The 71,277-nt window shown below is 33.9% G+C and overlaps 6 protein-coding genes across 10 annotated transcripts in view; 4 read left to right on the top strand and 2 right to left on the bottom strand.

The window, feature by feature from the left end:
- Positions 1-9,393: 9,393 nt before the first annotated feature.
- On the top strand, positions 9,394-12,380 carry LOC117911503 (cysteine proteinase RD21A-like). Its single transcript, XM_034825906.1, has 5 exons — positions 9,394-9,900; positions 10,655-10,890; positions 11,031-11,171; positions 11,443-11,895; positions 11,982-12,380. Exons 1-5 carry the CDS (start codon positions 9,411-9,413, stop codon positions 12,069-12,071), a joined length of 1,410 nt encoding a protein of 469 aa, XP_034681797.1. The 5' UTR covers positions 9,394-9,410; the 3' UTR covers positions 12,072-12,380.
- Positions 12,381-23,154: 10,774 nt separating this feature from the next.
- LOC117911069 (phosphatidylinositol 3,4,5-trisphosphate 3-phosphatase and protein-tyrosine-phosphatase PTEN2A) lies at positions 23,155-41,620 on the top strand. Its single transcript, XM_034825237.1, has 13 exons — positions 23,155-23,323; positions 24,587-25,090; positions 31,161-31,262; positions 31,343-31,399; positions 35,656-35,721; positions 38,474-38,650; positions 38,775-38,861; positions 38,973-39,037; positions 39,112-39,188; positions 40,231-40,277; positions 40,429-40,559; positions 40,659-40,728; positions 40,818-41,620. Exons 2-13 carry the CDS (start codon positions 24,677-24,679, stop codon positions 41,346-41,348), a joined length of 1,824 nt encoding a protein of 607 aa, XP_034681128.1. The 5' UTR covers positions 23,155-23,323; positions 24,587-24,676; the 3' UTR covers positions 41,349-41,620.
- Positions 41,621-43,193: 1,573 nt separating this feature from the next.
- Positions 43,194-47,248, top strand: LOC117911798 (elicitor-responsive protein 1). Its single transcript, XM_034826214.1, has 7 exons — positions 43,194-43,319; positions 43,421-43,525; positions 43,869-43,995; positions 44,094-44,165; positions 46,360-46,405; positions 46,513-46,831; positions 46,912-47,248. The coding sequence occupies exons 1-7, from the start codon at positions 43,277-43,279 to the stop codon at positions 46,944-46,946; spliced, it is 747 nt and encodes a 248-aa protein (XP_034682105.1). The 5' UTR covers positions 43,194-43,276; the 3' UTR covers positions 46,947-47,248.
- A 7,061-nt stretch (positions 47,249-54,309) lies between these two features.
- On the top strand, positions 54,310-56,368 carry LOC117908550 (cyclin-D3-3). Its single transcript, XM_034822195.1, has 4 exons — positions 54,310-55,046; positions 55,142-55,343; positions 55,489-55,619; positions 55,745-56,368. Exons 1-4 carry the CDS (start codon positions 54,510-54,512, stop codon positions 56,033-56,035), a joined length of 1,161 nt encoding a protein of 386 aa, XP_034678086.1. The 5' UTR covers positions 54,310-54,509; the 3' UTR covers positions 56,036-56,368.
- Positions 56,369-61,640: 5,272 nt separating this feature from the next.
- LOC117911656 (DNA-directed RNA polymerases II, IV and V subunit 3-like) lies at positions 61,641-67,914 on the bottom strand. Of its 5 annotated transcripts, XR_004650888.1 has the most exons (7): positions 67,351-67,914; positions 67,008-67,245; positions 64,316-64,596; positions 63,494-63,607; positions 63,214-63,353; positions 62,232-62,339; positions 61,641-62,008 (listed from the first exon to the last, which is right to left on the bottom strand). XR_004650888.1 is itself a non-coding variant. In XM_034826061.1 (4 exons), the coding sequence occupies exons 1-3, from the start codon at positions 67,794-67,796 to the stop codon at positions 64,324-64,326; spliced, it is 957 nt and encodes a 318-aa protein (XP_034681952.1). In that variant the 5' UTR covers positions 67,797-67,914; the 3' UTR covers positions 61,641-62,008; positions 64,316-64,323. The 5 variants fall into 5 exon arrangements, 2 of the variants coding, with proteins under 2 accessions (XP_034681952.1, XP_034681951.1); XR_004650887.1 differs by lacking the exon at positions 62,232-62,339; XR_004650889.1 differs by lacking the exons at positions 62,232-62,339; positions 63,494-63,607.
- A 3,137-nt stretch (positions 67,915-71,051) lies between these two features.
- Positions 71,052-71,277, bottom strand: part of LOC117911567 — a 1,543-nt gene continuing 1,317 nt past the window's right edge. Inside the window, exon 1 of the mRNA XM_034825976.1 lies at positions 71,052-71,277. This exon is cut by the window's right edge and continues 1,317 nt beyond it. Coding sequence (XP_034681867.1) covers positions 71,208-71,277 — 70 coding nt within the window. The 3' untranslated portion in view covers positions 71,052-71,207.

Raw genomic sequence — 71,277 nt, forward strand, 5'->3', positions numbered from 1 at the left:
GCCCCAACCTCCTCCACATTGGACTTATTTCGAACCTGGGCCCAAACCTTCCCCACAACTGGCCCGTTCCTCAATTGAGAGAAAATAGCACTGGTCCAATAAAGATAAGGGGTTAAAGCTCATGATCCATTCTCCACAACTGACTAGGAACTTGAGACTTGAGAGACTTATTACTCGCTGTTAGTCCAAGTTTTTGGAAATACTCTCAAAAATCAGTTTTTAGAAATCAAATAATTTTTAAAAATAATTTTTTATTATTTTTATAAGCAAAATTGCCTGAGAATTTAATTCAAAAAAAAAAAATCTTGTTCTTTGTCTTTGAAATTTGTTTTATCTTTGAAATTTGTGTTATTTTTGAAAAGTGTTTTTGAAAATAAATTTAAAAGATAGTTTTTAAGAATAATTTTTTAAAACTATTTGAACATTTTCTAAAATAGAAGTTAGTTTGAAAACCTAGAATGTTGGGAAAAGTGGGTTTTGATTCCCTGATATGAAAATATATGAAAAAATGAACCTTAAAATTTTAAATAATTTAAAATATATGCATTTTTTATCGAGTCATCTAATTATTCCCTAAAATATCCATTTTAGTTACCATGCCATCAACATCAATTAAAAACTAAATTCTCCCACTTAAATGTTTCCATTCCTTTTAGATTTATTAATATTATTATTATAAGTTATTTGGGTTTTTTTTTTCACTACTTATAATGTTCACACTCTTCAAATTACCTCATATTTGCTATGAAATGTTTGTTCATGGAGAAAATAAATAAATCTCCACTTTTCCTAAGATGTGTTTGTTTTTAGAGAGAAAAAAATCCTAAATAATAATAGTAATAATAAATCTAAAAAAAATGAAAATATTTACATGGAGAAGTTTAATATTCAATTGATATTAATGACATGACAAGTAAATGAGCATTTTAGGGAATAATTAAATGACTTATTAAAAAATGCATGAATTTCAAATTATTTTCAAATAAATAAAGATAATATTTATTTAAAAATTTTGGAGTTCTTTTTTTCATATATTTTTATATTAGTGAGTCAAAACTCACTTTTCCCTGTAATGTTCTCAATTGAAAATGTATTTAATCTATTTTATTTTCTATGCTTTAAAAATACCTTTTTTTCAGGTAATATCTTATTTTTAATTATTTTTTAAAACAATAATAAAAAAACAAATTGAAACAACTAAAAATAACTAAAAATATGTTCTCTAAAAGCACATTATTTTTTTTTTAATAACAAAAAATTATTTTCTATTTTTTATTATTAAACGTGTTTTCCCATTTTTTTTCTGAAAAATAGAAAATTGTTTTAAAAAAGAATTATCAAATAGGGTGCTACCCATAAGCTAGCACACAAAAAATATGAAAAACACTTGAAATTTACATTAAAAAGTTATCTTATTTTGAGGACAAATTCTTGAAAATTGATTTTTGTTAATATATATATATATATATATATATATATATATATATCAAATTTATTTTTAGAATTGAATAAATATTTTTTATTGTTAGAGTTTGATGACCTAAATTTTATTTGGTTCAACCCAAAAAGTTTGCAGTACGATATATATGGTGAAAAAAATTATAAGATTTTTTTAGGTGTTTATGCTGATAGTGGAGGGATCATACAAATACGACTGATTCTGTTTTATTTATTACTCCCCCGACACATATACATACATATATATATATATATATATATATATATAGGATTTAGAGTTATGATGTTTACCCTTATGCAATAGCCGCTCGAATCCCTTCTCTTTTGTATTAATTTTTAATATAGTGAGATTTATTTCTCTCTACCAATGATTTTTCTCGTTTAGAGTTTTTCACGTAAATATGTGTGTTGTTATTTTGTTTTTTTTTTTATTTATTCTCATTTTTTCCGTAACACATTCTAACAAAAAAAATTATCATTAAAATTAACTTTTAACCAAATCTTTAGACCCTCAACCCAATGGGCTTGGACCTACAAGGCTATCATTTACTAAGAATCTTTGTCATGCAAAGAGGATTATGATGGAGTTAGGGTTACAATTAACAAGTTGGATCGAGGTTGCAATCATTTCAAGCCATCCCTAAGATAAGAAATCCCTCAATTCAAACCTTTTAAATCGAAGTGCTTAAGTTTGATGATCAGGGTGTACAATCTTACAATAGGTTCAGGTTTAGATCAAGTGGTCCTAACCTTATGCCGGATCCCAACATGAATTAAAATTTGATTTAAAAGAATTTAATTGAATCTTAATCCAAATATTGAAAGTGATGGCTGAAATGGTATACAAGTTGAGTTGGATTGTAGTTGGATGGGGTCAAGCTGTCCATATTTTGCAATCCTTGATGGGGGATCTCTTCAAATGTAAGCTTCTAAAAAATAATAACAACAACATGCAACGTAGTCCTTTTAATGGAAAGTTATTGTCCAAGGCACTTTTTTGAAAAAGCAAATCAACATGGTTGTCATGGATATATAGCCTCATTTAGAAGCAACCGCCTACTTTCGGACCAAGGGATCGGTATTTTAATGAGTTCTTTATCTTAATTATTGAATATTTATAATGAAATTAAAATTATTGTATGATAATACAAACAAATGAAATCAAAATATACAAGTATAAATAAATAACAATACAAAATCATAAGAGTTAAACATATATATATATAATACCATCTTATCTGTAATACTTTCTCGATACAAATTGGAAAACACCTTTCGATAATGTAATAAGGCTATATAAAAAGAAAATAACTCACATAATGCTACTCATAAATGAACAGAAATATAACCATAGAAGTGGTCTTAAACCTTATCCGTCGAGGTTTCTTTACTATTTAAAACCCAAAAAAACATCATTGGACTACGACGAACCTATTTTTCATTTTATGAAACAAACAACAAAAAAAGGTTTTTAAGATTCAAAATTTTGTTTCATTTCTTCCTCTACCCAATTCTTATCAACCAATTGGGTGGAGATGGGAAAATTCACGGCCATGTCAAAAATATATTATACAAATACATCCTTCACTAAACAAATATTAATTTAAATCTCGAATCATATTAACTTCATTAAGAGCTAAAATTTTTATTACCTTTTCAAATATAAAAAATGATGTGGAGAAATTTAAAAGGGGAAAGATTTTATAGAAATGCATGACATAAAAGGGTAGTACTTAGTTGGGGAAGAAAGATAAATAAAAAAATAAAAATGAAAAAATTAACTAGGTTTTGTGCAGAAAATGTACTTGTTATAAAGCTAGTTCATAACTTGGGGTCTGCATGGGTGGACTGTGGATATCAGGTGATGATTTTCCAATTTTTAATTTTATTGTTGGGAATAATTAATGGAAAAGATTTCTTCCAGATTAAGTTTTATTGGTGTGAGTGTGACAAACCAGTGGATCCTGCCTGTAATACGTACCATGAAGTGAGTGATTCAAAATTCGTCAAGGAAGAAGAGTTCTTCCCCCTTATTTTTCACATTCTTCTACTTCTACATTGTTCTACTACTTTTTATGCTTCTCTCTTCCTCTACTTCCTTCATAGCTGGTTATTTATAGAGGGTGGGACGATGTTGAGGAACTGTTAACTGGGAGGCAAATGGAGTGTCTCTTCCTTGAACAACTTGCAATATAAGGTGACTTCATATGATTATCGGGTGACATGCATGCTATGGCAGCTAGCTGAGACTTTGATGATGATAGCTTTGAATCATCTCCCAAGGCATTGTCAATGCTCTTAGCGAAGCTTGCTTGAAGGGGGGTGAAAAGATAAGAAATGAGAAAGAGAAGTGAGAGGAGCTTTAGGTTTTGAGGGTCAAATATCTGCTAAAAGGATAGTGAAAAGTGGAAGAAGGCACTATAAGTTTTAAGCCGCATATTGTTTTTGAATATAAAATGATTAAAATACATTTATTTAATATAAAAAATTAGTCATTAAAAATTATATTTATGAATTTTTATTAAATAATAATTTTTTTATTTTATAAAATCAAAATACCACATAAGCAAAAAATATTAAGGGTTCTTTTGGACACATGGAAATAACTCTCAAATTGTAAAAATGATCTCCCCTTTTATTTTGTTGAAAAATGATCCTTTTTTTAGCACTTTTAACCCTCTTTATTTTATTTTATTTAATAAGACTAAACATCTATTGCAAAGTCAATACTCTTCATAAAAATATGATCTGACAAAATTTAAATAAATTTAAAAAATTGAATAGATATAATAATATAAAATACAAATGGTAAATCATTAACATTAATAAAAAAATTAAAAAAGAAAATTTTCACCTTTGGGTTTTTTTTTTTTTTTTTTTTACTATAATAACTAAATAGCAGTGGGATTAAAAGTGGAAGAGAAAATATGTTTTAGTGATAGAGGATATACTTATATAATTCTCACTTATTTTTTAATTGTATAAAAGTATGAAAATAAAGATATTTTAGACATTATCTAAAATTTGTGAAATCGGGTTTTGAACTATTGGTTTATTCTAAGTGTATTTAAGCAAAATGATTTCTAAAGTGACAATCACTAAAATAAATTAAGTCAAAACAAAATCACAAAAAAAAAAAAAAAGACCTCAAAGATAAAATCAATCAAGACCTATTTTCTACAATATTTTTGTAAGGGTGTTGATACACTAGGTTCATATTACATTACATTTTTATTTAAGTACCTAAAATTATCTAAGTGCCTAAATCGGTATTGTTTTTTTATAAATTAGACGATTTCATGTTTTTTTTTTAATTAAAACTTTGAATTTAATCCTTCCTAAACTTGTTTTAGAAGGTTTAAGAAGTTGGATATAAGTTATCAAATGTTTTATGCCTCAAACCAAGGTCTTTTATGTGCTTTACTATACAACTAGTAAAGGCATGGAAGAATCAATTAAGCCGATTGGGCTTGACTAATTAAGGTTCATTTGTATTCCCTCTTTTTTAATAGCACGTGAACTACACAGTTGAGGCTAAATTTCAACTGATTAAGCCAATTGGGCAACAGTAACCTCAATGGCTTGTAGTTAGTCTATTGGTTAGTCAATCAATCAAACCTAAATTATATCTAATGGCTAGTTTGATCTTCCAACTCCTATTTAAAAGCCTTAAAATTCTTGTATTCATAAGGAAAGAGTTCTAAATTATTCTTAAATATTATTTGAGTCCTAGCTAGGAAAGTGTTTTAGAGTGCACTTGTTTTTAAATTTACATTTCATCTTAGTGCACCATACAACCATAGTTTCTCTGCATTCTATTTGAGTAAATATTGTAAACTATGAATTTTTTCTTCATTTCTATATCCTACAAGGGTGCTTTAGAATTGTAATCCCAAGGGAAGCGTTTAGAAGTTTTGTTGGTAGAACCGTTACTTGATTAGAAACTTGAGGAGAATGAACGTATGTTAGATTGTACTAAACCACTATAAAAACTAATGCTTACAAATTCTCTTTTTTACTCTTTTTACTTTACATGTAAATTATTCTTTCATTATATTTGTTATATAAGTGCATATAATAGTTATTTGCATTCTCTAAATCCGAATTTGCAAAATGCAGTCATCATCCTATTCACCCTTCCCCTTGAGTTATTACCTTAAATTGACATAGCTAAAATCTTGATAAAATTATCCATTACTCTTCTTATATGAAATAAAATACATTGTAATCTTTTGGATTACATAAGTGAAAAATTATACACATTTTTCCAAATATTTTCATTCTATTTTTTTCTTCATCAAAGAAATTTTGTAAAAAGTTATGATTCATTTGTTATTGAATTATAATTCTATCATTCCTAAATCCCTAGATATCAAATATTAATAAATTAAAATGTTTGTATAGTTAGAATTTAAAATGCAAAACATATATATATATATATATATATATATATATATATATATATATATATATATATATATATTGTAATTGCTAGCTAGCATAAAAAAATTACAAAAATAAACTACTACCTATAGAAAAATTTTAATATAAAAACTCTAAATTTCTATTTATTGAAGTACTTTTATTAGTATTTAATTTTCTAATTAAATTTTAGTCTTCTATATTTTTATACATATGTTTTTCTTAATGAATATAAAGTCATTTTTCCAAACTTGCTATCAAAATAAGAGTTTTTTTATTATTTTTATTTTACTTTAATGTATATTGAGTCAAAATCATCAATATCTAAGGTTAAGGTTTCAAATCTTATGGTCACCATGTCTAATTATTAAAAGGAAAAATTAATTAAAATCATATTTTAAATCATAAATAACATAAAATTATAAAATTATTACATTGTCAAACCCTAAAAGTTTTATATTTAAACAATTCAAATAGTCAACAATAAATATTAATTATGTAAAACATCAAAATATAAAAAAAATACTAATAAAAATAGAAATACCATAGAATGATCAAATTGTAAAACCGTCACATCCAAACCCAAGAAATTTTATTAAAAAATTTAGAAATTAATTCTACATTTGAAATGTTTTTTTAAAATGAGAATACAACTCATACAAGTAATATTCATTATGAGATTTAATCAAATTAAAATATCATGAATTGGGTCATAATTAGAGATGATAATGAATTCCAAACAGGTTTGTCTCATCCCAACCTCGTCCTATTTATTCAAAAATTTTCTCATATCTGTTCCATTAAAAAAATTAAATGATATAAAGGGGGCATGAGATGAAATTTTTAAATTTTTTTTAAATATTTTAGAATTTTCTTAATTATATTAAAATAAATATATTTTATAAATAATTAAAATATTATATATTTTTTATAATATATATATTAAAAATAGGAAAATAAAAATTAAATTAAATTAATTTTTCAAATTAAAATTTATATATAATTAAGATAAGACAAGAGAAAATAAGATAATATCGAAACTCGTCCTAATTCTATTTTAGATTTTTTATAAAATCTCTAACTTGTTTCAAATTTGTTTATTTAAATTTTAAACTTATCCCGATGATAAAAAAAAAAAAAAAAAAAAAAAAAAAAAAAAAAAAAAAAAAAAAAAAAAAAACCCACCCCATTCCTGTCTCATAATTTACAATGTGACAAGGTAGTAATGGGGCACGTCCCAAGCCCATTACAATTTACCCCGCCAAAGGAAATAATTGTCCACGAGATTCATAACACTGAACCGCCAAAATTCAGAAGGCATAATATTGCAGAATGCAAGATCACATGTGGGTATCCATAAGGTGGAGCCCACGCACATGGTACAGCTCATCACTGGTTTTAATATTTATAAAAAAAGAAAAAAAAAACATAAAAGGAGAAAAAAAATCTAAAAATATCTCAAATCCATCATTTTTAACGTCTAAATCAACTAATTGTATTTATTATTATTTTCAAAGTAAACTTATTATCATTATTAATTTCAACGCTGTTTCATTATGTTTAATAATTTTTTTTCTTATTATTTTCTCCGGGTCACGTTTCTAGTAATCTTAAAATTTAAAATCGGTGTATGATTGACATTTTTCCTATGATATTAAGAGTGACTAACGTTGAAAGGTTTGTGCATGTGCATAGATTATAAAATTATCCCATTAAATAAATGAAAATAAAATTATTTTTTTAACAAATATTAAAAATCATGATAAAAGTGTGAAAGAGTTATGAAATAAATAAAATTGAACATTATTATTTTTAGATGCGTAAATTAGAAATAAAAATAAATTAGAGTGTATTGGATTTTACTTTTATTTTGTAATTTTTGAAAATTTAAAAGTAAATATCAATAAAAGTATATAAAAGGTTTGTTAAAATTTATTATTTAATTTTTATTTTAAGTACTAAAGTTATTTGATCAAATTAATTGAAAATTTATTATAAATCATTAAAATGACATATTTATCCTCATAAGTTATAAGTAAGATAAAAGAGATTGAGTAATAATAGAGTTCCTAAAGTAGTAAAAGAGATCATTAAGATAATCAAGGAAAATGATGATAAAAATATAAAATATAAAATAAAAATATGGATTTAAGAATAAATTAATTGTTTTTATTTATTATTTAAAGTTAAAAATAACTTTAAGTTATACCATTAATTTATTTAATTATTTAAATTAAGTTATTAAATCACTCTAAGTTAAGTTATTAAGTCGATTTATCAAATATTCACTAAAAGTACATTCAATAGCGATTCTATGAAGTGCTTTTAATTTTTTTAACATTTAAAAAAATTGATTTTTTAAGTGTTCAAAGAGTTAAAAACATTTTTAAAAATTACTATCAAATAAGTTTTGTATTTTATAATGATTTTAGGAAAAGTTTTTAATCTAAAAAGTGGTTTTGAAATGAATTTAGGTATTTGATAAAATATATGAAATACTTTTAAAAATCTAAAAAATCACTTAGAATGTTGAAAAATGACTAGTAATATTTTGTATAAAAATATTTATTAGGTAATTCTCCTAAAAATACTTTTTTGAGAAAACATCTCCACTAAAAACACGCACTCTTAATTATTTTAAATAAAAAAATTAAGATATGTTTCAACTGTTATCAAAAAAAGTTTTTTTTTATAACAATAAAAGAGAATATGTTTTTGAAAATTGGATAACTCGAACATAAAAAATAAGATATTTTTTTAATATATATTTTAATTATTTTTACGACTTTAAAAAAAATAGGAAACAAATATAAAAAATAGTAATTATCAATAAAACATTAAATATAAAATTTATTTTTAAAAACTATTTAAATTAAAAAAAAAAAGTTGGTCACAATAATAATAACAAATCTTTATAGGTTATGTTTAGTTCCCGGAAAATACTAAGAAAAGAAAAAAAATATAAAGAAAAATGATTTTTTCATATTTGGTTGTCCTATGAAAAATATAAAAGAAAATTAAATATAATTAAAATTAATTAAAAACTTATATATTTTAAAATTATTTAATCTTTATATTAATGAGTAAAAATAAATAAAATGAGTTTGAAGTAAACAATAAAAATAACTTATCAACTTTTAATTTATTTTTTATTTTTTTTCACTTTTTATTTCCTTCTATTTTTCCTTTATATTTTCTTTCTCTTGTATTTTCCCTCAAATTTTTTGAGAACCAAATATTTAATATCCGTGAATCAGAAAAATATAAAAAAAAATTTTTTTTTAAAAATCCAAAAATTTGGACACGCGCTATTGGTAAAGAGTTGGGTCCGCCAACCGAGGACCCGCATGACCCGGGACCTCCTATATCCACGCCCCGATGGACCAATCCCCCAATCACCCTTCTCGCCTCCTTCCCAACCAATCACATTTCAGTTCTCTTATTTACGGTTTTTGCCCCTCCCTTCCTCCCTATAAATTCCCACCCAGCCCCACCACATCTCTCTTAATAATCACCAATCCTCCTCTTCCATGGCTGTTTCTCAATCCCCCATCATGGCTTCCTTTTTATTCTCTTTCTTCTTCCTTTTAGCCGCCCTATTCTCCGCCTCCGCCTCCGCTGCCGACATGTCCATCATCAGCTACGGGGATCGTCTCGAGAAGAGGACGGACGCGGAGGTCATGGCGGTGTACGAGGCGTGGCTGGTGAAGCATGGGAAGTCGTACAACGCGTTGGGGGAGAGAGAGAGGCGTTTTGAGATTTTCAAGAATAATCTCAGGTTCATTGAGGAGCATAACGCTGTGAACCGGACTTACAAGGTTGGGTTGAATAGGTTCGCCGATCTGACCAACGAGGAGTACCGGTCGAGGTATTTGGGCAGGCGCGATGAGACCCGGCGGGGTTTGAGAGCGAGCAGGGTTAGCGATCGGTATTCCTTTCGGGCCGGCGAAGACTTGCCGGAGTCGGTGGACTGGAGGGAGAAAGGCGCCGTTGTTCCTGTGAAGGATCAAGGCAACTGCGGTGAGTAATTTTCCTTTCCTTCTCTTTTCTTTTCTTTTTGTTGCATTTTGCTTTATGCTTTTTGCTTATATTTTTTTAATCGGAGTCGGCGGTGGGGTTGACTCGTGTGTGAGCGTCCCGTTCGCACAAATGGTCTTCTCAAAGTAGTTCTGGATGTAGATGATTCCGTTTGTTTTGTCAGAAAATTGTTTCTCCTTAATTGAACCCCCTTTTGGGTTTTGAAATTTCTTTACAATCCATTAATATGGTCCTATCAACAATGGATTTCAAAAATTCATCTGCTTTATAGAGAATTGATCAGAAAGGTATATCAAGTACAGGGTACTCTAAAGTCCTAAGAAAAAAAGGTAAATTTGTGGTGTTTCCCAGAAATCTATTTTGGGGTTCTCAAGGTTTGCCTTTGTTGATCTTTAATTTGATATTGTTGCCATGAATTTTTAGGAAATATTCATTCTGTTTAGGCTTTAGATAAATCAGGGTTATAAACCGGAAATTTGCTATCTTCATCTAACAAACATTTGGTAAAAATTGGTACGCTGATATGAGGCAAGAATTAATCTCATGATCCTAAAGAAAAAGATCAAAACTTGGCTCATAAACATATTTTTTTTTATAGACATAGAAGTGGAGTTGAGGATGGAGCTATGTGTTGTTACTTTTGAAATTTTTAGCTATTAATTCCACTCTGTTTCTTTACCCTTGCTATGTGTACTGATTAATAACTGATTTTGCTTCCTAAATTCAATTCATGAAGGGAGTTGCTGGGCATTCTCGACCATTGCTGCTGTGGAAGGGATAAACCAAATAGCAACGGGGGATCTGATCTCTCTATCAGAGCAGGAGCTGGTGGATTGTGATAAGTCATACAACCAAGGATGCAATGGAGGTCTCATGGACTATGCTTTTGAATTCATCATCAACAATGGTGGCATTGATAGCGAAGAAGATTACCCTTATCGGGCGGCTGATACAACCTGTGATCCTAACCGGGTTTGTGCCTTCACCGAATCTTTTCTTAAAGAGTGAAAAATTTTCAAGTTGCCTGAAAGGGTGTTGTGTTCATGGACATGACCATGACCATGAGGTTGTAGTATAATCCTAATTCACTGTAATATATTTCCTTCTTTCAGAAAAATGCTCGGGTTGTGTCCATTGATGGATATGAAGATGTTCCACAAAATGATGAGGGATCCTTGAAGAAAGCTGTGGCAAATCAACCAGTTAGTGTTGCCATCGAAGCCCGTGGCAGGGCTTTCCAACTCTACCAGTCAGTAAGTGACCATATCCTCTCACTACCCTTCAGAAAAGCTTGCCATTATATGCTTCGAGAATGATAAGTGCATACACACATACATAATACATATATGCATATCTAGTTGATTGTGTTCGTGAGCTAAATCTGCTCACAGACCCAGTCATGTTGATTGGAAATATTATAGGAGTGGTTAAAGAGACTCTTCAACGAAGCACAGGAAATATCGCATTTTTTCATGTTGCAGTACATGAAGTATCTAAAGTTCAAATGTCCTTTTATCTATGTAGGGTGTATTTACTGGTCAGTGCGGGACACAATTGGATCATGGTGTAGTTGCTGTGGGATATGGTACAGAAAATGGTGTGGACTACTGGATTGTTAGGAACTCATGGGGCCCTAACTGGGGGGAGAGTGGATATATCAAGTTGGAGCGTAATTTGGCCGGCACTGAAACTGGCAAGTGCGGGATTGCAATAGAACCCTCTTACCCAATCAAGAATGGGCAGAACCCTCCTAACCCCGGTCCATCCCCTCCTTCTCCTTCCAAGCCAAGTGTAGTCTGCGATGAATACTACACATGCCCTGAGGAAAGCACATGCTGTTGTATCTATGAGTACGCTGGTTTCTGCTTTGAATGGGGATGCTGCCCTCTTGAGGGTGCCACCTGTTGTGACGACCATTACAGCTGCTGCCCTCACGAATATCCCGTCTGTGATGTTGATGCTGGAACCTGCCAAATGGTAATTACTACTCTACTTAACAGACAATGTTTTTGGTTTTTTTCTTCCACGCTATTTTTGTTTACTTATATTTTCCAATGGAACAGAGCAAGGGCAACCCATTGTCGGTAAAAGCATGGAGGCGAACCCCTGCTAGACCCGTTTTTGCTCCCCGGCCTGTTATTGAGGTCATCTAGTGTGTGCGTGGAGGAAAAGTCAAAGGGGCTGCAACTATGAACAGATTGTTCATCAAGCTCTGTCAGAGCTCATTGGATAATTACAGCATACTTCCCATGGATTGATTTAATGTGTTATGGGGTTCATATTGATTGCTACTGTAAATAGCCGTTTATGTCTCCAACCCACAGGGTGGACTAGTTTAAGTTATTTAGTTTCAATTTGCTTAGGTAACAATCAAGAAGGATCATTTTATGACCCCTTATTATTGATCCTAAATTTATCTTATAACATCCCTTTAATGTTACAACCTCCAACTCTTTTCGTTATATTCGATATTTATAAATCATTGATTTATGGAGTATTAGAACCTGTTTGGCCATGTGATTTAAAAATAGTTTTTTGTTTATAACCTTCTTTACTCCTGTTGTGAAAATGGTTTTCAAAAATAAAGTGAAATAGTTAACACTTTTAAAAAAATAAGTAGAAGCTCTGTTTACATCTTTTCAAAAATAAAAACAAACCACATAAAATTTAAATAAACAAATAAAATTGAATATGATATTATTATCTTTGAATTCTTAAAAAATTTTATTAACCAAATAAATTTCAAATCAAATCGATACATAAAATTTATTTATTTTCAAAAATTAATTTAAAATTTAAAGAGTGAACTGATTAATATAAAAATTTATTGATAGAAATTGATTTATAACAATTTTATTGCTTTTCTTTTACATATTTTTACCTAGTAAAGGAACTTCAAATTAAATAAGACTTAATGTGTTGGATTTTTTGAAAACTCAAATAGTGAACAAATTAATACCGATAATTTATGTAAAAAAAAAAAATAGTGTTAAACGACTTTATTATTTCTTTTTTATATAGAATCATTTTCCAATTTTTTTTACTAAGAAAATGAACTATAAATTAAACAATGCTAAAAAGGTTGGGTTCATTAATGCATCTAGTAATCTTAAAAATTACTTAAAACGTAAATAATGATTCAATCAATACTATAAATTTATTAACAAAATTTGGTTTAAAATGACTTTATGGTTTCTCTTTTACATAAAATCACTGTTTTTTAATTTTTTTAATCAGACAAATAAATTCCAAATTAAACAAAACTTAATGTGTTATATTTATCAACAAGTTTAATAACTTTAAAAATAATTTGAATCTCAACTAATAAACTCATTAATATTAGGAATTTATGTATAAAAATTGGTTTATTTAAAAACAATTTATCCAAACTGTTGTAAAACAAGGACAAATATAATGCAAATCAAAGTAGTAGAGATAAAATATATCTTACTTTGATATATAATATGGAAGAATGAATCAAAGAAGAGAATTGAGAAAGTGAAAGAAAGAGAGAGAGAGAGAGAGAATGAGAGGAAGAGTTTTCTTTCTTTTTCTCGGGATACTCTTACATGGGAGGTAAGAAGCCTTTTATAGGCTTCATAATATGAACTCCCATTACTCATCTTAAAGATGAGTAAATGGAGTTCATAATGACCATCAATGTGGTCATTCATTACTCTTCATTTAAAACACTCTCCCTTGGATGACCACCATATTAAAAGAATATGCCTCATTAAAACCTTGGTAGTAAAAAATCCTATAGGAAAAACTTAGCGAAGGAAAAAGAGTACAATATTCTTTTCTTGGTATATTAGGACTACCTCGTTAAAAACCTTGCCAGTAAAACTCAGTAGGACAAAACCTGGACGAAGGAAAAAAGAGTACAATACACTAACACCCTTTTACAAGCATACTCTCTCTCATGTCGATATTTTTGAGTTGACGCATTCCAATCCTGTGTATTAACTTCTTAAATGTTGAGGTTGGTAATGATTTTGTGAATAAATCTGCTAGATTATCACTTGAGCATATTTGTTGCACATCAATTTCACTACTCTTCTGAAGTTCATGTGTATAAAAGAATTTTGGTGAAATGTGTTTAGTTCTATCTCCTTTAATATAACCCCCTGTTATTTGTGCAATGCATACAACATTATCTTCAAATAATGTTGTCGGGTCACCTTTGATAGAGGAGAGTCCACATGATTCTCGAATATACTGGATCATAGATCTTAGCCATATATATTCACGACTTGCTTCATGAATTGCCAGTATTTCTGAATGATTTGATGATGTGGCTACCATTGTTTGTTTGACAGATCTCCATGAAATAGCAGTACCATTGCAATTAAACACATACCCTGTTTGTGACTTGCCTTTATGTGGATCTGAAAGATATCCTGCATCTGCATATCCAAGCAATTGTTGCTTTGATTCCCTTGAGTAAAATAAACCCATATCAGTAGTTCCGCGAAAATAACGCAATATATGTTTGATACCATTCCAATGTCTTTGAGTTAGAGCGGTACTGTATCTTGCTAATAAATTGACAGAAAAAGCAATGTTTGGACGTGTACAATTGGCAAGATACATAAGTGCACCAATAGCACTAAGATATGGTACTTCAGGACCAAGTAACTCTTCATCCTTTTCGCAAGGACGAAATGGATCTTTTTTCACATCAAGTGATCGAACAACCATTGGAGAACTTAAAGGATGCGCTTTATCCATATAAAAACGCTTCAAAACTTTCTTAATGTATGTTGATCGATGTACTAAAACTCCATTTGGAAAATGCTCGATCTGCAGGCCGAGACAAAATTTTGTTTTTCCAAGATCTTTCATCTCAAATTCCTTTTTCAAGTAATTTGTTGTTCTTGTGAGCTCTTCAGGAGTTCCAACAAGATTTAAGTCATCAACATACACTGCAATAATTGCAAATCCGGTTTCTGATTTCTTAATAAAGATGTATGGACATATAGGGTTATTCATATGCCTTTCTTTTAGTAAGTATTCGCTAAGGCGATTGTACCACATGCGTCCAGATTACTTTAATCCATACAAAGATCGTTGTAACTTGATTGAGTACATGCTTCGAGGCTTTGTATTATTTGCATCAGGCAATTTAAATCCTTCAGGGATTTTCATGTATATATCATTATCCATGGATCCGTATAAATATGCTATAATAACATCCATGAGACACATATCTAGTCCTTCTGAGACTACCAAACTAATTAAGAAACGAAATGTGATTGCATCCATGACAGGAGAATATGTTTCCTCGTAGTCAATACCAGGTCTCTGCGGGAAACCTTGTGCTACTAATCGCACTTTATATCTTATGATCTCATTATTCTCATTGCGCTTTCGTACAAATACTCATTTGTACCCAACAGGCTTTACATCTTCAGGTGTTTGGACTACAGGTCCAAAAACTTCTCGTTTTGTTAATGAGTTTAATTCTGCTTGTATAGCTTCTTTCCATTTTGGCCAATCATTTCTATGTCGACATTCTTCCACATTTCGTGGTTCGGGATCTTCATCATTTCTTATGATATCAGAGGCCGCTTGGAAAGCAAAAATATTGTTAATAACAATATTATTTCGATCCCATTTTTCTCCCGTTTGTACATAACTTACTGAGATCTCACAATTTTCAGGTACCTGTGCCTCTTCAGGGGCTTCTTGTTCAATATGTGCCTCTTCAGGGGTTTTCTGCATTATTTATGCCTCTTCTATGGCTATAGATTTATCAATTTTAAACTGATAAGTCATTTTGATGGTCTCTTCTAGAGTGCCAAGTTTTTCTTGGATTTTCCTCTTCTTGGGAGTTATATCCTTTGAGCCAACAGGTCTACCACGCTTCAGGCGTATCTTAGATTCATTTGTTAACTGTCCTACAGGGACATCAATCCGTGCTGGAGTATTTGCAGCCGGGATATGTGACTTTGTCACTTTCTTTGTATCAATGAATGCATCTGGTAATTGATTTGCAAGATTTTGCAAATGAATGATCCTTTGAACTTCTAGTTCACATTGATTTGTACGAGGATCAAGATGGGTCATAGTAGATGCCTTCCAACTAATTTCTCGTCGTTCTTCAGGAATCGACTTTTCTCTCCCTAATGATGGGAAAACACTCTCATTAAAATGACAATCCGCAAAGCGGGCTGTAAAAACATCGTCTGTCAAAGGTTTAAGATATCTTATGATAGATGGAGAATCAAAACCTACATAAACCCCAAGTCTTCGTTGGGGACCCATTTTAGTGCGTTGTGTAGGTGCAATTGGTACATATACTGCACAACCAAAGATTCGTAAGTGAGAGATATTTGGTTGTTTTCCAAGCACAAGTTGTGAAGGGGAGTATTCATGGTAAGTTGTAGGTCGAATACGGACTAAAGCTGCAGCATGCATAATAACATGTCCCCAGGCGGAAGTAGGTAATTTGGTTTTCATTAGTAATGGTCGAGCTATTAATTGGAGACGTTTGATGAAGGATTCTACTAAACCATTCTGGGTATGAGTATGAGCAACATGATGCTCAATATTTATCCCTACTGACATGCAATAGTTAATGAATGTTTGAGAAGTAAATTCGCCAGCATTATCAAGACGTATTGTCTTAATTGGATAATTTGGAAATTGTGCTCGTAATCTGATTATTTGTGCAAGGAGTCTAGCAAAGGCTACGTTACGTGTAGAAAGGAGACAAACATGTGACCACCTAGTAGAAGCATCTATTAAGATCATAAAATAACGGAATGGTCCACATGGTGGATGGATAGACCCACATATGTCCCCATGTATTCTTTCTAAAAAGATTGGTGACTTAGATATGACTTTAGTAAAAGATGGTCTGATTATCAATTTACCTTGTGAGCAGGTAGCACATGAGTATTCATTGGGCGAAAGAATCTTCTGGTTCTTTAGTGGATGCCCATGTGAGTGTTCGACTATTCGACGCATCATTGAAGACCCTGAGTGACCTAGCCTGTCATGCCAAAGGACAAAAACTTTTGGGTCGTTGAACTTCTAGTTCACGACAACATATGATTCAATAGGCTTTATAGTTGTATGATACAACCCAGAGGAAAAAGCCGGGAGTTTTTCCATTATAAGCTTCTGGCCAGATATAATGGAAGTAATATAAAGATATTCTACATTATCTTCATTCATAGTTTCAATATGATATCCATTTCTGCGGAGATCTTTAAAACTGAGCAAATTTCTTCTGGATTTGCTAGAATATAACGCGTCATTTATATGGAATCTAGTTCCATTTGGCAATGTTATGTTTGCTCTTCCAGAGCCTTCAACTAAGTTTGTAGTACCAGATATGGTACTTACATTAGCTTTTATTAATGTCAATTCGAGGAAATACCTTTTATCTCAAAGAATTGTGTGCGTGGTCGCACAGTCTGCGAGACATACATCATCCTCATTCATCTTGAGACCAAATAACACATGGATTTCAGATATAACAAAAAAAACAGGGCATAATGTAAATAACAAAGTAAATCAGATGTAAATATAAGACATAATAATATATTATTTTATATATAAAGTAACATTAATCAATGTTAATTTTTTCATCATTTATCAAATGGTCTGTTTTTTCATTGGGACCTCCAAAGAAATCAATGTCATAGTAAGTTAGGTCCAATCCATCGCCATCAGTAAAGTTCATCCTATCTCTTTTCCTTTAGCTTTTATTGATGCTTGGTAAAGGTCGACCAAATGTTTGGGCGTACGACAGGTACGCGACCAATGCCCCTTCATACCACATCTATAACAATTATTCTCATGGTTCTTAGGAGGTTTATCTTGTAAACGCTTCCCATTTTCTTGTATTGTCTCAGTATTGTTCCATTTCTGGTGGTGCAATGAGGCTTTCATTTTCTGAGAATTATTACTATAAGAACCATGGTATCGGGGATTTCTTCCACGACCACGACCACGTCCTCGTCCTCGTCCACGTTCACGAGTTTGGGACAATATTGCATTCACTTCAGGGAATGGTTCAGATCCAGTTGGACGAGACTGGTGATTTCTCATCAAAAGCTCATTATTTTGTTCAGCAACAAGAAGTCATGATATTAATTCAGAATATTTTGTAAATCTACGCTCTCGATATTGCTACTGCAGGAGCACATTCGAGGCATGAAACGTAGTAAAAATTTTCTCTAACATGTCTTCCTCTGTGATTTTTTCTCCACACAGCTTTAATTCAGAGCTGATTTTGAAAAGTGCAGAGTTGTATTCACTAACAATTTTAAAATCTTGCAACCTTAGGTGCATCCAATCATATCGAGCTTTTGGGAAAATCACAGTTTTCTGGTGGTCATATCTTTCCTTCAAATTACTCCATAGAGTAAAAGGGTCCTTTACCGTAAGATACTCATTTTTTAAACCTTCATGGAGGTGATGGCGAAGGAAAATCAATGTTTTTGCGCGATCCTGCAGGGATGCTTGATTTCCTTATTTGATCGTAGCTCCAAGGTTCATTGCATTAAGATGTAATTCAGCATCAAGGATCCAAGATAGATAGTTCTTTCCCGAAATGTCAAGTGCCACAAATTCGAGTTTTGTGATATTCGACATTGTCAAATAACTTCATATATATGACAAAACAATATTATTAAAATAAGTTATAATAACTTGATAGCATTGGTATAACTTTGATTATAAACAAAATCAAATAATTTGTTTATAACTTTTAACAATATGTAACAAAACAAATCAACAATAATATACGGGAATTACCTTCAAAGCAATTCGTGCTGATAACGTGTTGTAAAACAAGGACAAATATAATGCAAATCAAAGTAGTAGAGATAAAATATATCTTACTTTGATATATAATATGGAAGAAGGAATCAAAGAAGAGAATTGAGAAAGTGAAAGAAAGAGAGAGAGAGAGAGAGAGAATGAGAGGAAGAACTTTCTTTCTTTTCTCGGGATACTCTTACATGGGGGGTAAGAAGCCTTTTATAGGCTTCATAATATGAACTCCCATTACTCATCTTAAAGATGAGTAAATGGAGTTCATAATGACCATCAATGTGGTCATTCATTACTCTTCATTTACAACAAAACAAGTTTTTTGTTATTTATTTTTAAAAACTGTTTTTAAAAAACAACTTGCCAAACACCCTTATTTTGATAAAATACTAAAAAATTGTTTTTAGTTCTTTAACTTAAAAATAGTTTTTAAAAATAAGTTTTTTTTTTAAAAAAAAAACATGGCCAAACAAGCCCTTATATTTTTACAAAATATGATTATTAAATCTAAAATCAATGAATGTGGTGGAAAATAGATAAAAAGACTTTTGAAAATAAGAGATATAGTTGTGTAACCTTAAAGAGTCTGTGATGGAAGTGAATTGAGAAAAAAATATACATATAAAAAGTTTTTCAATGTTATAAAATTATTGAATGTTATATTATGAAGTTCTATTTGCTATTAATTACAATGATTTGATTATTGATTACAATGGCTTGATGATCGATTATTTCAACTTTGCAATGATTTGATTATCGATTATAATGGTTCGATTATTGATTATTTTAAGCTCATCGAAATTTGGGAAATCGACATATTGGAAAATTAAAATACAATTTTATAACATTGGAATAAAAAATGGAAAGGAGAATTAAAATGTTGCTATGATTTATTTTTATATTTATCTTATTTTTATTCATATTTTTATGTATCAAACGCAAACACACTAAGATGAATTTCAAATAGGATATCATTGTAAGACTCGATTATTTCATAGTGATTTAAGACAACTATTTGCTTTTAATTTTAGTTAAAAGCAAAACCAAAATCATCATTATAAAACCGCATTTTTTGTATATGATAAAATTTTGATGAAACATAATACAATTTTTTTTGGTAAAAGTTAAAAGATGATTTTTCCAAGAGAAGCAACATTATAAACCTTTTTCTATAAAAATATTTCATCATATCAAAAACATGGGATTGGATGGCTTGACTTGAAATAGAGGCCTTCCAATTTCCAACCCCGCCAACCGACATGAACAACCTTTTTCCGAAAATTTCATCATTTTTATTTTTGAGTAGTAGAAGACACATTTCTCAGTTTTTCAAGCAACCAAATTATGCTCCTCTCTCTTTGGTTAAGTTTGAGTTATTAAAGTTAAGCTTGGGTTGATTGGGTTAGCCTCGATTGATCAATGTTAGATTTTAGTTGATTGGATTGAGTTCAGTTTGATCGGGTTTGTATAATTCAAAATTTATTTATAATATTTTTTAAAAAGTTTTTTAATGTATTTATGTGAAATTTAAATAGTAAATATGATAAAATTTGATGATACCAACAAAATAATAAATATAAATTTATATATTTTTCTAAAAAATGAAAAATATATGATATAATATAATTTAATATTTAAAAAAAATTAGAAAATGAATATTATTATATAAAATAATATGTATTATAAAGATTATAAAAATATTAAATTGGGTTCAGATTATATTCAAGTTGTTCAAACCTTAACTAAATCTAATTCAAATTGAATTCAGGTTGCAAAAACCAAATTCAAATTTAACTTGAACTTAATCCAAATTGAGTTCGGATTGTAAAAACTACATCAAAACTTAAGTCGAGTATTAAAAATGATTGCTCAAAACTCGTCCAAATGTCAGATTAGGTTCAAATTAGGTCCATCTAATCCCCAAAGTTGCAACCTTGTAAATATATCTTAATTAGAAGATATTTAAGCTTTAGAATATTTTCATAGTTTGAAAGGTCCCACCGCAAATTATTACGGATTAGGAATAGAGTATTAAGGTAAGATTGTCGGTAATTTAAAAAAATTATGCTTAAATTATTGTAGTAGAAGAAGTTATTATAAATATACGGTAGTTTTTGCCACCTAGGAAAGAGGATTTGCCACTTAAGAGAGAGGAGAGAGGAGAGAGGAGAGAGGTTCAGCGGATAATTTTTTTTTTAAACCAAAATAATCTTTTCAAATTTCAAAAGTCAAAAGGAAATCGTCTTTTCAAAAGACGAGTTCCATGAAAAAAAAATTAGTATTTAAAAAAATTCCTCATTTACAAGGGAACTCGTCTCTTCAAGAGACGAGTTCCTTGAAAAAAAATATATATATTTTTTTAAAAAATATATATATATTTTTAAAAAAAATCCCAAATTATTATTTAAAAAAAAAAACAACAATTCCTCGAGTCGTCTCTTCAAGAGACTTCCCATGGGAAAAAAAATATATATTTTTTTTTAAAAAAATTCCCAAATTAAAAAAAAAAAAAAAAAAAACAATTCCACAAGGGAACTCGTCTCTTTTAATTTTTTTTTTAAATACAGAAATTAAAAAAAAAAAAAAAAAAAAAACAATTCTTCAAGGGAACTCGTCTCTGAGACGAGTTCCCATGAGAAAATTTTTTTAAAAAAAATTTTTTTTTATAAAAAAAATCCCAAATTAAAAAAAAAAAAAAACACCAATTCCACAAGGGAACTCGTCTCTTCAAAAGATAGTTCCCATGGGAAAAATTTTTTTTTTTTAATTTTTTTTAAAAAAAAACAAAATTAAAAAAAAAAACAATTCTTCAAGGGAACTCGTCTCTTGAAGAGACGAGTTCCCATGGGAAAAAAAAATTAATTTTTTTTTTTTTATAAAAAAATTCCCAAATTAAAAAAAAAAAAAAAACAATTCCCTATGATAGCAAACAGTGTTGTTCAAAATAGCAAACGATATTTTCAAAATAGCATAGCAAACGGCTTATCTATGAAGAGACGATTTCCCTTTTGGATTTTTTTTTTCTTTTTATAATTTGGGATTTTTTTTAATGAAGAGACGATTTCCCTTTCACAATATTTTTTTTATATTTTGGGATTTTTTTAAAAATTGGGAATTTTTTTTTTAAATATTTTAAAAAAAAAAATTTCCCATGGGAAACTCGTCTCTTGAAGAGACGAGTTCCCCTCGTGGAATTGTTTTTTTTTTTTTTTTTTAATTTAGGAATTTTTTTTAAAAAAATATTTAAAAAAAAAAATTCCCATGGGGAACTCGTCTCTTGAAGAGACGAGTTCCATTGTGGATTTTTTTTTTTTTTTTTTTTAATTTGGGATTTTTTTTTTAAAAAAAATATTTTAAAAAAAAAAATTTCCCATGGGAAACTCGTCTCTTGAAGAGACGAGTTCCCCTTGTGGAATTGTTTTTTTTTTTTTTTTTTTTTTTTTTTTTTTTTTTTTTTAATTTAGGAATTTTTTTAAAAAAAATATTAAAAAAAAAAAAAATTTCCCACGGGGAACTCGTCTCTTCAAGAGACGAGTTCCCATTGTGGATTTTTTTTTTTTTTTTTTTTTAATTTGGGAATTTTTTTTAAAAATATTAAAAAAAAAAAAAATTTCCCATGGGAAACTCGTCTCTTGAAGAGACGAGTTCCCCTTGTGGAATTGTTTTTTTTTTTTTTTAATTTGGGAATTTTTTTTTTAAATTTTTCCCATGACATGAAGAGACGAGTTCCCCTTGTGGAATTATTGTTTTTTTTTAAAAAAAAAAATTTAGAAATTTTTTCCCATGGGAACTCGTCTCTTGGAATTGTTTTTTTTTTAATTTGGGAATTTTTTTTTTTTTTAAATTTCCCATGGGAAACTCGTCTCTTGAATTTCCCTTGTGAATTTTTTTTTTTTTTTAAGGAATTTTTTTAAAAATATATACCTTGAGGAATTTTTTTAAATCCTATTTTTTTTAATGGAACTCGTCTTTTGAAAAGACGATTTCCCTTTGACTTTTGAAATTTGAAAAGATGATTTTGGTTTAAAAAAAAAATTATCCGCTGAACTTCTCTCCTCTCTCCTCTCTCCTCTCTCCTAAGTGGCAAATCCTCTTTCCTAGATGGCAAAAACTACCGTATATTTGTAATAACTTCTTCTACTACAGTAATTTAAGCATAATTTTTTTAAATTACCGTACTATTGAGAAAAATCCTAAGATTGTCCTATCAATGACGACCTTTTATCATTTGGAGCTACCCTATTCAGATAAACTGCAACCCGAGTTTCATATAGGTTTTGTAACAGCCCAATCCAAATCAAGCTGTTACCTCCGAGCATCACAGCACATTACATTTCCTAGTCCTCGAACCGTATATTCCCCGACATCTCTCAGCCCTCCGATCAGTATCCAAACACGAAGATCTCTCACTCATCAAACGGTCACGCCGCTACATCAAACGTTGACCAATAAATCACGTGACCAGGAAGCTGCAAAGCGTATCATTTTCCAATACAAGCTATACTCCTTCATCAATCTCCGAAACCCTAGAAATCTGCAAACCATTCTGCTTAGATCCTTTGCTTCCAACTCTGCACTGTTTGGATTTCGCTCTTCAGGGCCTCAGATTTCAGTCCTGGTGAGCTGTGGGTCTATTTGTAGATCCGAATTTCGTACATTTTTTCCGTTGAAGATGTGTTTGTGGTTGATTAATTCGAATTTCCATTATGATTTGTTGTTGGATCTCGAAGTTGTTATGGGTTTTGGTTTGAATTATCGATTGATGCAATTGATCATACTGTAGGTTTTTTTTTTGGGTAGAATTTGCACACTCTGCTTTTTTAGGGTTAGGGCATTGAAATGTTGGGTCATGTAGTTGGAGGGCTTTTTGCCACGTGGAATGTTTGCTTCAGTATCGTACTATAAAAATTGCTGAGATGGAATGATTTGAATAATTTCATTTTGTTCTCAAAGGTTCAAGGTGGATTTTTTTTTTTTTTTGAAATATTGGGAAATACCTTTAGGAATTTCCATTCCAATTATAAGAACGGATTCCTTTTATGCCCAAAAGAATGTTATATGCCCAAAAATACCAAAACTGGACTTGATACTTATTCATAATGGGCTCCAAAATTTTTAAATAATCGCATCAGGTCAAATATGGGTTGCAGAACATAATTGCTCAAGAAAGACAGATTTTTAATTGTGGTCAGCCTATTAACATTGTTGATGGAAAATGAAGATTAAACACACATCCTGCAGACATGAGGCATGTCTAATTCAATAATGGTTCTAAACTTTGATGATGAAGATTCTGGTATGAGCAACTAAACAAAGGGAAAAATATAGTTGATAAGATAGAGCTACATGATAACCTGCAAGTTCCATTGTTTCTTGCCAAATACCTTACAAGCTTAGGAGTCACTATTGCCAAAAGAGCTATGTGCCTAATAGGGTTCTGGCTATGTTTTGGGTCACAAGTACCTTGTTAGAATTAAAAAGAAGAAAATTTCATCAGTTGTCTAGCTCACCAGGACATGTTATGAAACATTGCGAATAGCCCAGCAGTTGAAAGAATGGCAACTGTTTTAACTTGATGAACTCGATGAAACCAAGACAAGCCATCTCCCATTCTCATTGCAACTAGAAAAGGAACATGAAGGAGGAAGGTAAGGGTGCATGAAATGCTAAAGGGAAGGAAAATGAAGGTTGATGACAATGAAGAGACTATTATTGTCTCCAACAATTATACAGGCATTGCCGATGACATGACTCGTATTCGCAAACATATGTTTTCTCAAATACTAGAAACTTGAAAACTCTGTTCTTTGTGATGTTTTTAAACGTATCTTATTTTGAAGTCTTTTGTGTCATTTTTTTTCTTTTTTTCTTTTTCCTGCAGTTGTCATTCCAATATGATTTAGTGTAACCTTTCATGCTGGGTTCTTCAACTTCTGTCTTTAACCTCTATTGAGATCTCTTGGGTGGTGAAATGGAGTTGGAATCTGCCGATTCATCAAATCTGCCTCCTCCTAAAGTGCCAGAAGTACAACCTTCTGTTGCCACAGGTTCTGGACCAGATAATGCTGCACGTGATGCACCATCTAGGCTATCATCATGGGCCAAAAATTTGAAAATTCCTCAGTCATTGGCAGGGGGACAAGATGAATCTCCAACTGGAACTACTGCAAAATCAAGCTTTGCACGTTTCACTAGTGGGATTGGATTGCGCTTGTCTCCAAAAACTCCTACATCTGAAGATGGTCCTGATGGATCTCCAACGACGGCACAGCCTGGTTTATTTGGAACATTTACAAAAGGAATAGTTGACTCATCTAGGAATGCAGTGAAGGCTGTGCAGGTCAAGGCTCGTCATGTGGTCTCTCAAAATAAAAGAAGATATCAGGTAGCTTAGTTGTGTTAATTGTAACTTCTGCTACATTGTGTTTTATTCTATTAAAACCTAATTCCAAGTTCATGTACTTTTCTTTTGATTATTGTATTGTTTGTTATTTCGAGTTAGCTGTAGATTTTGCATGTGCTTCATTCTTAAATTTCTTTGATGCACGGCAGGAACAATGGTTTTTGTCCTGATTTACATTATTTTCATTTTTGCAATGTAAAGGTGAAACCACATTTTAATTTCATTTTAGTGCATTGGGTTGCAAAAATACTCATCAATCGCATCTTAAAGCAATTTTCTTATCAATTACCTTTGTAATTGAATTCAATAAATATGATTCAGTACATTATGTGATGCAGGTTGGAAAGACTTACATGTCACATCTCAAGAGCTATTTTCTGGTTGCTTAGTTAGCTCCTGCACAAACCACATAATGACCTTTTTCTAAAATAGTCTTTAATTATTTGTTCAGATAACAGTATTATAAGATGGATTAGTCAAAATCTTGGTAGTTATTATGTCCAAAGCATCACAAAAATTGTTAATTTTTGCATGAATATTACAAAATATAACTATTTAATATTTATCTCATCTGAGAGTGGAAGCTTTTCTCCATGTATCTATCAATGAGAGTAAGATTTTTTGTTTTGTTTTTTGGTACACGACCTGTTTTTATAGGCTTTTTTTGGTGGGTGGGAGGGTTCTGAAGTGGGGGTGGGTGTGGCGGGATTACCTGAGCCAATGCATAGTGGGGAACTGAGAAAGTAATCAACTTTATTAAGTTGGATAACATAAAAAATGTAAATATCAATTATCAATAACTCAATATAAGTTTAAATTTGCTTATCATTGGTAATATATCTTCACTATTAATCTTTCCAACCCTCATAGGCACTCTATATTTGCTATAAATGGGTTGCAATTAGAAAATTAGGTGACATCTAATCAATCCTTCTCAAGATTTATAAATTTCAGTTGATGGATTAAATGTACAATTTTTGTTAATTCAACTTTATCTTGTTTCTTAGGTGCTTTGTTTTTTTTAATTGTCAATTTTAAATTTTTTCCTCTCTCATGCTAGTTGAAAGATAAAACTTGAAATGAACTTGTTTGGTTTGGTCATACTCGTGTCCTTGTATCCTAGAATATGAAATGTGAAGAATCAGACACCTAAACACACACCCCATGTCCGACACCCATACCAAAAACCCATGTAACATAGCTTTTAAGTATCTTTTAAACATTTGCTTTCACCATTCCTATGTCTCTATTACTAGTTTTGCTAGAATTACAATCTATATTTTCAGTCTTGCTTAACCTAAAACCTTTAGATTTAAATTTTGGCTCCATGGTTCTAATGTAAAATTAAATCCTATTGGGCCTAACACAAAATATGGGATGAAAAATAATAAGTTCTGTCTATTAGATTGACTATACACACAGTTTATATAGGAGATTACAAGAGAAAAAATAGGAAACAAGAGACATAATAGGAAATTAACTTATTCCTAAACTAATTTTTTTCTAAATCATAAAACTATCTATTTACAGAAATAGGAAACTAATAAAACTATCTATTTACAGAAATAGGAAACTAATAAAACTATCTATATACAAAAATAGGAAACTAACATAATAAGAAAATAATTCTCCTATTCTATTTACAACTCAACACTCCCCCTCAAGTTGAGGAATAAATGTCTTCCATTCTCAGCTTAAATACAAGATTGTGAAACATTGAACTGTTTAGCCCTTTTGTTAGGATATCAGTTAATTGATGTTCTGATGGAAGGACATACACACTACTCCTTCCTCCAATTTTTCTTTGATGAAATGCTTATCAATCTCAATATGTTTTGTCCTATCGTGTTGTATAGGGTTATAAACAATATTGATAGCTGACTTGTTGTCACAATAGAGCTTCATAGGACCATCCCACTTGATTCTCAAATCATCTAGAATAATCTTCAGCCAAAGTAGTTCACACAACCCTTGAGCAATGACCTTAAACTCTGATTCTGCAGATGACCTTGCTACCACATTCTGCTTTTTACTTCTCCATGTTACCAGATTACCTCCAAGAAAAGTACAATACCCTATAGTTGATCTTCGATCCACTAGAGAACCTGCATAGTTAGTGTCGGTGTATGCTTTTAGAGCAAGGGTATTGTTCTTCTTGAACAAAATTCCTTTCTCGGGGTTGCCTTTCAAGTAATGTAGTACCCTGTAAGTAGCTTGAAGATGAGGTTCTCTTGGATCATGCATGAATTGACTGATCATGCTCATCGAGTAGGCGATGTTTGGCCGACTGTGAGCAAGGTATATGAGCCTACCAACCAGCCTTTGATACATTCTTTTATCCACCACTGGTTCTTCTTTAGCTTCTCTCAACTTGTAGTTTGGATCCATTAGGGTAGAGACTGGTTTACACCCAATCTTCTTTGTTTCTGCCAATAAATCAATCATATACTTTTGTTGAGAGATGAAGATCCTTTGTGTGCAATATGCCACCTCAATACCGTGGAAGTACTTCAGTTTCCTTAGTTCCTTTATCTCAAACTCTATTGCTAATCTTTGCTTCACATCATGCTTTTCTTTCTCATCATTTCCAGTCACTATGATGTTGTCAACATAGATTAGAAGAGCAGTTACTCCCCTTGCAGCCGAGTGCTTAATGAAGAGAGTGTGGTCACCTTGGCTTTGTTTGTACCCAGACTCTTTCATGACTTTTGCAAATCTCCCAAACCAAACCCTATGAGATTGTTTTAGCCCATAAAGGGCCTTTTTTAGCTTGCACACCTTGTTACCTGTGTTTTCCTCAAATCCCGGTGGGATGTTCATGTAAATCTCTTCATCTAAATCTCCATGAAGAAATGCATTCTTAACATCATACTGTAGGAGTTGCCAATTGTAGTGGGCAACCAGTGACAACAGGATTCTTACAGTATTCATTTTTACAACTGGAGCAAAAGTCTCATGATAATCAACTCCATAAGTTTGAGTGTACCCTTTGGCTACCAATCTTGCTTTATGTCTCTCAAGAGATCCATCAACCTTATATTTTAGTGTGAAAATCCACTTGCAATCAACAATGTTTTTCTCTTTTGGTCTTTCAACAATCTCCCATGTTTTATTCTTTTCTAATGCACTCATCTCCTATCTCATAGCATCCTTCCATTCCCCTTTTGTCAATGCCTCAGAAATAGTGTTAGGGATGATAGTGGTGTTTAGACTCACAATAAAATTCTTGTGGGTTGGTGATAGGTGCTTAAGAGACACATAGTGTGATAGTGGATAGAGTGGTCAGTTAGTGCATTCTCTGGTGCCTTTTCTGACAGCAATGGGAAGGTCTAGGTCTAGGTTGTCTGTTGAGTCAGTGGAAGTTTCATCAGGTTGTGTATGTAAAGGTGAGTCTGATCTTACCGTGATTTCATTCCCAGGGTCTGAGTTGGATTCTTGGACCTGCTTTTGTTCTGGAATGCCCCTTTCCCTTGAATACACCTTAGGAAACTGTGGAAAATTGTGAGTGACATTGGCTAGAACAGGGGATGACACAGGTTCAGTGGTAAAATTGGGTGACTCAGGTGTGATTGACTCGGATGACTCAGGTTCTTCATCACCATAGGTTGAGACATGAGGAAGTTCAAGAGGTTCAAAGGACTCACAAGGACCATCTTCCATCATTGAAATCTCCCCCTGAAGAGAGGACTTGGGGGAAAAAAGTTTATTTTTTGTGAGGATGACATTTGCAGAGATGTAAAATTTCCTGGCTGAGGGATTGTAACACTTGTATCCTTTTTGAGTGGATGAGTAACTAAGGAAGACACATTTTATGGCTCGGGGGTCTAGCTTGTCTCTATGTTGGCTGTGGACATAAACAAATGCAGTACACCCAAATACCCTAGGAGTGAGCCCATTTGAGGTTCTGAAGTGTGGATAGAAACTCTTAAGTATCTTTACGGGGCTTTTGTTGTCTAACACTCATGAGGGAATTCTATTTATCATGTATGTGGCAGTAAGAACAGCTTCCCCCCAATATGACTTAGGAACATTCCCTTGAAAGAGTAAGGCTCGGGTTGTGTTGAGTAAATGCCCATTTTTCCTCTCGGCTACCCTATTTTGTTGGGGTGTGTTAACACATGATGAGTCATGGAGAATGCCCTGTGATTGAAAATAGGGTGACAAAATCTGGTTGAAGTAATCTCTAGCATTGTTTGTCCCAGAGCTTTTTATTTTAACCCCAAATTGGTTTTGAACCATTGAGTGGAAATTAGGTATAACAATGCTAACATCATATTTTTGTTTAAGAAGAAAGATCCATATAACCCGAGTGCAATCATCAATTAAGGATACAAACCAACGAGCCCTAGAAACATTAGGTATAGTCGAAGGACCCCATATGTCACTATGAATCAAATGAAAAGGATGAGAACTTCTTTTATTGTTAATAGGAAAAGATACACGAGTATGTTTTTCCAATTCACAAGTTTTGCAATGAAACTCAGAAATATTTAATCCTTGGAACAAATGAGGAAACATGACCTTTAAAACCCTAAAAGAAGGATGACCTAGACATAGGTGATACAACCAAATGACATCTTTATTTGAGGAACTGAGAAAAGACAATGACAAATTATTACTAGTTTTCTGAGATGATTCAAGGTGGTAAAGACCGCTCCTTTCCTTAGCAAATCCAATCCTCCTCCCTGAGCCTTGTTCCTGAAAAACACAATAAGAAGGGAAAAAAATAGCATAACATTTAAGATCATGGGTAAGTTTTTGAATGGAAACAAGGTTGGCTGACAATTTTGGTACATGAAGGACATTTTTAAGAATAAGGGTAGGTGTGATGTATATGTCTCCGAAACTTGCAACGGTAGCTAAAGAGCCATTGGCCACTGCAATTTTCTTGTTACTTGGGCTTGGGGTATAGGTATGGAAAAGTTGAGATTTGGAGGTCATATGGTCTGTGGCACCGGAGTCTATTATCCAAGGGTCGTCATAAACCCTGCGTGAGGCATTTATGTAAAAAGAGAGTGAAGGTGTGCCTGAAAGAGCCAAAGAACAAGTTCCAGTAGGTTTGTCAAGGGATCCCAACAAGCTTCTAAGCTTCTTCATTTCTTCACTGTTGAATAAGTTCCAGTAGGTTTGTAAAGAACACGTGAATAAAAAAAATCCAGCTATGAAGGCCAGAAAAATGGCGATGAAGGCCAGAATGATGCCAAGGTCTTAAAAACTTACAGCTCTGATATCATGACACGAAATATGGGATGAAAAATAATAAGTTTTGTCTATTAGATTGACTATATACACGGTTTATATAGGAGATTACAAGAGAAGAAATAGGAAACAAGAGATATAATAAGAAACTAACTTATTCCTAAATCATAAAACTATCTATTTACAGAAATAGAAAACTAATAAAACTATCTATTTATAGAAATAGGAAACTAACATAATAGGAAAATAATTCTCCTATTCTATTTACAGCTCAACAGGGCCTATTCTATTTGGGTTAGCTAAAATTGTTTCATCAGCCACTGGATATAGACAAGGGAGCATCTTCTTGAACAGGCCAAATAAATTCATCAATAAGCAATCAAAAAGATATGGTCTTTGATTTTAAGTTCTTTTTATTGAAAATTCAATTCTCTCTCCTTCATTTATTCTCATTGGGGCCGACATTATTGCTCCATCAGACAGTTTGATGATGATATTAATGTATTTTATAGGCTATGTGCCTGAGTTCAACAATTTGGACAAATTTAGATTCCAGCCATTATGCGAACATAGTGCAATTTTTATTTATATTTCCATGTTGTGTGATCATATCTAATCCTTTAAACAAGTGCCTAAGTATGTGGTCCTTGAATAATAAGATATAAGTGTTGGATGATGTCAACTCCTAGGCATGTAGCCACAATAAATACCTGTTCCCTAAATATAATATGTGTTGTACAAATTTTTCTTTGGGCTTCTATTTAACATTAAGTATGTCTTCATTTTCTAAAAAAATATTTCTCAACTAATTCATGCATCATTGTATAAACATGCCTCTTTACCTGCTTTTCAGGAGGGGGGATTTGACTTGGATATGACATACATCACAGAGAATATAATTGCTATGGGGTTCCCTGCTGGTGATATGAGCTCTGGGTTTTTGGGATATGTTGAGGTAAGAAGATTAAAATAAGTCTGCAGCTCAACCGTACTCATTTTAATTCAATTATAATCATCGGGGAAAATGTTACACAGGGTTTCTACCGAAACCATATGGAGGAAGTGATCAAGTTCTTTGAAACACATCACAAGGTAATTTCGCATTTGTTAATTTATATGGTTTTATCTTAGGTTCATGGTGGTGTTATGCAAGTATGATGGCTCTCAAGGCTTCAACTTTAATTTTTGACCAGTGTGTTTCACATCTTTTATTGTGATAACTAGACCCCACATTCTTGATAGTGGACCCCACATGACATTTGATTGTTGCAGATATCATTTAATTTTATCTCACTGGGCCCTTAACAGAATTATCCCTATGATTGGTTGTCAAAATGTGCTGCTTGGAGGTGAGGTTTTTATTTTCAATATTTGTATCTGTTCTAAGGCTGTGGATTCATTTTCCATTCAATCAAAGAAGATGGAGGTGGAGTAACAACTTGAGAAGCTGGCTGTCAAGGTTCCCAGTTGGATAGGACAAAAACCAGGATGTGTGGTAGAGGCGCATGGTCCTAGGTTTGATTCCTGCTGCTGGTTGAGTGTCTTGGATTACTTAGTACTGGTTGTAGCAGACATGGTCAGCATCCCGAGGTTTGGGTCTCCATGGAGAGTCCAAAGGGCTCAACCATGGAAGATTCCTCGGGTATTAAAAAAACAACCTAAGAAGATGCTAGGAGCTGGGTTTTTGCTATCTTGTAGGTTAAGTCATTTTACTTTCCCAATGTAGAAGTGCATTTCACTTTCTAGTTGATGCATTTCATGACTCATGACAAATAAAATATAAAATTTCTGCTCATAAGAATGAAAAAAAAAAACCCAAAAACGATTTATTTATGATCCTCTTTAGTGCAAAGGTATCTTGCATCTTATAGAAGTTTTACTGCTTGATGAGAATGTCATCTGGTGATTTTCTTTGGTCAAGTTACAGTTTATTTGCTATTTATTTTTTGTGCATGTGCCTTAGAATACATTTCTTTATAGATGCCCACTTAGCCTTATCCAACAATTTGGGTCTTCTATATGGATGTCATTTTACCATCCCATTTTTGGGCCCATTTCTGTTCAGTCATGAGCTATGAGGTTCTTTTGCACTATTTTAGTCCACATCTTTTTTGCATTATCTTCTCCTTGCAGTGCTTCTAACCCACCCTTGTCACTCCTTTTTACTTAATTGTATAAGTGGTTCATTCTTTCATACACATGCATGTTTTGCTGAAAGTAACATCTGTTTAGCTTAGCATGGATCGGAGAAGTACTTTTCCCTTCATCTGAGAAGTAATGGTAATACATAGTTGGGGAGTTTGAGAAAAAACTATCATCAGGCATCCAGTGGTGAAGTTTTTTGTAGCCCATTTGAGGTTTAGCATGCAAATATGAACATTTATTCACTTAAGCTATATCCCTTTTTTGCTTTGTGATGAGACTGCTCATTGAGGGATGCATATGTGAGGTGCTATAACAGAATCTAATGTGTTATAGTTATCATGGCATAATGTTTGATTTTCTGTATTGGAGAAGTCCAATATGCTAGGAATTTTTGTTATTCACATACAACGAAATTTTTGTGGATATGATTTTTATTTTAGAGAAAGTAACACTTTCTGACAGTACATCTTTAGCTGGTTTTTTTTTTTTAAAAAAAAAAAATTAAGTGGAGATTTTGGGCAGGAAAATGGTTCCCTCTTTTGTAGGGTTAATGTAAATACTGCATTTTAATCTTGCTTGTAGGTACAGTTACCTGGTTGGAAAAGATTTTTTATCTGAAGCAAACAATTCATCTTGTAGAAATGAATTATAGAGTATAAAAGAAGGCTGAGTTATCCTTCAAAGAGGGATATAACTACACAAATAATACAATTTAAAGGGGAAAAAAATTGAAAAACACAGACAAAATACAATAAAGGTGTACAAGTATACAACTCGAGGTGGTAAAAAGGCTCCCCAGCAAAGGGCACTGAATGTGAGGTCCTGTGTCTAACCAAACTACCTGCAGTGTGATTGGCCAGCCAAGTAATCCAGAAGGAGCACCTCAAAGCTCTCAGTCAATAGCTTGGAGCACCATCTAGCTTGAATAATTTTAGTTTGTAATGCATGAGATTCAACTGCTCAAGCCTTTCTGTTATTTGTGCAGTAGAATTTCACATTTTATTTGCCTTGGAAATGGAATCTATACATAGCTTTAAGAGTCCAAGCCTTGTCACTGCAAAAGAAAGTTAGTAATCTAAAATACAGAAGGATGGTTTTGGTACCAAATTCGAAGTAATGCTTTTGGCATCTTCCCTCCCATTGGTTCTTTGTCATATCTATCTGGGGATGTCAATAGGGTGGTGTTCGGGATGGGGCATGCCTCCCCTGATCCTGCCCCAAAAGAAAAGCAATAAACCCCATCCCTGGCACAAATCTGGGCGGGATGTCACTACAATATGTAAACCACAAATCATGCAGGGCAAGACTCAGTTAGAAAAAAAATTTAACCTATTTGTTTTGAAAGAAAATGAAGGAATATATATATATATATATATATATATATATATATATATATATATTTTTTTTTTTAAATGAAAGGAATAGCTAAGTTGTTTAGAAAAATCTAAAATCTAAAATGTGAAAATCTCACTTTTAAATAAAAAATCTACACCTAGTTAGCAAAAACTTTCAACAACTCTAAGCTCGAAACGAAAACACCTCAACTTGATTCTTTCAACTAACTTAATCCAAACAAATCCCATCTACTTAGTGTCAAAAATAAAACCTTAAACAAAAGAAAATCAATATAAAGAATGAAAATTGAAACAATTTGACGGTGGTTTTTGGTGAAGAACTTCAAATGAAATAAAATATAATAAAATGAAAAAGAGGGCTAGATGGAAGATATTGAAAAGCCAAAGTTATGAGAAGGAGGATAATGGTTGAAGGCAGTGAAGACGGTGATTGGAGAGAGACTTGAACATGGAGGTGGCTGGGAAAGGATATGAACATCATGGCCGCTGCAAGGGAAGGAAGTGTGAAATGGGTTGCTTTTGGAAATGAAGAAATGAGGGTTAGGATTGTTGGTGGAATATACATATTCATAATCACATTTTTGTAGTTCCTGGAAAATCTAAAGGCAGTGTATTAAAATAACATCATTCACAGGGTAGGCCAAGGTGGAATATGCACATACCCTTCTCTGCCCAGAACCTGAGTTGGGTTATATACTTTTTTGGTTTTTCCAGTTCCTGGCAAATCTAAGGGCACTATATTAAAATAACATCATATCCAGGGCAGTCTGAGGTCAAACATACGCATGCCCTTCCCTGTACAGAACCCAAGTTAGCTTATATAATTTTTCCCATAAGCACCCCTTCCTGGTTTGTACCATACCCAAACCCACCCTAATAGGGACAGGGCAACCTGGGTTACTGAAAAAACCTGCCCATTGCTATTCCTAATCATATCAACTAGTTGTTTTATTTTTCTGTGTGGTGCTTTCTTAAATCCATAAATATAACTCATGAAACTAAGGTTGGGTTTAAATTTTCACTTCACCGATCCCTTTTCTTCATTGCAACCATCTCTTCTTCTCATGTTGTGGTCAGTCTAATCTGTATCCTTATATCTCTAATTTATTTTTCTTTCCTTAGCTATGCTTTTGCTGTGCTGCCATATTCGTGTGCAGATTCCAGCATATTAGTTCCATTTAGGTCTCTTTTCATTGCTTGTGCTTGATATTGATTGTAAATTTCAGCTAATTATGCAACACAGCCCTTGGCTTTTGACTCTGGTTGATTTTTACCTTATTGTACAATTTGTACTGCTTGTTTATAGGCTGTTTTTTGGCCATGCCTTGTGGTTCAATTAGGTGTTATCAAGTGAAACCTTGCCTTCAAGTAAATGTCTGCACCTCATTCTGGACCAAAAATTGATCTATTAGTGTTCATCTTTGCTATTTTGAAATGATTGACTGTAAAATTCAGTGAGGGAACTTTTATTCAGTTCAATACTCTGAAATCATTTTGTAACCTTGAGGTTGTGCCAAATATTTGCCTATGTAAGTCGGGACATGATTTACTGTTGAATATAATGTGCCTGTAGTATAATCAGCACATTTTACCTTCATACAATTTTTTAACAGTTTGGATTTCTTGAGAACCATATCACATCTGGGTTTCATCTGTTCACAAGCCTAATTTGTAACACTGCTAATGTTTTCAGTAGAGATGGCATACAAAATTAGATCAGTAGTTGTGTCATTTGGTTGTGATGAGCAAAGTATATTGTAGTTGGTTAGATGTGGCAAAAATTTTCTATCCATGTCTTGTTGTTGGGATTTTTTTCTTCTTGTTTTTAATTGAACTTTCTATATGTAGGACAAATACAAAGTATACAATCTTTGCTCGGAGAGACTGTATGATGCATCCTTGTTTGAAGGAAAGGTTTGTTATTATTCTTTACTTAATTTTATGTTTTTACAATTTTCAAGCCAAGGATATAGACTTTTATGTTTATCCACCTTGACAATTTGTTGGTGATATGAAAGTACTCAACAATTATAAGATGCTTGGGAAATGCTAAATCTTAAGTGACATTTATATTGATTATTGACAACTGAAAAGTTATTGATGCTGGGACATCTAAGCACATGGAAAGATCAAGTTGGCATGTTGGTTAGCTTGATGTGGATTGATAACATGCTTGACAATTTTGTCTTTGCTCAAGCTCAATATTCTCATTTTTTCCTCTCTCTCTCTCTTTCTCCAATTTCAGTTTTTAATGATTGTTATTAGGTCATCATCTATTTCATGGGAGAATTGTGTGACCTTTTACGTAGTGTGAAGAGCTAAGAGTATGAAGCTTTAGGGATAACTAAGGGCTGAGGTAATAGAGTTGTTGTAGCCCTTGTATAACTACTATTTAAGAGTTGTAACTATTTTATTTTTTTTATTTGAAGATTTATATCATGGAGTGATTCTTTGTTTTTGTTATACGCACTAGAAAAATCATTTTGGTGAGTACCAACTATAACCACATTGGCCTTTTACTAGTTTCTGCAAGTTAACCCTTGGAAATATAGATGACACCTATTTTGGCTACTGGGCAGCAGATGATGCAGCAAAAGGAACCTCTGCTGTATAGTTGCTGCAACACGTGAAAACGTGCACTTTCATAATTTTTTAGCCATAAAATAGCACAAGTATAGCAAAGTATTGAAAGAGATTGAAGTTTGAATTAATAACCTGAGTTTCAAGGATTTCACAGACCCAAGAATGACTCCAGCTCCTGATTTCTGAAATTAGATTACTAGAACTGATTACAACTGATTCTTAAAGAATGTTATTGCTGTGGCTATGGCAACTATGTGGTATGCTAATTACTGTTGAAACCTTATAAGCACAGCATCCTTGCTACTTAAATAGTCACATAACCTATGACCCTAGAGGTTGGTGTGGGGATGTCAGAGGTTCACAGGAAAAAAAAGAATTGCATATCAAAAAAAGAAAAAAAAAAAAAGGTTTAAAAAGAAGATTGTGGAACTTTATTAGCAGTATATAAAAAACTGAAACAAAAGAATAAAACCTGAAAACATTAAGCTTGCACAACTAAATTCCAAAAACTAACCAGTGGCCCAAGTAAAGTTAAATGGATCTGCTTAACCCTTTCAAGCATCTCAGATTCTCTTGCATCATACTCTTTTAGGTTGGCAAATTCTGAGCTCTGACAAGAATATCTTTAAAAAAATATCATGGGTCTCTGACTAAACCCTTTTCTTTCCCATAAATTTAAGTACCTTCACTAGCTGGTCTTCAAACCACTTTACTAGAAATGCACTATTCCATCTATCAAACCCCTTCTTTTGACTACTATATGAGACATTAAGGTTAGACTAGTTTACAAATTTGGAGGTAGTCCTATTAAGTAGGCATTTGCAGTGTATATGGTTGTCCTTGAAATCCTGTCCGTTCGATGTTAAGTACAAGTGGAGTGATGTATGCTACAACTCATTTGAGTAATTGAAAAACTTCCACTTGTCAAAGAATCTTCCTTTAAGAATGGGCATTCTTAAGATAAAACAGTTACCTGGCAAAGAATCTTCCCTTTTGGGGTAGGCTTCAAAAGCCCTTAACGAAGATTCCCAACATCTCTGCTATGCTTTTTGGAGGAACCCATTCAAGATGGGGAAAAGAAGGGGGCTAGAGGTCTTGTGGATTGAGAGGAGGGTATGGGGTTGGGTTATGGAAGGCTATTTGGAAGGATTAGTACCTTAAATAGCAAAGTATCTTTAATCATTGGAAATGCGGGGAGAGCGAAGTTTTAGAAGGATAGGTGGTGTAGGGAGGAGCCTTTGTATATTTCATTCGTTTCTCATTTTGCTTTAGCCTCGTCAAAGGAGGCTTGAGTGGCAGATTTGTGGGAGCAGATAGGGGAGGGGGGTTGTTGGAACCTTTGCTTTACTAGAAACCTAAATGATTGGGAGCTTGAAAGCATCTATACTCTCCACGTTTACATAATGAAAATCAACTTGTTGTGATCTGTCAATTTACCCTAAGTTGCTATAGCCATCTTTGGACCCTGATACCAAGTCTGATGCAAGATCATGAAATTCCCAGCATGCCAGAATTCTCAAGTTCTGGAATGTGGTGAATGAGTTAAAAGGATGGCTGAAAAGAAGAAATTTTTTTTTGGCAATCACATGAATCTCCATGCTTAAATCACACATTGGGTTTCACAGGCAATCGCACTGCATAGTAAAACAATCATAAAAGAAACTTGGTAGCTGACCAAAACTCTCGGCAATTCTAATTATAAATTTGAAAGACCACTTAGGTCTGTATAGACTGGTAAAACTCCTTTTTCCAATAAGAATAACACTTCATTTCTCAATAGGAATGTGTCTCTCTTTCTTGTTTAAATTAGATGTTAAAACAAATAGAATTTTGAATCAATAATTATAAACTACCATGACCATTCCTAATAAAATATAAAGACCCTAACAAATTATAGATTTTGGTACTTTTCTCATTAAGTTCTGAAAGAGCGCAGCAATGAGCATCTTCTGCAGTATTACTATTAACATTTGAATATTTAGAAAGATTAGTCTTACTGAGCCTCCTGCTTTATTGATTGATAAAGCAATAGTGAAAAGTTGTATGCTAACTTCATATATTTGATATATTTACTTTTTCCCAGGTGGCTAGTTTCCCATTTGATGACCATAATTGCCCCCCAATTCAACTCATAACTTTATTTTGTCAAAGTGCATACTCGTGGTTGAAGGAGGATATTGAGAATGTTGTGGTTGTGCACTGTAAAGCTGGAATGGCAAGGACAGGATTAATGATTTCTAGCCTTCTTCTATTCCTGAAGGTGAGGTTATTACAACTTTATTCTGCTGAAACTTGATGCAATTAGTTTAGTGGAGGGTTCAATGATCATTTCTTTTATTCTGCTGCTCGGTTTGAATTCAACTTTATTTGCCTTCTTGCTGTAGTTCTTCCCTACAGCTGAGGAGTCCATTGATTACTACAACCAGAAAAGATGTTTTGATGGGAAAGGACTTGTTCTGCCTAGTCAGATTGTCAGTATCTCTTTCTTTTTTCCTTATTAAAGGCTTCTTAAGAGCTGTGTTTTCTGTACATTTTTTTTCTGTTTGTTGATAAGCGCATATTTTTCTTTGTGCTTTTTCTAGAGGTATGTCAAATATTTTGAACGGATCTTAACATACTTCAACGGTGAAAACCAGCCTGGGCGCAGGTACCTTTCTCATTATATATTTCTCAATTTGCTTCTTTGATTCTTGAATGGTGCTAACATTGCATTTTCTGCAGGTGCATGCTCAGGGGATTTCGGCTTCACAGGTGCCCTTATTGGATTAGGCCCTCCATTACGGTCTCTGACCATAATGGTATGCTGTAGTATTCCTTTGGTGTCTGAATGTTCTTCCCTCCCTTGCTTATTGCCCATATATTACTGGAATTTATCTATAGTTTCCTCTTTGGTGAAAATGCATCCTTTCCAATTTTGTTAAATTATCTGCATCACTTATGTGGACGTATTTATCAATTGAATCTCCTTCACATCAGAATAAGTTTTCTTCTTATTTTTCATCAAAGTGATGGCCATTTGATTCCCATCACAATCTGCTTTGAATCACATTTTTGTTGTTATTTAATTGTATTTGGTTTTGATTTTTTGACAAACATGTTCAACATGGCAGTGGTAATCCAGATGGAGATTGATGCCTTTCTGGTCCTTCAGAAAATAATAACAATTCCTTAGGTGTAGATTGGATAAACTTGTTTTTTTATTTTTGAAGACAGAAAGTGATAGTATCTCCTGTATAAAATGCAAGAACCCTTTGAAACTTGCTCTAAAAATATAAGGATTTTTAAAACCGTTTTAAAAAAATCAAGGTATTAAAAATTTTTACTACCTCAAATTTAAATTTTTTTTAAAGCATCTTTTAAAGACAAAGTAAACTCAATACTTTTTATATTTCATATGCAAGTGACTATTATTTTTTATTTTAAAAAATATAAAATAGGATGTGTATCCAAACAAACACTTAAGTGGTGTGGAATAATTGTTAGAGTTCTTAATTTGTGCTTCTGTTTTTGGCTTTTGCTGCGGACTTCTTATGTTCTTTCATTTTTGGATGTTTTACCAACTACAGAGATGACTATATTAGGATGTCAAGATCTTCTGGTTCTTTGCTGAAAGCAACCTCTATTTGTATTTTTCTTTTCTTATTTTTTGATAATTTAGTATAGCATGAAGAAAATAGCAATTTCAGTGATAATTTGTAGTCTTTGAAATCTGAGCTGCAACTTCTAGTTCTTTTAATTTGAGTTGTTCCCTAGATTTTGAACTCATGTCACCTATGCTTGTGTGTTCCTATGCCAACATTTTGATTCATGTGTGATTTTTTTTTTTTTTTAAATTTGCAGGTGTTCTCTTCTCTACCAAAAAACATCCACGAACCAAGGATCTGTCGGTACGTCCTTTCAATTATTTGGTGGCTATCCTTAACAACTCAAAAGAAAACTGATGGCACCATCCAATTACATTTTTTTTTTTTTTTTTTGAGAGTTTTGGAGTATTAGGTCACAGATCTGAATTTTCACTCTTTATATTCATTTGTTCAGCCAGAAGAGTTTTGGTTCAGTGCACCAAAGAAAGGGATAATGGTCTTTGCACTTCCGGGGGAGCCTGGCTTGACACCATTGGCTGGGGATTTTAAAATCCATTTTCATGACCGCCAAGGAGATTTCTACTGGTCTGTAAATTGTTCCTGCCCTAGAAATGGGATAGCCTCTTCTTATGCTTTCCTTAATTGCAGCTAAAATATGTACCTCATTCCTTCTGATTTTGACAGTTGGTTAAACACCACAATGATGGAAAACAGAAAAGTTCTAAACCCTGATGATCTTGATGGGTTTGACAAGGTGAAAAAGCACTTCTTTTAAGCGATAATAATTCCAGCTATCAATGGTTTATCCAGCTGTATACTTATAAAATCTCTGTTCATGTGCAGAGGAAACTGCCATCCCCAGGATTCCAGGTCGAGGTTGTGCTGATAGACCATGATGGCTCTGTTCCACCAGCACCCAAAACTGAAACTGATGACAAGAAATCAGATGGAGTCTCGGGTACTGGTTCTGCCTCAGTTGATGGGGCTAATGCCACTCCAAACCCAAGTAAAGACCCAGGAAGCAAGGATAAAGATGATGTGTTTTCAGATGGTGAGGTCGAAGAATCAGGGTCTTCAAAAAGCAGGCAGGCTCAAGCGGCTGAAGGAAGTGTTGCTGCTAAAACATCCAGTTCAGAAACTAAGACTAGTCCAGACCAAATTGTGAGTATAACACATAAGACTGAACAGGTCTCGCTTGGAGCCTCTGGCACCACACCTATCCACGATGCTGGTAAGCCAAAAAGTGATGCAGTTGGCGGAGTTACCTCAGGGCTTGAGGTCCCGAACCCAGAAAGGGTGAGTGAGTTCAAGGCAATGGCTGCTGATGCTTCTGTTTTTACATTTGGAGATGACGAGGACTATGAAAGTGAGTAAACCAAGAGTTTGAGGTTGATGGCTTTGATTCTAAAACATCTGTACATAAATGGCTTGTAAACAAATTCAAAATGCACCACTTCCTGAAAACAGGTTGATGTTCAATCCATTCGTTTCCATTTTAATATCAGATCCTGTTACTGTTTATTGGTTTGGTGACTCAGAATTGCTGAGAATAAGTTGTAATTTATACGTACATGTTCATACTTAGCTACCCTGTAAAGCGAAAGGGTGTCATTTTGGTTGAATTGCAAGTCTTTCAATGCCTTGTTTGGACTGGTTTCTGAAAGTTACTTCATTTTTGTGATTAACCAAATGTGCATGAAAACAAATTCTTCCCTTTCTTATCAAACCATCATCTAACTTTAAGCTAAACAAAGGCCATGCCAGCCTACAGGTACTCACATGGGTCTGCCCTTTGCCCAATCTACTTTCCCTTCAATTTTGGTCATTGACCACCTTATTTTCGTCGAAAAAAAAAATTGATGGTAAAAAATTAATCATATTTTTTTCAAAATCCGTGTCCAACTCACCCACTTGCTGCATATTCCACAAGCAATGTTTGGCAGATTGCGTCCCCAATTTCTCCCACTCTAATATAAATTTTATAAGTAATATTCCAATTCCAAGGCTTTGGTCCACTAGTCCTTAGATAAGTTTTCTTTGACTAACAATCTTCACATTATTGTTCATAAAGTTACGCTAACTTTAAACTAAACTTTGATGGCTTTAATCCTTACTATGCAAGTTTCTATGAAACAAACTTATTACTAATTTGTTATATGGTTGAGTTGATAGGTGGGTAATTACTATTCAATGATGAGCTGGTGATAACATGACACCCAATGTTGAAAATGACTAACGGTTAAAGAAAATGTCATAAATAAGAATTGAATCCGTCCATGCAACTCCCCCTAATCATATCCGTTCAAAAATCTATTTAAACAATAAATTCGCAGAAAAAAAATGTCTACTTTTCTTGCTTAGTGTATGAAATGGGCATAGAGCCTTGACCACTAACATGTCCCGCGTGAAATTTTCTTCTCATTGAGGTTATGTTTGCTTTCAGGAAAATACTAAGAAAAGAAAAAAAATTATAAAAAATTAATTTTTTTATGTTTGATTGTAGTATGAAAAATATAAAAAAAAATCAAATATAATTAAAATTATTTAAAATTTTATATATTTTAAAATTATTTAATCTTTATATCAATAAATAAAAATAATTTATCAACTTTTAATCTATTTTTTTATTTTTTTATTTTTTTTTCTTTTATATTTTCTTCCCCTTACATTTTTCCTCAAATTATCCGGAAATCAAATATAACCTAAAGAAAAATCAAACCCACAAAAAGAAAAAGAAAAAAAAAAAAGTGAAGCAAATATTAAAAGAAATTACTTTTTTTACGTTTAATTATAATATAAAAATATAAAAGAAATCAAATATAATTAAAATTATTTAAAAGTTTACGTGTTTTAAAATTATTTAATCATTAATATCACAGAGTTAAGATGAGTGAAATGAAATTGAAATAATATATAAAAAATTTTAATTTTTTTTTTTTTTTCTTTTCTATGGTTGTCATTTCGTTGCATTTTCCGACAAATTGTCTACGACAAAACAGGGCAACGGAAAGTAAACTCGGCAGACACGTTTCTAACAGTAGAATTTTACTGTAGATTCGTGGAACAGCCAATGAAAGTCAAGCAACCTTCCAAATTCCAAGTGGGGATAAGAAATCAATTACTGTAAATATGGAAAACGCCTTGACCCAAATACAAAAGATTAGTAGAGGGGGAATCATATTTGAAAAGTTGTAACTTTGTTTAATAGTTGATATTGTTATTATTTTTGTTTATAAAGGTCTTTCTTTTAGGGTCAATGTATCTACTTTCAAGTTTCAACCCAATCTGCACAGTGCTCTCCCATGTCGATTTCTGGTATACAGGGCCAGCTTCTTGAGGTTACAGGTGATTTTATGGCTGCCCATGTCTTCCAATTTCAATTATTTTCATCTTCTTCATCATCATCATCTTCTTTTGATTCACAAGTTTTGGGGTTTGGGATGCAGTGGTTGGATGCAATAAATTGAAGGACACAGAATGGATTTCAAGGCAAGATCCATATGTTTGCGTCGAATATGGTAGCACCAAGTTCCGAACAAGAACCTGTACAGGTTACCCTTTGTGACTTCCCCTTTTTATTTCTTTATTTTTCAGCTTTGTGTATGTGTTTGTGGATCTACATGTTGTATTAGACCTTTCCTTTGGGATACTGATCTGTTGCATATACCCTTTGTTGGGTTCCTGGAAAAACGTGGAAGAAAATTAAGAACGTTCACATCAAATCATCCAAATACTTTTATTTAGGCAGAGTTGTGTGGACTTGTTGGAGGGACCTATATTGAAAAACCTAATGTTTTTTTTTCTTTTTTGTTATGTGGGTTTCCTTGTATTTTGCTGCTATTCTTGCAACAATTGGTGGGTTTGCTGATTCTGAGTTGAATTTGATTGGTGTAGATGGTGGCAAGAACCCTACATTTCAAGAGAAATTTGTGTTTACATTAATCGAAGGCCTTCGCGAGGTGAATGCTGTGGTTTGGAATAGCAATACCCTCACTTATGACGACTTTATTGGCAGCGGAAAGTAATTAAATACAAACTTCAATAGAATTGTGATTTTTCGGGAAGGATTTTGGTTTCGATTTTGAATTGGATGAATGTTCTTGGTTTTTGTGTTTCTAGGATTCAATTGCAGAAGGTTCTTTCCCAGGGATACGATGATACTGCTTGGCCCCTTCAGACTAAGACTGGCAGGTAAAGTATAAACTGCCCCTTTCAAGTTATGACCAATTTATGAAATTGAGAATTCTACCATGCTTTCAAATCTCAGCCATTACATGCTTAAAAATTAATCATAACCACGGAATTTCAATGTTGAGGATTTAGTTTCAAGCATCCTATGATTTCAGGAAGTATATGTACTGTACCTCTATATCAAAGAATGGCTGGAAATGGAAATTTTGAGGAATGGCCTAGCATAAAGGATTAAGGTTTTTGTAATTCATATTGGTTTTTGCATCATACCTTGTGTTTGAGTTGTGCAAAAGGAGGGACTCAATTGGCCTCATTTGTAGCCCTAACTATTGGTTTTCCATGTACAAGGAAAAGAAACTGAAACTGACAGTATTTTAACTTCTAACAAGCCTATCAAAAAGAAAAAGAAATATCACCTTTTTAACAAACATCGGTTCTAAGATAATTTTATTTTGTTTTAATTTTTTGGCATGGTGGATTATGAGAAAGCTTTGTTATGTGAAATAAATTATTACGGTTTATCATGAGTTATATGTAATACAGGACATGGAAGTATTCTAACATTCCTCTCTCTTTAGCTTGCTTATCAAACAAACAAAAAAATTACAAGAAAAAAGAAAAAAAGGGACGGTCCTCTCCCTTTACTTCAACCTAATGAAAATCTCCAATTCCTAGATTTTAGAATTGTCAGCGCTTCTCTAAAATTTTATAACTTTCATGTGACTTTCTTTTATGTGATAGACTTATTATGTTGTTATGCTGGAGTTTGTAGCCTTACGAGTGAAAAATTTATCTGTAGGATGCTTGTCTTGACACAGGGAAAGGCAATGGTTTCTTCTTTACCTTATGAAGATCGTAATCATCAAATTTCTGTGTAGGCCCATGCTTTGCACCAGATGTTGGATGGTGTCTTTTGACCTCAGAATGTGTCTCTTTAGGTTTTGACATCATGGCAGAGAATAGTTTGTATTTGCACCTGAGGTGATTGAATATGAGTTTTTCAAATTGGGCTTTGTTCTAGTTTATTCTACAAGTCCACTGAATTCTTAGGATCCCCCTGAAAAGATACCATAGTTTAGCACCAGAGAAAGACATGTTAGATTATGAAAAACATTCCAATTTCAACCTTGACATCATCCAAGTGTTTATGAATTAAATTATAAGGGGACCACCCAACTTTTTTTTTTTGATAGGTAGGGCCCACCAAACTTATTAAACTCCAAGCAAACAACTCTAGTTTGAAACAACCATTGGAAGTGACACTGTTGAGTTGATCTTAGAAAGTATTCCATAACTTTCTGTGGTCATTCATCATGGCTCTAGGTTTTGAAAACACGTTCTGAATTGTAGCCACAGGCTGGTAAGCTGAGTGAATATGCATCATAGCACAATCATAATTGAGCTCTGGTGAGTGGTGATGAAGCCTCAAGGTGTTTATGCATATATATATATATATATGTATATCTATAAGGAACTTGGAAAAATATGTGCAAAAAGAGAGATGAGGATGGGCTTCCCAATCTTTGCTATGTTGTTTAATGCCTTGCTCATTGAGGGGAAGGGCAGGTTGGGCTGGGTTTGAAAACTATGACCTGTGTTTCTTATAAGGTTGATCTGATAGCTTGGAGGATATTCCAAAATCTTGTTTAGTTATCCATGACAGTATTAGCTAGTAAGCTGACTCAACTGTCAAATTATTGTGATAAGCCTCACGTTCTATAAGAAAACAGCAAAAAATATTAGACAGAATGAGAATACAACAGCAGAGAAAAGGAGAACATGACCTTCCTATCTTAGCCAAGGTGGTGAAGGCATCCTACATTGAGGGGAAGGATAAGTTGGTTTCTGAAAGTTCTGTGTAACCTACATCCTTCAGGACTGGTGGTCATATCATGTGGGCTAGGGAGGAGAAGACTGCTGAGCATGCTTTGTACCTGAAAGTTCTTACAATACATTTCCCAATGAAGTAGTTACACTTCAAAATGTGACAATGTTTTACCTTCATGGAAATCATGAAACAAGGTGTTTGTATTTAGGAAGTGATATTAACAGCATTGTTAATGTCTATTTGGGATTTAGCTTGTAGCTTATTCATATGTAGATTTACAGCCTGACACAAAATTATCTGTAGTGTGAATACCCTTTTGCGTAGAAAATTTTCAGACTTCTGAATCATTCCTTTTATCCATTGCAGACATGCAGGAGAGGTTCGACTGATATTGCACTATGCAAATGCCAGAGTAAGCTCTTCTACTTTCATACTCGTTTTTTATGATTAAATACCATGGGCTTTATTTACTGTTGTGTGAAGATAAATAGCCATGTTTTGCATTGCCGGGCATTGCAGAAACCAGAAACAAGCTTTGTACCATCAGCACCACAGTATGTAGCACCTCCTGCGCCCCAAGTCTCTCTATACTCTGCTCCTCCACCAGTGACTGCAGGTCCTTATCCATCAGCGGCTGCAGCCTATCCAGCGACATTTCCCTACCCTTCATACCCACCAAATTCAGGAGCATATCCAACATCGTCATACCCTCCTCCCCCTCAGCCTTCAGCTTATCCTCCACAGCCGTACCCACCACATTCAGCTTATCCCCCAGCACCATACCCACCACCATCAGGTTATCCTCCACCTCCACAAGCCTCACCATATCATCCTCCAGGTGATTTCCTTTTCTACTTCACATCTCTTGCTATTGTCATCTCATCTTCAATGCTAAATCTCTGTTCTGTTTTTCAATAGGTCATTACCCTGGATTGTATCCTCCACCATACTGAGCTAAATGCATGTCCAAGTGAAGAGCAGGAATGGGTCAGCACCTTCATGTATAACTGTGTAATTGTTATTCAGTAGTTGTGATGACACAGGATTTCAGTGCTTGTGATGACATTTTCCTGGGTTCTCTCTCTAATGTCAAAGATTTCAGTGGTTATGATAAGAAATTCCTAGGCTCGCTGCTTCAAGTGTTGATAACAATTTGCATATCATTTTGTGGTCTTTCTTTCCCCTTATACTTTTAGGGCTCCTTGTTCAGCATGTTACACTGCCTAAACATTTTTTAAGCATCAGCTTGAGATTATCCATGAGAAAGTGATGCTATGTTATTGGAGTTGCTCCTTCCATTTGTATCTTTGATTGACATAAATGAACATTTTTGGACGAAAAAAAGAAGAAAAAAAAACAAGGAAGCTCTTCAATGGTTTGTATCACAAGTCTAAAGCACTTGGGAGGCTTGAAACTGTGTATGCCGATGGGCCCAAGAATTTGATCATAAATTTGAAATTTGAAATTACCAATTTCAGGTAGAACTAAGCTGACTCCTCCCTTGTATCAAGAAAATATTAAGAGCATTGATTTTTTAAGCTTGTAGGGCGAAACGAATATTGGAAAATGGTGATTATTTTGTCCTGATTAAACAACTTAACCATTAACCTTTCTTGAATTATAGGTGGTTCTAAGGTTTAAATTCAATATTCTTCTGTATGAATGACTTGAGCCTTTCATCGATTAGAAGAAACAAAAGAGAGAAAGGGGTGAAATGGTAAAAGAACAAAAGAAAAAAAAATTCTTAATTTTATGCCCAATTAAAGTTTTTGATAACTCTTCTTTTGAACTTTTCTTACCTTGTCAAATTTCTACTAATTTTTGTTATTAATTTCTTCTCCTTCACCTTCTCATTATCAACGAGATTCAAACAAAGCTTAAAAGGAAAAACCCATATACCCGATACCCATCATACTATCAATTACGAGAAGACAAGAAAAAAAAAGAATCAAACTTTATCAAGATGGTGATTTGGGTTTTCGTCTTTCTAGCCAATGGGCCTTGTTTCGATTCGCTAATTTTAGCCCTGGCTTTTTCCTTTTAGCCCTTTTAGGACATTCTCGAGGTTGGGTTTGGGCCCCTCTCTTCTTTTCTCACATTGCTATATTGCATGAGATTCTTTATTTACAGAAGGGGATACAACCAGTAACCACAGCTAAAGAAAAATTCCCATCTTTTTGCTTCTACCATGGCCTTTTTGCCTGGGGAATTTCTTTTTCTTCTTTATTTTTGATTGGACTCTTTATTTTTTATTTTTTTGGAGTACCAAACACATTAAAGATTGAACCTACTTGATGTCTGCCTGGAAAAAACATACATTTAAAACTCAAAGCAGCAAAATAGCCCTTGGTGTCACTGTGACCCCAGTAGAAGCCACTTTCAAGCTTGTCCTTTCCAAACTGGGAGTACCTCAGCATATAGTAGACTGATTAATGAGCCATAAATATAAAGCTACTTGGCACCAAAAGAACTATATCCACATGCCTCAATCCTAGTAGGTATTTTGGGCTTCAAGCTTTGAGTTGTTTCTCCTTATCTGTCTCCAGTCAATTATGGTGGCTTATATTGACAGTTCACTCACTCTTACTGTATGGGTGATCAAAATGAGATGTTGCAATTCGCCCAATGTGAAGATAATTATGATAATGATATCAGAGGAGACCCTTGAAGCTGAGAGCTGGTAATAATCCAACTAATAAGACTCTATCATTTGTGTTGCTTGGTGTCACATTCAGGATATAGCAATTGAGATTGTCTTTAGGTGGGAGCCACAGCCCACACAGGGTAGATGTTCCACTTCCAATGCCATTTGCTTCCACAAGGCCTTTTCAAGGGGAGTGGTTGAAAATGGTTGTGGGTGAGTCAAAAGCTCAGCTGATCACTTTTATCTGGTTGAGATAGGCTCTTTTTTTCCTCCCTTGGTCAAAGCCATGGGAGCTATTATTGGTGAGTTTGAAAGGTACTACCTACTGATAGTGGATGACAAACCAACCTCTCAAGTGCTACATGTCATGAGCCCTCAAAGCACCCACTGTGAAAAAGGAAGATAATCAAACACAATCCACAATTACCTCAAGTGGGAGAGGTTGGGGGGTTGGGGGAAGGGACTTTGAAAATTCTTCCCCTCTTTATCATATTGTTGATTCATAAAAGACAAGGAGAAGACCATTGCCAATGACTTTTCATAAATGATTAGAGACCTAGGTTCACTAAAGTCACCCACCATATGATCACCATTTTACATGGTGCTTGTAATTTTAATATGATTCGATTAAACAAAAGTACTCTTAAGTGCCTCTGTGACTCTTGCTGTCAAATATATAGTTCTTCAATGGCCATCTGAGGCATCATAAAATGTAGCATTGTATCATCATCATTTCCATGATCTCCTCTGAAACGACATCCATACCAGAAAGGAAGAAGAGAGAACATTGATGCTAATTTTGAATCTAGTGCATGGATTGAAAATATTACCAACCAGTGGCTAATGATCAAGGTGAATTAGTACTGTCCTATTGTTAACCAATAATCTCACAGGGGTTCCATGCATCTGTCAAAACATTTAAGCTGGGTAAGTGGGGAGAGATGATTGATGATTTTTTGCCATGGGAATTAGTCTGTTTTGTGATGGAAATGCATCCAAGTCCTAAAACCAAAACAAGAAGTGGTGGGGCTGGTTGACTTGGAAGGAAAAATGATGCAGCAGGGGTTGCTGCCTTTTAGTTGTTTTTATGTTTGTGGTTGGGATATTATAAGAAGATGATACGCTACCAGTGGACTTAATAGTATAACAACTGTTGTGATAATTGATTCTTGTCTGAGTAAGTTAAATCTAGGCTGGCCACCACCACATCTCTCTTTCTTTCTTTTTTTTTTTCTCTCATTGTCTCTGTAACTGTAGTCCTTTATTCAGTACCCTTCTGCAATTTTTAACTGGACTGTTTTTCAAGCATCACTTCCCTAATTTTTTGTATTTTGCTGATTTCATTTTATTTTTATGGGAAGATGGTTTTCTCATAGACTATTCTCAAATTCAAAAGTGGCATAGCATGCATCTAAAATGGTAGTGATATTTTTTCTTATAAGAGTTTTTTTTTTTCGAAGCTAACTTATAAAATTAGTAATTTAACATGATATCAAAACTTTAATTGAAGAGTAGAGTTTGAGACTTCCCATCGATTCATCCGGGTTTTTCTATGTATTTTTTATTTATCGCATGTGAGAGAGAATATTAGACCGTATCATTCACATAATTTGCCTAACTAATAAAAAACTCAAATATTTTTTTTAAAAAATTGATGGTTTTACAACAATAAATTGGTTTTGTCTTTACACAAAATCAAAATAATGAAACATTAAATTTTGTTGGAGGAGCTTTCAGAGGATCATAAATTATGCAAAAATGGGAATTATTGGTTTATTTATAAACTATTATTAATGAACAGGGCCGATTCAATATGTACTACCAACCGTCAACAATGCTAAATAAATGGAGATCCATCCATCCATTCATCCACAGGTTGGATTTATTGAACCTGTTTCTTTGTTGAGTTTTGTCCATTCATGGGAATCAAAGTCACATCAAGCTGTTTCACCTCAACTAACAGGGTGAAAGAAGAAAAGTTTTAGCAAACCCAAAGAGGTAAAGTTGGACAATTTCCAAGTTTAGGGAAACCAAAGCCAGAGGCAGGATTGCTAGGATTCTCAAATGGTCTAGTTTGTGCTTCCAATTCCCCTTTTCAACCATTGGTCGTCCAATTTAGTCAGACTGCTATTTTTTCACCACCTTAAAAGATTCTTCTCTCCTTTGTGGAAATTGAATTGGCTAGAAACCTATGTTGGATAAATATGATACTATTTTGAGCCAGAAGATTAAAATGTATTTTTCCAAAATATCAGTTATATATGAGATGACAATTCCTTTCTATGTTTTTTTTAATCAAAGAAAAACATAAATTTCTAATGTTTAGCACAAACTTTATTCTTTCTAGAAAGTAATGTTATGAAATGTATTAGATTGGGTTAAACTGAATTTTAACCATCTCATGTAAAAACCAATCGATATTTAGTGAGGATATATTAAATCTTTAATGGTATTGGATATCACAACTTATGAAGTTGTTGTATGAGTTATCAATTTGATGACTCATTCTTGGAATTAAGAGTGAGATTGTTGGAGCTCGGAAATATGTTTTAGGAGTCAGCATTTGGATAACTCATCCTTCCACTTAAGAACGATATTATTGTTGGATTGTAAAGCTTGAATCAATATTGTTGTGTTTTACTTGGGATGTCAATGATTGAACTGCTCCATTAGTTCATGTGGGTTGAGTTTCTTGATAAGCTCTCGAAGATCAAGCTACTTGTTCAACTAGTAGGGATTGAAGAGGGTAGTGCTCTCTAAAGAAATTTGTTTTATGTGATAATTAACGAGTTTGCACTTATCATATATTTTACTTTTTTATGTTTAGGGTTTTGTTTTTTAAAGGGTGCAATCGTAATTGAGAGGTTTTTTATTTTAGATTTTCACTATTAGAATTTATTTCATTCGTTTTGATTAATGAATTATTGAGTGTTAGTATATTTAGTAGATACAAGAATTACATTGATCGTCAAACCATATCAAAAATTTTGTTTTATTTATTTTTACTCATACACATGATTTGGTTAATAATTATCATATAGATAGAATTTTAAAATTTTCATTTGAAAATCAAATAATCTTTGACGAGGGAGGTCAAACCTTCTATGATATTTGATGTCTATTAAAATTTAAGAGCAATCTCTATGACCCATTCCCTATTCCCTACACAATCACCTCTTTCTCCATCGGGGTACTACCCAAATATAAGTATTTCTCATTTAGAAAAAACACTTAGACGTCTATACTCTATAGGAAAAGCAACAACTAGTGTTTAGTTGCAGAATCTTGACCATAGGGTCTGATGTTATATACAATAGACAAGGCAGTGTCAGGCATTGGCCAAGGTGGTGTTACAACTCATTGCACGCCCCAAGGCTCGGGCATTACACTCTGGCTTTACTCAAGCTTTGGATATTCACATTCCCCACTGGTTTACCCACCACCTCTCCTCATAAAACCACCTTTCCCTTCCCATAATCAGCAAAATAGTTCTCATTCCATCCATCTCTATTCCACAACAGAAACCCCAAAATGAGTGGTTAATGATCTGGTCTCTGTATGTATATCTCTGTCTCAGATCATAAATTCACCACCAGCTTTCTTGTCTCCTCCCATGGTTCTATTTTTCCCACTCGTTATTTAATGTTTTGGAGTTTCTTGGAATAAATTCTCACTGAAATACGAATGGGTCTATTTTAATTTTCATGGGTATAATATTATTAAAATAAAAATAAATAAATAAATAAATTTATGGGCACGTCAAAGGATGCGTACGGATTATATATATGCTTTTAGCCCTGCCACTGCCATACAAGACGGCATCATTTATGACTTTTTTTTTTTCATCTCTTTCTCAGGCAGATGTTACTGTTATCTACGAATTCATTTCTGATACCACGCTCCACGCTCCCCCAATGCGCCTGGTATCACGCCCCATACAATTGGGAATGAAAGAAATTTGGATGCACAGCCCCAGTGGTGGGGTCTGAGTCGTCTGATGTAAATTTGGTTTTTTCAAGGTACAAATTTGATCTGTGTATCGAATGGAAAAAAAAAAAAAAAAAATTGATTCTCGGGGAAATAAAAAGATTTTGGTCATAATTTGGACTATTCTATATGATATGATTCGCTTTCATTTTCATTACTATGATCTATTTTTAATTCTTTCAAAATCACATTCCTAAATGGATTTATATAGTTTTATAAATGTATAAATATTTAAAATATATATATATATATATATATATATATATATATATATATATATATAAATAGATTTTGAATTATGCAACTCGGGTCTAATCAATCCGAACGTAGAAAAATGAGACTAGATTTTGAGCAAGCCAAGTTTGATTGAATTAGGATGGATGATTTTTTAATTGAGATTGGTTTGGATGAGTGACCCAAATTGCAGATGTTCTACTTTGATCACATTTTATAAATTTGAACATCAAAATTTCAAACGTATATAAACGGGATGATCATGGCTGGTGTAGAAAATTTCAAATCACATTTTATAAATTGATTCTCGGGGAAATCAAAAGTTATTTTGGTCATAATTTGGACTATTCTAATCCTTTCAAAATCACATTATTTATATAGTTTTATAAATATATAAATATTTTTTTAAAGAATATATAAATGGATTTTGAATTATGCAAGTCAGGTCTAATCAATTCAAACTTAGAAAAATAAAACTAGATTTTGAGTAAGTCGAGTTTGATTGAGTCAGGATCGATGGTTTTTGAATTGAGATTGGTTTGGATGAGCGACCCAAAGTGCAGCTCTACCTTGATCACATTTTAGAAATTTAAACGTCAAAATTTCAAATGCATGCATATGAACTGGATGATCATGACTGGGGTAGAAAATTGGATAAAAGTGGTGTTAAATCATGAAATGAGATCGGGACCCACCAAAGTGTAGCGTGAAGGCACGCGCGCCATCCGCGCACATGGCTAAATGTTTGATCTCACGGTCTCTCATGAGCCATGAGCCATGTTCAGTGTTCACTGTCCTCCGGATCACTCTTTACTGGCAAAGTGAACAGCATTGGTAAATTGCAACCTCTTCTCATTATTTTTATTTATTATTTTTCGTTTCTTTTTACTGGGTTCCTTCTTTTTGTACTTTTCCCCCATCTTTTGTCCTTTTTATTTCTTTAAATAAATAATAATAATTAAAAAAAAAAACACAAAGCCCCAATTGATTATGTTACAGACTTACAGTGAGGGAGTAGAGAAGTGGGAATAATGTTATTATATTTTCCTTTTCTGGAAAACCAGAAGAAGACAAGAGGGTCAACTCTTCCTTTGGCCTCTTTCTAAATTACTACACCTATTCTTTTATTTCACCTTTTTATTTTTGGAAATGTTTTTTAAAATTATTATAATTAATGTTTTACTTGAAAATTTGGTTTTTTCTGAAGCCTCCACGTATATTTTTTGTAATTAAAAATTAGTTTTGAAAAAGAAAAGATGTGTAATAATGGAAGGGATGGAATAAGAGGTAGTTTTCATGGGGTCCGGCTTGGTGTGCGTGCCGTTACATTTTTTGCCCGCCAAGCCACACTACACACCGAAAGCATAAAAATTGAAAAAGGAGGGAGGGAGGGAGAGAGAGACTCCACAGAATTCAATATTATAAAGGACAAGCGTGAAACCCACTCTGATAAATCTCTTCGTCTCTTCGCCCTTCTCTTTCTACTTTGATACTCTCTCTCTCTTTGTGTATCTCTTTCTTTCTTTCTCTCTAGTCTCTGCGGTCTGCAAACAGAGATAGAGAAAGTGAAGAGAGATGTGTATGGTGGGGGGTGTAAGCTTTTCTTTTGTATAATGAGAAGAGGACTCAAACCTCTTCTTCTCAGAAGAAGATGGCAATAAATCAACATCATCAACAAACACCACCACAGCCCCCCAACTCGTCTTCTTTTTTATTGGATGCTCTCTACTGTGAGGAGGAGAGGTGGGAGGAGGAAGAAGAAGATGAGTGTTTGCAGCAGGAAGCCTGTGAGAAATATGGCAATGTTGATAATGATGGGATAGACCCTTCATCTACTCTTCTTCCTCTGCTGTTGCTGGAACAGGATTTGTTCTGGGAAGATGAGGAGCTTCTGTCTCTTTTCTCCAAAGAAGAGCAGCAAGCGAGTCTCGGTGCCGGCAATGGTGAAATGGATGGTGCTCTCGCTGTAGCTCGGCGTCAGGCCGTGGAGTGGATGATGAAGGTCAATGCCCATTACGGATTCTCAGCTGTAACTGCGATTCTCGCCATTAACTACTTGGATAGGTTCCTTTCAAGCCTCCATTTTCAGAGAGATAAGCCATGGATGATCCAGCTAGCAGCTGTGACTTGTCTCTCCTTGGCTGCCAAGGTGGAAGAGACCCAAGTGCCTCTCCTCCTAGACCTGCAAGTATGTTGAATATCTGGGAAAAAAAACCCTAAAAATGTCAAATTTTTAGGTCAATTTTGTCAGTTTTGAATCTGGGTTTTGTTAAAACATTTCAGGTGGAGGACAGCAAGTATGTGTTTGAAGCGAAAACAATTCAGAGAATGGAGCTTCTGGTGCTCTCAACTCTTCAATGGAAGATGAACCCAGTCACCCCACTCTCCTTCATTGATCACATCATAAGAAGGCTTGGATTGAAGACCCATCTCCACTGGGAGTTTCTCCGCCTATGCGAGCGTTTTCTCCTCTCTGTCGTCGCCGGTGAGCATTTTGTAACGCCTCTTACATACTCATACATGTCCTTTGATCAGTAAATGAGGTTTTTCGATAACTACAAAGGAATAAAGAGAGAAAATCTTCTGATCTCTCATCATTAAGCTTATTACGTTTCTGTGATGATTTACAGATTCGAGGTTCGTCCGTTACCTTCCTTCTGTATTGGCTACTGCAACAATGCTTCACGTAATAAATCATGTTGAGCCCTGCAATCCTATTGAATACCAAAACCAGCTTCTGGGAATCCTCAAAATCGACAAGGTTGGTGTCTGGCTCTCATGGGTGGGGTTGTTATTCTTCGGTCTTCATTATTAGTCTCAAATTAAAGTTCAAACAGTCATTAATGCTCACTAATCAGCCTTAAAAAAACCCCAACATTTCAACAGGATAAAGTGACTGAATGCCATCAACTCATTGTGGAAGTATCAAACACCCATTTCTATGCTCAAAACAACCCTCGCAAGCGCAAGTACACCAAAATTCCTGGCAGCCCAAATGGTGTGATGGATGCATATTTCAGCTGTGATAGCTCAAACGATTCTTGGGCTGTGGAATCATCAGTGTCCTCTTCACCGGTCGACCCTCTCTTCAAGAAAAGCAGAACCCAGGAGCAGCAGATGCGGTTGCCATCACTGAACCGTGTCTTTGTGGATGTCATTGGCAGCAGTCCTCGTTAATCTCTCTACAAGAGCATATATATATATAATTATTCTATTATGTCTATTATGGTGCAAGTTTAATTGTCTGCCATCTCTGGACTTCCACTATGAAGCTCTTCAACATGTCTCAAAGAGAGTTTTGCACTGCGGAGAATGGCTGGCATTTCCGAACAGAAAGGACTAGAGAGTATTATCTGCTCTTTCCCCGCTTAATGCTGCTATGAGATATGTCTTCTCTGTAACTCTCTTTTGAGTCTCTTCCCAGTTCCCAGTTCCCAACATACTTTTTATATGGACATATATATTTTATATTTTTATCATAAATTCAAAACATTTTTGGCCATCTTTGTATATGTAATGTGTTTGATTATTTGTTGTCATCATTTTGCTTCGTTGCTTGGACTCTTAGCTAGCTTAGAACGACAGATGAATGAGTTGAGGAATGGGTGTGTGTGAGCAAAGTCCATGCCTAAAAACCTCTTAAGTCTAAGTCAAATATGGAATAAGAAATCAAGAGAGAAGGGGGAGAGTTGAAGACATGTGAAGGAAGAAACAGGTTGTCGGCCAGTGGGGTTGAGGGGTTTGGTTTATGTGAGACTTTTCCATTGGGGTTTGACCTCGTTGGAAGGGCCTCTACTTTATGAAAAATTGGAAATGACCTTCATCCTCCCAATAGGCTATAACCACCTAATCCCGACCTAAAAACACCATCTATTCCTCTTAGATTTTCTCTACTTTTTGTTTCCAACTCTACTCCCTATGCCTATAGTAAAGCAGATGTTGCCCTCCTTACTCGCCTTGGGTGTGTGCCCACTGGCCACTGGCCACTGCCCACTTTCCATGATTTTAAGTTTAATCTTTTGCATCCCATCAGTCTAATTAGCACATAAAGTAGTTCTAATTTTCAAAATTATTTGTCCTAAAAAAGCAACTGTACTATTCCAAAAGTTTACCATCCTCTTTGTGTAGGGTTGTGGGTTACAGCTTTAACCCATTTCTAAATTCTAACCCATACCACATTGTCAAAATTTGAGTTGAATTGGTGGCCAACAGTCAGCTTTCAAAAAAGGTTCAACTTCATTTAGTTGCAATATCCTCCATGGACATGATAATATTAGACAAAACCAAACTTAACTGATTGCATCTGCTGTGATCTCCTTCTGTCTAGGTGTCCTTACCTCTTGCGAATTTATAATATGGTTTTAAAGAAAGGAGAGAACAGCTGTCCCCATGGTTGAAAGAAAAATGCATTGTGGGGTTCCCATGGTGTGCATTGTGTTTGTTGTATTCTGGGAGACAGCATCACATAGTCAACTGTACTGAGATCATGTTGCACCCCCACCTCTCTCTCCCTTCTAACTATTTCAGTCTTGTTCATCCTCTACAGTCTACACTTAACAATAAGAATTGGCCTTGAAAACTTGGTGATATTATAGGCTATGAATGATGTAGAGATTGGACAGGCATAGTAACCGACATCCTAGCCAATGCTTTTGCGCAACTTTTAACAATATGGATTCTTCTTCCCTTAACTTTATTGTTATAGAAATCTTTTTGTTTATGTATTATTGTTATTGTAACTGAGATTAGACTAACTGCATTAATCTTTTAGGGTGATAGTACCGTGAAAGTTGGGATACCCCCACTAGAATGTAAAGTACATTCTCCTAGCCATTACTTTTCTCTAAATTGCCCCAAAGATTCATGATGTACATTTTAGTGGGTTCTTAATTCAGCATGCCAATGCCCTTTTGGATAGCTGTCTTGCTTTTTTCACATGTTAAACATTAACAGTTTTTTTTTGGGAGCCATTAAGTGAAGGCCACGTCTCACCTTTCTGTTTATGGCTTTGAAATGTGTATCAATGCTTTAAGCATTGTTAATTGTTGTGGATGATTCCTGTAAACCCTCCAACAAGCATTGACATTGATATTTCAGGGGAAAACATAAAACCCCCCAGAAAGAAAGTCAGCTTCCACAAGCAATGACATTGAAGTTTCAGGGGAAAAACAAAAACCCACAAAGAAAATCAACTCCCACAAGCAACGTGGTTGGAAACATTTGGAGAAAACCCTACAAAGAAAAGGGGGGGAGAGAGAGAGAGAGAGAGTTGGTGGAGCATTCCACAATCCGAAAGGTAAAAAGGTAAAAGGTGGTGGATTTTGAAATTGGGAGACAAAATCTTTGATTTTGTGGGAGATGTCTTTGGTCCTACTTTTGTTCTTTGCTTTAAGGTTGGTGGAGTGTAGATGGTAGTTGATGCATGCTAGTAGTGATAATGATTCATGAGAGCTAACAGTGAGTGTTTATATGCATACATAGTGTGTGTATGTGCTTTGTTTTTTCAAAGAAAAACCTCTTCCTCCCAAAGATTGCCCCAAGAGCTCAGTGTGGCCCCACACCAATAATTGTAGAATAATATGATAGCTGGGGCTCTAAAAAAAACCCTCTTTTTGACCTGGTCTCTCTCTCTCTCTTATTGCTTCATTAATAAAACAAATGAATTTTCAAGATTTTTGGAAGAAAAAAGATGGAGACTCCTCATGCAAAGTCTTCCCTGCTCTTTCTTGGTCACAGCTGTAAAGTTTAAATGACAACAAAAAGAAAGGACCATATGCTGTGTGGGCCTTCCCCCTCTCTCCACAGAGCCAGGTTTGTTTTATTTGTAGACGATTAGAAGTGGCAATAACAACATCCATAGGCAGGCCCAGTACTGCAAAATACAACATATGTCACTTTTATAGCCTCTGCCATCTTTAGGCGTTGTATAATCAGTGGCCCTTTTGACTGAAGCCACTCCAAAACGTGGATTGATTGAGTCCAACCACCCACACCGCTTCTACCAAAAATGCTTTTAACTTGTTTCATGGCAAATGGCAACCCATTTTGCTTTCCTTTTTTTGCTGTCCAAGGCCACATATTGCTTGGAGAGCAGGTTCAGCTCTGAGCCACCTTTTCTTCAACAGTTGAAAACTTGGCCAACATATTCATATCAGACTCTTATAAGCCATGTTCCATAATAACCAGTATGCTGCTTTTAAAAGTCTCTGGAAGAAATCCCAAAGGGCCTCTAATGGGTAGATTTGAAATCTCATTATTGAAATCATTTACTCTATAGAATTGTACCTTATGCATCCTGTGGGGACCCTGCCCATTATTTACTGCTGCATGATCTTCTTTTTCTGCTGCTATCTTCCCTTTTATTTATTTATTTTCAATTTTTGTCATTTCAATGTGAGAGGGGTGTAGCTTACCAGTTACCACTCATTTACAGCAAACTAACACTACATACTCTCTTCCACTTCCACCCATTTTAGAGATTTTGGAAATGATGAGGAAAACCAAGGAAGGGAATGATGTGAGAGTATCACTACATGTCACATACAGAGAATTGGGAGAAAGAATTTTGCTATGGTCTCAGTGTACCTTGGCCACCTTATCAAAGAAAACAATGACAATCAAGACTTGGATCCAAACACCAATTAATCTTTGGTCCTCTGAAATTCACGAGTGGAGGGCATCCATGGTACAAAGGCGATGTGACAAAAGTGAAGCCAAAATAAAACCTATCTAATCGCAGCATGACTAGCATTGACACTTCAATTTTTATTAGGAATCTCAATTATTTAAGCCTACTAAGGGGGGAACCTAAATGTGGCTGAAACTTTGTAGAGTCCCAAAATCCTAGTATCCCCACAGAGGGATCCAAAGGCTTGAAGGGGCTGCTATCAAGCAGAAGGAACAGGATGGCTATGGCCCCTCAAAGGGATCAGAATTGAGGCCCCAATGGGACATCATAACTGTTTGCACAACCCCTGCGTGAGTCTCTTCCCCACTCTGTTCCATAGTTATTGCATGATATTAACACATGCAATCGGTATCCTATGTGTGGGTTCTTTCTCTTAAGGGGTCAACATCTTTTATGTAATGCCAAAAAATTAATCCATTTGGTCATGGCATTAAGATCTAGTATATGTGGTCCAGCTCTGCAATCGGGCTATCCACGGGACCTCAACACTTTGTTTGTAAAATTATGCTTGAGCTTTTTCGTATCTATAGTTAAGACTGAGCTCAAATATAAACATACAATCCATTAAATTAGGATGGAGGCATGTCTCAAATATAAACATACAATCCAGAAAACTAAACAAAGATAGTCATGTCTGGAGAAATATGGAATCTAATAAACAATGAGACTCAAAATCGCCAGGTAAAGACCTCGATCAAAAATCCAATCAGAGAGTCCAAGTTGCCTACCCCACCATACATATATTGTCTCATTTTTAGGAAGAAAGATGTAAGAGAAGGAGACGAAGGACATTGAATACAGAAATAATGGTAAGGGCAGTATTATGGGTAAAGTGGTCCTAAGGAGGGTTAATACTTCAATAAGGGGTAGATGGATCTCTATTGGTAACGGAGGGGTAAAATTTATTGCCCACATAGCTATTAGGGCGCAAGGGTCCATTTTAAATGGGTCAGAAGAAAAGGACAATAGGAGTTTTCAGGGGGGTCAGCCATGTCCCAAACCTGTGAAACTTGGCTGCCTTTCTGCACGCATGTCTGTTGCTCAGACAAAGATTTGGGGATCTTTTGACAGGGTCCGTAAGGACCCCAGCTCCTATTAGTCACCAGGCCCCTATCTCCCAAATTCCCAATCCTACCTCTACCGGTTAGATTTTTAAACAGGGTCCTGTGGTAACCATCAGTTTGAATCCTACCTCTACAAGCCACCTTCCCATGCTCTCTTATCAGATAATATATTTTTCCTCCCCTCCTATTATCCATTGTGCATCATGTCTTATAGGATAGTATATTTGTGGGGGGAAGAGGGGGGGCCGCCGTGGCGGGGTGTTGGATTTCAAAATTTTTAACACCTCACTACCAAAAAGAAAAAAAAAAGAAAAAAGAATAGAAAACCCAAAAAAAAAACACTTAAACTATTGAATCCATAGACAATTTACTCATGTTAACAATCCAGTGATGGAACCCTACATTTTGAATTCGTGGGATTCATTCACCTGGTGATTGAAAGGACCTTAATTCTTCTATTCTCCCAATTTACCCAAAGGGGTTGGAGCTAGGATACCATCCACCATGAAGGTCTGATGGACTATCCCAAAGAGCCAAGAGAATAAAGGCATGGATGACAGTGACAATACAAATTTTATGCTCCAACCTTGTTTGACAGGTAGTCTTGAAAATGTGAAACAAGCTATGCATCATGCATTGTTAGAAGAGTTGGGAAGATTTTGGTTTATTCACTTCAATTTCTAATGGTTGCTAGTGATCCTGGCTTAACTGCAGCTGAAAAATAGGGATAATCTGGTCCACATTCCACCCCACCAAAATGGATCCCGTGACCGTTCCTAGAAGGCAATGGGGAACTTGGAAGATATGATGCCTTACAATAGATTAGCAGTATGCTAGCGAGCCACACAAAAGGGGATGGAAAAGAAAGAAAACCCATAGGGCAGTTCTTTCTGCTCAATCCAAGAGAATTTTATCCGACATCATCAGTTGGTGACCAACACCGAAAAATGGGATTGGAAAAACTAGGAATAATAGTTGGCAGAATATCCGCAAATGCTTGTAAGTGTCCTACACCCATTGAAGAGAGCAGTTTCCTGGGAAGCGCACTCATTGTATAAATGGAAATAAAATCAGGAGACAAACTAACATTTCCCTCAGTTTTACACCACAGCAGCAGGTAATTAGTTTCCTAGCGGCATTTTCCTGCATTACAAACATGCTGATCTGGGGTTTTTTTTGCTACGATCCAGAGTCACGCATGACGCGTTTCACAATCAAGGCCTGCGAACCCAATTTGAAAATTTTATGTTACAACTTTCAATACAGTTCATTCCCTCCTTTTCATTAAGATAATCCAACAATTAAGTGTTCTGGATATTGAATCCATGGATCCTCAGGACCAATTCGTGACCTCCGTAAAAATTGGTAAGGCTGTCTTGTTGGATAATAGTTTGAAGACTGAAAGAATGAATGCAAACTAATTCAGGAACAAGTAACAAGTTAAAACCATCATAAGGCTAAATCAGAGAATATTTCAGTGCATAGCAAAACCAATGTGTAAGTAATGAACAATTTAAAAATACAATAGGGCAAAAATGTCAAAACAAAGAAATGTAAGAATACTAGTATAGTGCTGGGCAGTGAGGTAATGTGCAAAAAAGGATCAGAAAATAGAGGCTACCTGCGAATCATTTTTCATCCAAAGAAATTCCTGTTTAACTTCAGTAACTTTGGAAGTCCAATTTATCACAGGAAAACATTGTAGCTAGTATTTAATTCTGAAACCATGCTGCATTTGAAACACAAAACTCAAGAGCTTAACTCTCAATTCAATAATAATTAAGCCTATCTAACAAGAGAAAGATGGTTTTCACTAAACCCATGACAGAAACACACCCAACATCAACTAACTTCTTCAATTGGTGCGGAGAAACCTGAATCAGCATCCTCAACCATATTTCTACCAACCAATAATTGCTATGTTATTGAAGAAAAATGCACCTGTTTGGTAATTTTTTAAAGATACCAAGCATCTAATTCTTCCTCCAACAAAGAGTGTGTATTTGCAAACTTCAACCTAACTTGCTGCAGGGATTGCCTCTGAATGATTAATTTAAACCCTTCCCAACCAATAATCATCAAGAGCAGCCAATATATAAATATATATATATATATATATATATATATATATATATATATATAGGATTCAAAAGAAAAACTTTCCTGCACCCACATTTGTGATAGCCTAAACCTCTTGTTGCTGATTATTGCATTAAATTGTCCAATCTTGTGCAAAACAAAACTTTAAGCTCAACACAATGCAAGCCAGATCTCTTAAAACATAATCCAACTTTGAAAAGTACCAGAGGAACAACTAGGAAATCTAGCAACAAAAAACAGTTTGTACATGTAGCAAGTAAAGAATAGCTATGCAAGTTCTCCATATCCAACCATAAACCAAGGAGTCTAATAACTAGATCTACCTATTAGGCTATTATAACATTATTGTATCTTAAGTAACAATTCATTCTCTAGAGTACAAAATATTGGGATCCATCTGTATGTCATACTATGATGAGAAATCTAATGCCCCACAAGCTTTGAGAATCATATAAGTTCATCATTGAGATCTGGGTAGGAAAATTAAGAAACAGAAGTGTCACCTCTCAAGGTAAGATTCTTTCCATCTGGAAGAAAGAATACTGTTTGTCCCAAATAAGCACATGATGTCTTCCAAGTAAGGATGGGAAAAGAACCAATTCCCCTGTAGTCCAACCCCGACCTTTCTCTCTTCTTTTTTCCACTAAAAAAAAATAACAAACCCTAATTTCAAATTCTCAGATGTTATTATGTAACTGCTGTGGGGACCTACAAGAGAAAAGAAAAGAATACAAGCTTTCGATTGGAACATTAAATTTTGCTGTTCCAACCTGTGGAACTCACACTATATAGGAGAATCCTGCTACTAAGGGAAAATAATCATATTCCATGACAGCCTGCCCAGAAACATTTCCAAATGGCACACCAAGGACATCTTGACAGCTTGTGGGTTTGGTCCTAATGTCAATAAAATCATTAACCTCTCTCTGCTGAAATTATCTCAAAATTTTTGTGTAAATAAATGACCATGTCAAAAAATGTTTCCAAGCACTCATAATTAATTAGCTCATTATGCTGAAACCAAAACAAAAATCAAGACTAGTTAATTGTTACGAATGATAAACCATGGGATACAATGATCAGGTGAGAACATTGACTATATCTCATCAAACTTGGTGTAATTACCAAAAGTACAATATTCTATTGATAGGTAGTAACATGTTGACCAGTAAAGAAATGAGTGTCAAAAATGCTAAAAAAGCAATCTCACAGAAAAATATGTAATCTCCTATATAGAAATTAACCTATTAGTTTCAAAATGAACTCTCATCAACCCTGTGATGCGAAAAATCCAAAAAACACACTATAACATGATTCCAACACAAGAGGGATAGATGCAAGCTATATGGCATGTAAATGCATTCTTACAGGTTTAATTTAAAACAGGTGACATGTTTGATAACAACCTCTAGAAGGTTAGTAAAAGCTAATTGTCGCCCAGACAAATGGGGAAACTTACAAGAAATAAGACTGGAATGCACAGTAAGGGCAAGACAGAAAACATCAAGTCAGAACAGAATTTCCAATGAAGAAAATTCCATAAAGCAAATGGAAGGGAATTGATCTCCCAGAAACCTAATTTATCAGATGATGAGTCCTTTTTACCAAAATGATCATCCTCCTCGCATATGAGCACCGAGTTCACCAAATTGATCATCAGCTTCTACCGTATCCTCTGATAGCCGCACTGCATCAAGCTTTTGTTTAAGAACATCTATTGCATTGAGCACCAACTGAGAAGCTTTGATTGCACCAGTAGATTCAACTGTGAATATAAAACTGTCTTCTTTGGCATAGATCTCCACAAGCCCTGGCTTCCCCATAGCTTCTGCTTTCTTGAGCACTTCATCGTCATAAGTGTATGCCTCAGCATCAGCCACAACAACCTGAAAAAGAGAATATGAAAGACAACCCATGATGCATTATCTGAAGGAAACACATTCAGCAGATGGGCTGGAAGTTGAGTTTTCCTCCCCACACATTCAAAGGATGAGGTGTTAATTTCTATGAATCATCATTCCCATGTGTTTATTCCTTATGCATGTTACAATTTTTTTTTTTTCCTTTTTTCTTTTCAACAATTTTTAAAGCAACGAAGGATACTTTTCTAAAGCAATTATGGATGCCATAGCAAGACACTTATCAAGGTGCAAGCCAATTGAAAATAGCCCTTACATACCCTTAGGCTGTGTTTTGAACAGCTTTTGTTGAAAGGAATGGCTCCCATGAGAAACGGGATGGAAAAAGACAAAAAGACCTTGTATGACACATTAATTCTTCCATTTGACACAAGGACATGAGCGCAAGAGGCAAGAGGTATTGGATCCATAGATTTTATGTTGGACAAAGCTGATAATGGTTTGCAACTAAGAAAGGAGTTTGTTGCAATAGAAATTTGTATCTGAATCTCAAAATAAAATTAGTTAAAAGATAGATATGAATTATTAATAAATAGTTTAACCTTATCCATATATCTTCTTATATAAATTTGATATTATGGAATGCAAAAGAAAACCATAACATTAAATAATCTAGCCTAACTCTGTACTCATACAAACTGAAGACCACAATTCAATGCTTTTCAAGTCTAGCATGACTATTGTGATTGGTGATGGTACTAGAACAAAATTCTGGATTGATATGTGATGTGGTGATCACCCATTGAAGGATTCTTTAGCAGCTTTGTTTCGTATTAGTTCTCATGAATCTTGGGTAGCTGACTTTTGGAATGAAATAGAGAGCCATGGTCATCAGATCCCTCACTGTCCGAGGAATCTACCAGACAAGGAGATGAAAATAGTTCAAATTTTTTTCCCCTGCTTGAAGGATTCTTTAGCAGCTTTGTTTGATCTAAGTTCTCATGCATCTTGGGTAGCTGACTTTTGGAAGGAAATAGAGAGCCATGGTCATCCACCCCCTCACTGTCAGAGGAATCTACCAGACAAGGAGATGGAAATAGTTCATTTTTTTTTTTTTTTTTTCTGCTTATCCACTCTGTAGTTTTGAGGGTAGATTGCATAGATAAGTTGAGTTAGAGGTTAGCAAATAATAGAAAATTCCTAGTTAAATCTTTTTATGGCTTCTTCAATAAGATGGAAGGGCTTTGTTCCTGTAAGGGAGGTTTGGATATTGTTAGCGCCAACTAAAGTCAGTTTCTTTGATTGGAAGTTGGTTTGGAAAAAAAAATCTACTTTGGATTAGCTTAAAAAATAAGGATGGCCTTTAGCTAAATGATGTTTCCTTTGTAAGAAGGATGGGGACTCAAAAAATCATATTATGATTCATTTTAAGGCTATCATTGTGTGGCATTTGATATTTTATTTGTTTGGTGTTTTGTGGAGACTACCAAAATTGATCAAGGAGTTGTTATTACCAGGTTAGCGTGTTGGATTTAGAGAGAACATAACAGAAAATGCTTCGAGGGTTTAGAGAGTTTGGAATCAGGGATGATAAACTCTTCCATTAGTTCTTTGTATTCTTGGTCTAATTGGGGTATTAGATGCAAACCATCCTCGATTTTGTACACTCCCTCTCTAGGATCTAAAATATTCTTATCACTTTCCTTTTATGGTTTGTCTCTTTAACTATCAAAAATAGATTTCTCATTTATTGGATGAGCAAAACATACATTATTCATGCTAGTGTTGTCTAAAGCAGCCAACCACTACCTCCGATTCATGCTAGTATTTGCCTCCTCATAAACAACCAGATACGAAATGGAGGAACCATCTAACACAAACTTAAAGTAAGTATTAGAATGTCAAAAGAGAAAAACCTATTGATGTCAAGCCCCATAAAATCAAATTCTTAGGAGGGGGGAGGGTGAAGCAAAATGGCAATCAAAGACACCAAATAACTTTGATCTCTCACCCAGCGGGACCTCATTTGCCACACTATCAGCTCCATTCTCTCATCCACAACTCAATCCAATATTGCCTTTTTCTTCATTTCCTATTTTCTCGTGTACCATTGATTTATTCATATTAAAATTCCAAGCTTTGATTGTCTAGACATGACAAATTTCTAAGAATAAAGCAATTTTTAGAATTAAGAAACTTTCTAATATAATAAAATCAAACAAAAACTAAGGTCTTGCAATACCAAACCTGCAAATCCACAAAAATGATATACAGGAAAGCAAATATAAATCAAATCGTCATCAACTCAAAGAACCCTCTAAACTAACAAGAAATCCATTCAAAGATTCCGCATAACAAAACAAACTTTAATATTACATAATAATAGCCCAAAAAGAGGGGGCGAAAAAATGAAGGAGTTGGGGAAAATAGAAGCAAACCTGTTGGGAACTAGCATCAATGTCAAAAACTTTTGTGGGACTGCTCTCAACCCAACTTGTTTTCTCCTCAAGCGTCAAAGATTCCATCAAATCTTCATTGATATGAATCTCAGGCTCGTACATAAAAGTAACAGTAGCCGCCGGTGACCATTTCGCGTGGTCCTTCCCAATCCCCTTTCTGGCAATAGCTCTCAGCCTCAGTTCTTGCCCTCGCCGCAGCTTCACAATTATAATTCCCCTAATCACAAAAAGAAACCATCATTAACACAGCCATTGCAAAATTTCAAAAACCCTAAAACCCTAAGAAACTCTAAAACCCTAAAACTTAAAAATATATAAATACTTCTTATCAGCGGAATCGTAGCCAGAGGAATCGGAGAAGTCAACAGGGACAACAGTATGGTCGGAGCTGATGAGGTCCTTGCTAGTAACATCAAGGGTTTCGTCGGTCATGCATTTGGCGCGCAAATGGAACTCGACGGAACAAAACTCGCACTGGCCGTCACCGTCGCATGCGTCACAGTCGCGAGAGAATCGCATGGACATGGCTCGCTCACTGGTGAGAGGAATGAGTCCGAGTCGGTGGGCGATGAACTCGTCATTGAGAACAGAGGAGTTAACCTCGATTTCGACAAGGTCAATGGCAACGGTGGGAACTTCGGCGATCATGACACGGCGGAGAGCGTTGGCCATGCTGGCATCGGTCTCACGGAGCTCGAACTTGGCGTAGTCGTCCTTGACTTCCCGGATCTTGATTTTTGGGAAACGCTGGTAGGATACTCCTTCCATTGCTGCTCTTCTTCTTCTTCTTCTACCTCCCTGTTTGTCTCAGACAGATGCTTTGGTCAGGGGAATTGGAAACATCGAATTTGGAGGGAGGGAAATCAGATGGTGCGAAAGGGCCGAGTAGGGTTGATGATTTTCAATTATTTCTATAATTTTTTTTTAAAATCAATTTTCCAAAATCGAAAGTATTAAATAAATTACAACTTAAAAATAAAACAATCACTCTTAACAATAAAAATAATATCCCTCCTTACTTTTTATGAGCCAAATAAATAATATAAATTTTTTAAATTTATAATTTTCATATTATAAAATGTGATATTGGAAAAAATTATCGGAGCTATATAAATATAAACTCCTCTTAATTATGTGGATGCATTTTAAAACCATGAGATCCTTTTTAGACAAAGACAATATTTACATGATTTGGAGCGAGTTATTATCAATGATATCATAGCTAATTTTGGATCCTAGTGTGAAAGATTTACTTGACCTTGTACGGGGTGTTTGCATATTTGACTCGTAATTCTACATTAGGGTTTATTTGACCTCCTATAAAGTGTTTGTCTATTTGACCCGCAATCCCATGAGATGATATTTTAGTCGTGAGAACCCTTTGGGACTAGAGGAAATAATATCTATACTTGGGAACGGGTCATTACAACAAATAGGTAATTACATTTAAAAATAATTTTAGTGTTAGGAATTTGAGGTTAATCCAACTTATGGTAATCACCTTAGAGGGGGGGTGAATAGGATGATGGTCTCTTTTTCACAAATTTAAACTATGCAAAAATAAGAGACAATTATATGCAAGTATATAATAAACAAAATAAAGACAATTACATATAATTTAAAAGAGTTAGGAAAGAGAGAGTGCAAACACGAGAGTTTATAGTGGGTCGGCACTTCCTTGCCTACATCCACTCTCCTCAAACTCCTAACCGAGTGAGGGTTCCACTATCTTGAAACTTCAACCAAGTTTCCAATCTCTTTACAATTGGATTATGGTTCCAATTCACCCTCTTGGACTTTTGGCTCCAAGCACCTTTTACACTTTTCAAGAGTTATCCCACTCTTGAACAACCTCTTAAGTGATACCCTTCACTTGAGAAAATTCCTCTCAAAGATATACAAATAATGATCTCACAAAAATCCTAGTAATAGAACTTTAGGCTCAAAGATACAAGAAAAATTAGGATTGAATGATGCATTAAAGATATGCAAGTTATGAAACAATAGTGCACTCAAAAACACTTTTCCAAGGCTCAAATATATTCAAGAATGATTTAGGAAGGTTAAACTTATAAAACAATGAAGATTTGAGCCTTTTTATAGAAGAAAAAAGTCAAACTAGCTGTTGGGGGTTCGACCGGTTGACTAGCCGTTAGAAAAAGTGACCGTTGGGCCTCAATCGGACCTCAACCGGACCTCAATCGGACCTCGACTGGTTGAGGTTCAACCTTGACCGAGAAGAGAAGGCCACTGGGAGAGAGAAAAACTTTTTGCCCTCCCTCAACCAGTCCTCGATCGAACGAGCACAACCGGTCGACCGGTTGGACCGGTTGAGCCATTTTTTTGGCTCAACACTCAACCTTTTTCAATTTAAAACATTTTAACACAAGTTTGAAAATCATTTAACACAAGGTTTTAGTTGAAAACATGAAATCATCCAATTTTTAAGATATTTAAAACAATATTACTCTTGGATGATTTTGGTACATAAATAAAGAATGAAATGCATGAAAGTCCTAGTGCAGTAACAACCTTACAAAGAGACTTTAAGAAACTTTGGTCTTAAAAAACTCTTCTCTTTGAGGTGGTCTTCTTCTTCATGATTTCTCATTAATTTGATTTGTCTTTGGATTGTCACTTTGGAAGTCGTCTTGCCTAATCACACTTGAAATATGATCATTAATTCTAAACCTTGTTTTGTTATCATCAAAATCAAGATTAACCAAACCTTGGTTTCACATTTAGTTTATTTGATAATATATATAAGAAAAAAAGCTAATATTGTCATTTCATAAATTATTAAAGAAAATTAAATATGGCAATAGTTTGACCTTTGAATTATAATATAATTTTTATTATAAAAATAATATTTTATACAATTTAATGTATTTGATATTTGTTATAAATTTGAAAAAACATTGGAATGTAACTATTAAATTACATAGTAATAGCATAATACTTATGCATCCGTATAAATATTATAAATACATGAATATGTCCTTAAAACATAAACTCAAATTTGAACATAGGGCCCAAACTATGAGTTCTGGAAATATTTTCTCAAATATAGTTTTTGAAAATTATTTTTAAAATTTGTTAAATTCTATGATAAAACCCGTGTTTCACGAAGAATAAAAAATAAAAACAAAAATATTGTGTTTTGTTCTTTCCCTTAGAATTCAAATCTAATTGAAATTTTTTTAATTAGAAATGAAATTTCGTTTAACAATGATTTTAAGAAACGTTTTTAGTTTAAAAAATACATTTAAAAAAAATAGATATATGATAAAAACTTTTGAAAATATGAAAAATAATTAATTACAACATCGAAAAATCGTTATTTTATAAAAAAAAAAATACTTAATAAATGATTCTCCTAAACACACTTCCATGAAAAATATTTCAAGTGAAAAAGCTCTAATAGAAACATGTCCACCATCTTTATTGTGAATTAAGATCTTATCAATAAATTTTTTATTTATTATATTAAAATTTCTCATTTCAGTTTTCACAAATGAATAAAGTGTATTTGGAAGTATTTTTATTTAAAGTGATTTTAATGGAAATGTTTTTCTAGAAAACATTACAAATGATTTTAATTTCAAAATTTTAAAAGTGTTTCCTAAATTTTACCAAATACTTAAAATGCGTTTAAGAGTGATTCTAAAAAGCATTTCTAACACTTTAATGTTAAAAAAATTTAAGTATTAAAAATATTAAAAACGCTTCTTAAAATCACTACTAAACGGACTAATATTTTTTTTAAAATATTTTTTAAACTAAAAACTCTTCGTAAACTCGCTCGTAAATAGATTCTAAGTTAAATTTGATGTTGACTTATATTTTTAAAAAATACTTTTTAAACTAAAAGTGTATTCGACAATTATTCTAAAAAGTGTTTTTAACATTTTTAACACTCGAAAATATTTGTTTTTCAAGAATTAAATAAAAACTTTTGATAGAATCACTTCGAACATATTCTATAAGTTAATTTTCATGTTGTTAACTGGGTAAGAGTTGTAATTGTTCATGATCATGAGAAAAATATTTATTCAAGAGATTTGGCAGAGCCGATTTGAGCTCACCTTACAAGGAAGCTTTTGAACAACAGAGAGAGAATGTCCATGGCTTCCAATCTTATTCTATATAATTAATATTACAAACACTTGAAGAATATCCTTATCGTTTACACACAACCCCTCGCCCATCTCCTCTACTTCCACACCTTAAGCTTGGCAACTCCAGACCC

Source organism: Vitis riparia, chromosome 3 (assembly GCF_004353265.1).
Source record: "Vitis riparia cultivar Riparia Gloire de Montpellier isolate 1030 chromosome 3, EGFV_Vit.rip_1.0, whole genome shotgun sequence".
NCBI classification, from domain to species: domain Eukaryota; kingdom Viridiplantae; phylum Streptophyta; class Magnoliopsida; order Vitales; family Vitaceae; genus Vitis; species Vitis riparia.

Excerpts from the sequence above, each read along its gene's own strand:
- LOC117911503 (XM_034825906.1), top strand. The coding sequence starts at position 9,411 with ATGGCTGTTTCTCAATCCCCCATCATGGCTTCCTTTTTATTCTCTTTC. Across the intron at positions 10,891-11,030 it reads CAACCTGTGATCCTAACCGG|AAAAATGCTCGGGTTGTGTC; the intron begins GTTTGTGCCTTC and ends TCCTTCTTTCAG. Across the intron at positions 11,896-11,981 it reads ATGCTGGAACCTGCCAAATG|AGCAAGGGCAACCCATTGTC; the intron begins GTAATTACTACT and ends CCAATGGAACAG.
- LOC117911069 (XM_034825237.1), top strand. The coding sequence starts at position 24,677 with ATGGAGTTGGAATCTGCCGATTCATCAAATCTGCCTCCTCCTAAAGTG. Across the intron at positions 31,400-35,655 it reads TCTTTGAAACACATCACAAG|GACAAATACAAAGTATACAA; the intron begins GTAATTTCGCAT and ends TTCTATATGTAG. Across the intron at positions 38,862-38,972 it reads TTGTTCTGCCTAGTCAGATT|AGGTATGTCAAATATTTTGA; the intron begins GTCAGTATCTCT and ends TGCTTTTTCTAG.
- LOC117911798 (XM_034826214.1), top strand. The coding sequence starts at position 43,277 with ATGTCGATTTCTGGTATACAGGGCCAGCTTCTTGAGGTTACAG. Across the intron at positions 43,526-43,868 it reads CCGAACAAGAACCTGTACAG|ATGGTGGCAAGAACCCTACA; the intron begins GTTACCCTTTGT and ends TGATTGGTGTAG. Across the intron at positions 46,832-46,911 it reads CTCACCATATCATCCTCCAG|GTCATTACCCTGGATTGTAT; the intron begins GTGATTTCCTTT and ends GTTTTTCAATAG.
- LOC117908550 (XM_034822195.1), top strand. The coding sequence starts at position 54,510 with ATGGCAATAAATCAACATCATCAACAAACACCACCACAGCCCCCCAAC. Across the intron at positions 55,047-55,141 it reads CTCTCCTCCTAGACCTGCAA|GTGGAGGACAGCAAGTATGT; the intron begins GTATGTTGAATA and ends AAAACATTTCAG. Across the intron at positions 55,620-55,744 it reads GAATCCTCAAAATCGACAAG|GATAAAGTGACTGAATGCCA; the intron begins GTTGGTGTCTGG and ends ACATTTCAACAG.
- LOC117911656 (XM_034826061.1), bottom strand. The coding sequence starts at position 67,796 with ATGGAAGGAGTATCCTACCAGCGTTTCCCAAAAATCAAGATCCGGGAA. Across the intron at positions 67,246-67,350 it reads TACGATTCCGCTGATAAGAA|GGGAATTATAATTGTGAAGC; the intron begins GTATTTATATAT and ends TTTTGTGATTAG. Across the intron at positions 64,597-67,007 it reads TTGATGCTAGTTCCCAACAG|GTTGTTGTGGCTGATGCTGA; the intron begins GTTTGCTTCTAT and ends TCTCTTTTTCAG.